The sequence below is a fragment of the Acipenser ruthenus genome, unplaced genomic scaffold (genome assembly GCF_902713425.1).
Source record: "Acipenser ruthenus unplaced genomic scaffold, fAciRut3.2 maternal haplotype, whole genome shotgun sequence".
Taxonomy (NCBI): Eukaryota; Metazoa; Chordata; class Actinopteri; order Acipenseriformes; family Acipenseridae; genus Acipenser; species Acipenser ruthenus.
The window spans coordinates 1-72,089 of record NW_026708929.1 but is presented as its reverse complement, the minus strand read 5'-3'; the positions used below and the strand labels follow the sequence as shown (position 1 = coordinate 72,089).

Sequence of the window (72,089 nt, the reverse complement as noted above, 5' to 3'; positions counted from 1 at the left end):
TCAGAGAAGCAGGGGCGACGGGACAGGGCATCTGCATTATTGTGTAGGCGGCCAGCCCGGTGCTGGACGGAGTAGTCATACCCTTGCAGTGTCTCTATCCAGCGAGCCACCTGTCCTTCGGGCTCGCGGAAGTTGAGCAGCCACCGCAGGGAGGCATGATCCGTGCGCAGCTTGAATCTTCGCCCGTAGAGATAGGGACGAAAGTGGTGCACGGCCCGTACTACAGCCAACAGTTCCCGGCGAGTCACACAATAGTTCCGCTCTGTTTTACTAAGAGCCTGGCTGTAGTACGCGACCACTTGTTCCCCGTCCGGGCCTTCCTGGGCTAGCACTGCTCCGATCCCCACATCGCTCGCGTCCGTGTCCAGGATGAACGGTTTTTGGGGGTCAGGGAACGCCAAGACTGGGGCCTTCACAAGGGCCTCTCGCAATTCCCCAAAGGCAGCTGCGCAGTCGGTGTCCCAGCTGAACCGGCCCCCTTTCTCGGTCAGGCGGTGCAGGGGCCTGGCGATCTGAGCAAAGTCCTTCACAAAGCGGCGGTAATAAGACGCCAGGCCCAGAAAGCTACGCACCTCTGTCACAGTCCTGGGGACCGGCCAGTCCTTTACAGCAGTCACTTTAGCAGGGTCTGTGGCAATGCCGTCTGCCCCGACAACATGTCCGAGGAAGTGTGTTTCTCTTCTCAGCAGGTTGCACTTCCCAGGGTGAAGTTTCAAGCCAGCTCCACGGATGCGCTCGAACACAGTCTGCAAGTTCTGCAGTGCCGCCGAAAAGGTGGCGGCGTGCACCAGTAAGTCATCCAGGTATACAACACAATGGGTCCGTGGAACTCCGGTGAGCACCCGCTCCATCAGGCGCTCGAACGTTGCTGGGGCATTGCACAGTCCAAAGGGCATCACTGAAAACTGCCACAGACCCTGGCCAATGGAGAATGCAGTTTTCTGTCGTGCCTCAGGGGCCAGCTCAACCTGCCAGTATCCGCTGCGCAGGTCGAGGGAGCTGAACCAGCGGGAGCCTGCGATGTAGTCCAGAGCTTCATCGATTCTGGGAAGGGGGTACGAGTCCTTGTGGGTCACTGCATTCAGTTTGCGATAATCCACACAGAACCGCAGTGACCCGTCTTTTTTTTTTACTAGCAGGGCTGGCGCGGCCCAGGGGCTAGCCGATGGTTCAATTACCCCGGCAGCGGCCATTTCCAGAATCATGCCCTCGGCCGCTTCCCGCTTTGCCAAGGGTAGCCGCCGTGGCCGCTCCCGGATCGGAGCCGCGTCTCCCGTGTTAATGCTGTGCTGAACTAATCCAGTCCGCCCACAGTCCTCTATGTTTGCAGCAAAAATGTCCAAGTACCCCCTTAATAGTTCCCATAACTGGTCCTGCTGGCCCTGAGATAGACCCTCCTTACTCCTCTGCCACAGCGCTTTCACCGCATCAGTTATCCTGCAGTCCTGTGTTCCACCAGTTGTGGTTGCGGGGGGCGGTGAACGTTCTGCAGGGGAGGGGGCGGAGACAGTTGAAGCCCTTGCAAACTCTGCTTCTGGGAGAGGCCGGGTCCTGCCCCTCCGCGTCCAACGAACCTCCTTGGTCTGACTATGCCGCACGGTGGGTCTGGTGCGGCGTTGCTCCCCTTCCTTCTCCCGACCCGGAATCAGGCGCAGTTGGCTCTGGCCAAGGCACAGGGTTCCCTCAGCCAAGTCGATGGTGGCGCCTACTTTGTTCAGGAGGTCCAAACCCAGAATGCAGCGATCCTGTATCTCCGCCAGCCAGAATTCGTGTTGGATCGTGCAGTCTCCGAGCTGGATCTCCAGACGCCGTCGTCCCAGCATGGACGCGACCTGGCCGGTGACAGTGCGGAGGCAAATCTCGGTGGGCGTCCAGCCTCCCAGCCATCCGTCACCTTCTCTGGGGAGGACCCCGGGCCGCAGGATGGAGATGGTGGAGCCCGTGTCGACCAAGGCCTTGCACTGCACCCCATTTAAGAGGCAGGGTGCATGCAGACTGTTGCCCTGGCCAACACGGCCCACCATTGCCACAGCGTCGTTCTCATTGTCTCGATGGGTGGGGGAAGGAAGGTGAAGGAGCGGCGGGCCCCCGTTTACGCCGCTCCTTTTTCGTTTCCCGCCGACGACGTCTCTTGTTCAGACGGTAATGGGTGACGGCGGCTGCGGCATTGTGCATGCAGGTGACCCGGGCTTCCGCAGTTCCAGCAGCGCCTTACAGACGTGGCCTGCCTGACAGTGGCGGTATCCTCGTCTCCATCGCTATCTTCCTTTCCTCTGACCGCGCGGACTTTGGGGATCCGGACTCGCTCACCCTCCTCGAGCACGGCCTCAATCCTTAGGGCATGGGTTAAAGCCTGCTCTAGGGAGGTTGGGGCAACGAGCCGAACCTGTTGTCTGAGCGCGGTGGGGTTCAGGCCACGGATGAACGCCTCCATCGCCAGGTCTTCTTGTACAGCCGGAGGTAAACCAGGATACCCCCTCCGTGCCAAGTATTTAGTGTCCGCGGCCAGGATCCCGAGTTTCTCGCCACTGGCTCTCTTGCGCGTGGCGAGGCGATCGCGCAGGCTGACGGCTGACTCCACTTGTCCAAAGCGGCGCTGGAGAGCCGTGGATAGGGTATGGAAGTCACACGGCTCCTCTGGGTCTAAATCGAGCAATGCTTGCATCGCCTTCCCTTCCAGTGCTGCCGCCAGCTGCCCCGCCTGTTCTTCTATTCTCCAGTTGTTTGCCAAGGCTGCAAGGCGGAACTTTGCTTGGTAGGCTTCCCAGGGCGCAGTCCCGTCATAGCGGCCTGCCTTGACAGTACTCTTGTTGGCAGGTTGCGCTGTTTCCACCGAGGCAGGGGGCTGGGGCCGCCCAGGCTGATAAGGGTTCACGCCACTTTGGTTCCGTTCTCGGCCGTCCTCTTCCCCGCCACCGGCGTGCTCGTAGCCTCTCCTGGAGTAGCCCGCTCGGCTAGCCCCGTCTAGGCTGCTGCTCCCGAGGCATCCCGCCTGGTTGCCGTCTTCGGCGTCTCTCCGGAGGTGGCGCGCTTGGCTGCCAGCTTCTTTTTGCTGCAGCAAGAGTTCGCCGCCGTGGGTCTTCTGAAACGCGAGTCTTGCTTCTCCGCTTCGCTGCTGGGTGTTCTGCATCCGTCCCGTCAGCTGGGCGATCTGCTGCTCCATCCTCTGGATCATTTCGTCCATCTTCCAGCTGCAGATCAAGTGCGTGTCATCCATCCCGCTTCTGACACCAATGTAGCGAGCACAGGGATTAACGGAGACACGCACACAATAGCTCTTTTAGGTAATGCAGTTTAATAAGCAGCTAACAGCACGTCAGCGCCCTCGTTGAACACACACACACAGCCCTTCCCCACCCCAGAGCACTACTCTGCCTCTCAGGGTGACATTCACATATTTAACAAATAACACAGGAAGGGTAATAACAATTACAGGGAAATGCATGAAACAATACTGGAACTTTTACAGGGACAACAAATAAACACAACAACAATAATTCAGTTTCTCCCCTACCATAGTTCGTACTCCCAGCATCCTCTGCTGCACATTAACCAAATGTAGGGGACTGGCTCCGGGCACAGCGCCTTATTCGCCGACAGGTGGCAACGGCGAGTCAGTCCAGCCGTGCCCGTTACAATATATATATATATATATATATATATATATATATATATATATATATATATATATATAGTGCCTATAGAAAGTCTACATCCTCATGCATTTAAATTAGGATTTTTTTCCACTTATCTACACACCATACTCCACACTGTTAAGGAGAAAAAAGTTTTTATTGAGAAAAAAATGATATATTAAAAATACAAAACTGAAAGATCATAATTGGATAAGTCTTCACCCCCCTGAGTTAATACTTGGTGGAAGCACCTTTGACAGCAATTACAGCTGTGCGTCTGTTGGGATAGGTCTCTACCAACTTTGCACACCTAGATTTGGCAATATTTGACCATTCTTCTTTACAAAACTGTTCAAGCTCTGTCAAGTTCCTTGGGGAGCGTTGATGGACAGGAATCTTCAAGTCATGCCACAAATTTTCGATTGGATTTAGGTCAGGGCTCTGACTGGGCCACTCAAGGACATTTACCTTTTTGTTCCTTAGCCACTCCAGTGTAGCTTTTGCTGTGTGCTTTGGGTCATTGTCCTGATGAAAGTTGAACGTCCGTCCCAGTTTCAACTTTCTTGCAGAGAGCAGCAGGTTTTCCTCAAGGACTTCCCTATACTTTGCTCCATTCATTTTCCCTTCTATCCTGACAAGTGCCCCAGTCCCTGCCGATGAGAAACATCCCCATAACATGATGCTGCCGCCACCATGCTTCACAGTAGAGATGGTATTCTTTGGGTGATGTGCTGTGTTGGGTTTGGGCCAAACATAATGCTTTGCATTTAGGCCAAAAAGTTCAATTTTAGTTTCGTCAGACCACAAAACTTTTTGCCACATGGCTTCAGAATCTCCTGAGTGTTTTTTTTGCATACTTATTATTATTATTATTTATTTCTTAGCAGACGCCCTTATCCAGGGCAACTTACAATTGTTACAAGATATCACATTATTTTTACATACAATTACCCATTTATACAGTTGGGTTTTTACTGGAGCAATTTAGGTAAAGTACCTTGCTCAAGTGTACAGCAGCAGTGTCCCCTACCAGGGATTGAACCCACAACCCTCCGGTCAAGAGTCCAGAGCCCTAACTACTACTCCACACTGCTGCCCCACTGCTGTTTGTATACTTTGTATACTTGAGTAATGGCTTCCTTCTTGCCACCCTACCATACAGGCCAGATTTATGGAGTGCTTGGGATATTGTTGTCAAATTCACACTTTGACCAGTCTTGGCCATAAAAGCCTGTAGCTCTTGCAAAGTTGCCATTGGCCTCTTGATAGCCTCTCTGATCAGTCTCCTTCTTGCTCGGTCATCCAGTTTGGAGGGATGGCCTGATCTAGGCAGGATCTTGGTGGTGCCATAAACCTTCCACTTAATAATCGTCTTGACCGTGCTCCAGGGGATATTCAAGGCCTTTGATATTTTTTATACCCAACCCCTGATCTGTGCCTTTCAACAACTTTGTCCCGGAGTTCTTTTGAAAGCGCCTTGGTGCTCATGGTTGAGTCTTTGCTTTGAAATGCACTACCCAGCAGAGGGAATCTACAGGAACTACTGAATTTATCATGAAATCATGTGAATCACTACAATTTAACACAGGTGGAGGCCACTTAACTTGGTGTGTGATTTTGAAGGCAACTGGTTACACCTGAACTAATTTAGGATTGCTGTTACAAGGGGTTGGACACTTATCCAGCCAAGCTATTTCAGTTTTTATTTTTAATTAATTTTCTACAAATTTCTAGAATATTTTTTTCACTTGGAAATTGTAGGGTAGGATGTGTAGATAAATGAAAAAAAAATATTTTAATGCATTTTATTTCCAGGCTATAAGGCAACAAAAGGTGAACATTTTGAAAGGGGGTATAGACTTTCTATAGGCACTGTATATATATATATATATATATATATATATATATATATATATATGGCCAAAACTTTGTTAAAGTAATGTTAAGGTTTATTTGCAAAACTCCAAAAGGTTAGGAAATTGCCACACAACCTTAACTCTGCACCCTTATGTGTATGTTTCCCATCACACTTGACATCACTAAGCATATGACAAATTCTCCCCAAAGACTGGCCATACAGACATAACACTGGGAAGTCATAGTCCTTCTGATTGGTAACATGTTCAGTAACTGCATTAGCATTCCCACAATGTTTGCTGTCTGTGTGCGTGTGTGCTTTAAGAAACACCAGAATTCCTTGTACTCAGAAATGTGTAAATGATGTTCACGTGTGTAGTGATGAGTATTAGATCTTTGGAAATGAGTACCTGAAAACAAATGGGACATGCAATATGTCAAACCTTACATGTATGTTAACACTTTCCATTACATTTCACTGAAAAGGTGCCAGTGAAAGGGTGATAAAGGTGTCTACTATATTACTGTCTGGTATACTGTTGTTACATGTATGCTGTGGTACACAAAGCAGTGTTTTATGTCTCTTGTAAGCATAACATCCACGCATTACAATCCACCTCTAGTTTATGTACTTCATTGAGTACTGTTCAATTTTCACAATGGTGAACTGCAGAGATCTGCAATTGTACCTAAACATTTTTATGTTATAAATGGCTTCCACCATAACAGTATGTTAGCAAGAATTCATAGTCAACTGTAAAGTTTGAAAGAATAATGGTTAATCACATTGCAAACATACACATACTGCATAAAATGCAGTGACTCCTTTTGCCACATGAAACAGTGCAGTTAATACAAGAAAGCCAATGTTGCAGATTCCACTTACAGAACATATTGTTTGTATGAATACTGCTGATAGCATTTGGTGAAATATGACTTGTTTAACATTGGTTCCAGTAATACATGGAAGGTCCCTAATTAATTCTATAGCACTACTGTATTCTGAGTATATTGGTTTTACTTAGAACACTGGTGAAATAATTACCTTGACAGCAAACATTGTGGGAATGCTAATGTTTACTGAACATGTTACCAATCAGAAGGACTGATTTCCCAGTGTTATGTCTGTATGGCCAGTCTTCAGGGAGAATTTGTCATGTGCTTAGTGATGTCATTGCCAATGTCATTGATGATGTCATATGTGATGTCAAGTGTGACAGGAAACATATACATAAGGGTGCAGAGTTAAGGTTGCGTGGCTACCTTAACTTGCAACTTACTAACCTTTTGGACTTTTGAAACGAAACTTTAATGTTACTTTAATGAAGTTTTTGCCATTGAATTTCCATTGTTTTGCAGAAGGCATCCTGGAAAATCAAACAACCACATCTGCCACATAATGTAGTGGTGAAAACACAACTTGAGACACTAAATAGCACAGAAGAAAGAAACACACACCAAGTGTGTAAAGTTTTGTTTTTTTTAAAGCCAGACTTATTGATGCCAAATCAAATGTGAAAAATGTTACTCCCTGCCCCTGAGGCTGAAGAGGTAGGGACAGCAACGACTGTACCTGAGGCTGGGGACAACTTTGAACAGTAGTGCTGAGGGCAGTTATTCTTCATGATGTATAGCTCTGTCCACTCTAGAAAGATCATGTAAGAATCCTGCAGGTTTTTAAGCAGTCTGATGCGTTGTGTGCATTGCGTAACATTACACTGAAACATTGCTCATCTTTTCGCACCCAGGCAACATAATGGAACACAACTGCCATTGTTTAAAATGTTTTCCTATTAATTACAACTCTGTCATGCTTGAAATTGGCAAGTGCTGTAATAATTGCAATATCATACCATTTTAATAAACAAAAACAATATGGGGGATAATTAATTATGTGTTTGAATTTTAAAATGACGCTATATAAATCTGGTGATACGTAGAATATGCTATAACACAACAAATATAATACAGATATTAATATACAAATAATATATACATATCATAAATAATATACACAAATAAAACATGCACACAATGTCTAGAAGTGCAATATCATATCAATTTAATGAACAATATGGGGCATAACTAATTCCATGTTTGAATTTTAAAATGACGCTATATAAATCTTGTTATACGGAGCAGTATGTTTATTTTCTAACTCAGCACAAATAACATATCAATCAAGTCATTTTCGGTAGGAATAAACATAAAATGCATTCATGTCTTTATAAAATCATTTTCATTTCGGAATATTATTTTAAAAACTGTAAACAGGAGCACGTTATCAGATATGTCTTGTTGTCAACCAACATTTTGTTATTGTTAAACTACACTAAGTGTGGACATCAGTACGTACCTCTGAAACTTCAAGAAATCTGTACTATACCGTGTCATTGCTTGCAACTGCTGTACTAGCTACATGCTAGGTTGTGTCCCCACCATCTTTGTATAATCACGGACATTCTCGGTCTAGTTTGTTGAGCTGATCCGCTCTTGTTTCAACTGCCGATAAATCCAGCTTCAGTACACACTGGAGCCAGTGTGAAGTACTAGACTTAAGAGGATATTATTTAGATTACTTTGTTTTTAATAAATGCATTACCGTAGTTATGTATTTTTGTTTGAAAAAAAAAACACGTTTAAAAACAAACGTGCTCGGTTTAGATAAGCTAACTGCATCGCACGAAAAGAAAAAAAAACACAGCTGCACGAGGATTATACAAGAAAGGCAAGGAAGTACAAACCTTTATTATAATATATAGTACAATGTTTAAGTGTAAAACATTGTGTATCCAGTTTTTGGCTCGTTGTCCTATTTTTCATAAACGCCAGTGTTATGGGCATTAATAAGTGTTCTTGCTTGGTGCGTAAATATGTTAAACAGTGTTGAAGAAAAAATGAATTGTAATGAATACCCAGCTTAACACACAACGTTCTGGCGACATTGTGTTTAGGTCATATTTTGGTTGTGCCATAAGTGAAGTGCTACAGACGTGCACAGGCGTAGCATAAAAGTTGTGTGTTGGTCGTATTATATACACTGTTATGTTTAAGTTACCTAAAGGTCTCGTTCCGTGAATGTTGCACAATAACGTTGTGTGCATGTTTAATTAGTCAATTTCTGAAACTTTAATTTCAAAATGAGAAATCCATTGATTTATTGAGGATGATCCTCTCCCCTCCCTTTTTTTATATTTCGCTAATTTTGAAATAAAGATTAATAATATATTGTATCATGTTAAACAGTTTTTACCAATCACCGCGTTTTTTTAATTGCAACAGCCGGCGATTGTATAGCCCGGATTCGAACAGTGATCTCCGGGCTAGGGCGCGTACTGCACTCGGGTGAGCGGCTAGCCCAATTGATTTACGGTGCAAAATACACATTTTAAATGATGTTTGTACATCTAATAATATGTGATGTTATATTATTATCATAATTATTAATAATAATAGTTTATAATAAAATATATAGGCTATCACAGCTGTATGAAATCTAATTGTAGCGAGTCCGGGATGACACAGGCCCGGTTTTTGGGATGGAAACGCATAACAGTCTCGCGTTTTGATTGGTTCATGTCTGTCACATGACTATGTCGTCACACGAGTGGGAAAGCTTGCAGGCATTTTTAACATTGTGATCAGAGAGAGAGAGAGCGAGAGATCTGCTTTTCACAACCTTTCAATTAAAATATAATGTGGTATTTTGCTGTACTAATATAATAAACTGGGTTATTACTTTATATGAATTATCATGTTATGCACGAATGTACAAATTGGCTTTCTGTGGTGGTGTACTTTTTTCGTTCAAGTAGCATATATCTATAATCATTTTTGCGATATATTTTAATATAAAATGTATACACTATTGCAGTTTTGTTATAGGATACATTAGTTTATCTCTAATGTGGTCACAGTTTTAGGCTGCATATAGCCCCTGTATTCATTTACGTCCCAAATTCTGGGGGCACTTTGCTTTTCAGATCATGTCCCAAATTCTGGCACGCTTTGGTTTTTTAGATCATTCCAAATTCCCGGCACCTCTGGTTTTCAGATAACGTCCCAAATTCCAGCACTTCTGGTTTTTAGATAAAGTCCCAAATTCTGGGTCGCTTTGCATTTTCGAATTCAGCCCAGTTTTTGGGACTCAGCTGACAGATGGGTTTCTAAGTCATCAATGCACAGTTTACCATAAACTGGATTGTGAATTCATTTAAGAGTAACTGTCACACGGCTGGCTGAGTGGTGCAGTCAGATCCAGGAAATGAATAACACAGGACAGATGAAATTAAATGATGAAGATGCTTGCTTGCGCCGGTTTATTATAAATAAAAAGGGTTTAACAAAACACAGGACACGGCACTTTACACCAAAATAAATAGACAAACAAAACTGACTAACATTAACAAACGGTGGACGGACAGACACACAAACACGGTGAGTAAAAATAAACAAACAAATATCGTCCTGGTCCTACCAGCACGCGATAGCAATTGTTAAAAACTTTTTAGTTTCTCTAGTTCTCCTGCTCTCTCTCCCGTTCTCCACTCACCGAACACACAACCCCGAGTGAGTAAAACGTGCATCTATATATACTGTTGTGCTGGGATTCAATTACTAATTAATTATTCACTTGAATCCCAGCACGTGAATTAATTATGTGCAACCTCGTGCTCACATATTATATACTTTATATGCAGGTGAAGTGATGTGCAATCCCGTGCTTAAATACAATTATACATTTTAATTCACACGTGAAACACAGACCCGTTTATATCCCGTGTACCAATGCCTATACACCAACATTAACACAGCACACGTAACATACAACATAAAACACAAGAATACACACAGAGGCGGGGCACATTGCCACAGTAACCCTTAGTATATTAATCAAAGTTAATGTCTTTTTTACTCTCCCCAGAAAACATTTTTTTAATGAAAAAACAGAACTAAAATGTAAATGTTAAAAAAACGTATTTCTTATTACAATAAAGAAACTACATTGCACTGAAATAGATACACGAAAATGAATTAAAGCAATTGTTTTCCTTTATTAAAGGCTAATATTAAAACACATTTTTGGGAAGGAACATGGTATTCCAAAAAAAGGACATCTCATTTGCTTTACAGATGAAGGCCGTTTTATTTGGCAATAATTAAATAATTACAAAATAAAATCAAAAAGTGAGGGAAAGGGGACTGGGAGTCAAAAGTGAAAATAAATGATTGTAGTAATTTTTCTTTTACCCTACCCTTCCCAGTCTTTTCCCTGCACCCCCTTATATGCCCTCGCCTCCCACTCCCTCTTTTGCGCAAAACCTGCACTCCAATTCCCCTCCAAACACATCCACACACAACCCCGGAACACCCACACCACCATGCAACCCCTATATGTATACACCCACCATGTGACCCCTGCACGTATACATCCACCATGCGACACCTACACGCACACGCCACCATGCAACCCCTACATGCTCACACCATAATGCAACCCCTACATGCTCACACCACCATGCAACCCCTACATGCACACACCAATATGCAACCCCTGCACGCACACCACCATGTAACCCCTGCACACACACCACCAACATGTAGCCCTTGCACGCACACACCACCATGCAACCCCTGCACGCTACACACCACCATGCAACCCCTGCACGCACACACCACCATGCAACCCCTGCACGCACACACCACCATGCAACCCCTGCACGCATGCAGACGTGCTCAAATTTGTTGGTACCCTTACAGCTCATTGAAATAATGCTTCATTCCTCCTGAAAAGTGATGAAATTAAAAGCTATTTTATCATGTATACTTGCATGCCTTTGGTATGTCATAGAATAAAGCAAAGAAGCTGTGAAAAGAGATGAATTATTGCTTATTCTACAAAGATATTCTAAAATGGCCTGGACACATTTGTTGGTACCCCTTAGAAAAGATAATAAATAATTGGATTATAGTGATATTTCAAACTAATTAGTTTCTTTAATTAGTATCACACATGTCTCCAATCTTGTAATCAGTCATTCAGCCTATTTAAATGGAGAAAAGTAGTTACTGTGCTGTTTGGTATCATTGTGTGCATGTGACAGAAATACAATGAGTTCTGGTGATAAATCTTCCTCCCGACCTGTGAGGGCGCTAAAGAACGGGAGGAGAAGTATCTGGAAGGGCTGGTTCGTTTCCGGGACCAGGAAGTGGGTCAGCCTGGAAAGAAGCGAGACTCTGTTGTAAGACCGTATTGACTTGAAAGATAAACGAGGGGCAGCTGCAAGTAATAAAGCAGCTGCAACCGTTTACCTAGATATCATACGGGATTACATATAGGGGCCAGGGTAACGCTGATCTTTTCCTTTGTTTGGGTAAACGCTGGAGAGAGAAGAAGCGAGAGAGGAACTCTCGTATTGAAAAAGAGATTATGTGTTGTGTTTGTGTGTTAACGTTCTGTGTTTTTCACTTAGACAGTTAAAGCACCTCTGGAGCTGTCGAAATCGGGTCAGCACTATCCGGAGCACCACTACACACCACCCCACTGTGTCTGCACCAAGCACCTGCACGTCTGCACCCACCCCGGACTGGTGACCGTGTTTTGCATTTGGTTCAGGACTGTGCCCTGTTTTGTTATCCCCGCACTTTACACATTGTTGTGTATAGCCAGGGATTTATTATTTTACGGTCACCAGACCCGGATTATAAATAAAGCAGTTCATTTCACTGGAATACCGTTGTCTGCCTGTCACTCCTGCATCGCCTCACCGCTACACCTGTTCCCCTTACTAGCCACTTTGCCACAGTGCACCACACTGAACATGGACCAGAGAAAGCAAAGGAGAGAGTTGTCTGAGGAGATCAGAAAGAAAATAATAGACAAGCATGGTAAAGGTAACGGCTACAAGACCATCTCCAAGCAACTTGATGTTCCTGTGACAACAGTTGCAAACATTATTAAGAAGTTTAAGATCCATGGAACTGTAGCCAACCTCCCTGGGCGCGGCTGCAAGAGGAAAATCGACCCCAGATTGAACAGAAGGATAGTGCAAATGGTAGAAAAAGAACCAAGGATAACTGCCAAAGAGATACAAGCTGAACTCCAAGGTGAAGGTACGTCAGTTTCTGATCACACCATCCGTCGCTTTTTGAGCGAAAGTGGCCTCCATGGAAGAAGACCCAGGAGGACTCCACTTTTGAAATAAAAACATAAAAAAGCCAGACTGGAATTTGCTAAAATGCATATTGACAAGTCACAATCCTTCTGGGAGAATGTCCTTTGGACAGATGAGTCAAAACTGGAGCTTTTTGGCAAGTCACATCAGCTCTATGTTCACAGACGAAAAAATGAAGCTTTCAAAGAAAAGAACACCATACCTACAGTGAAACATGGAAGAGGCTCGGTTATGTTTTGGGGCTGCTTTGCTGCGCCTGGCACAGGGTGCCTTGAATCTGTGCAGGGCACAATGAAATCTCAAGACTATCAAGGCATTCTGGAGCGAAACATACTGCCCAGTGTCAGAAAGCTCTGTCTCAGTCGCGGGTCATGGGTCCTCCAACAGGATAATGACCCAAAACACACAGCTAAAAGCACCCAAGAATGGATAAGAACAAAACATTGGACTATTCTGAAGTGGCCTTCTATGAGTCCTGATCTGAGTCCTATCGAACATCTATGGAAAGAGCTGAAACTTGCAGTCTGGAGAAGGCACCTATCAAACCTGAGACAGCCGGAGCAGTTTGCTCAGGAAGAGTGGGCCAAACTACCTGTTAACAGGTGCAGAAGACTCATTGAGAGCTACAGAAAACGTTTGATTGCAGTGATTGCCTCTAAAGGTTGTGCAACAAAATATTAGGTTAGCGGTCCCATCATTTTTGTCCATGCCATTTTCATTTGTTTTATTATTTACAATATTATGTTGAATAAAAAATCAAAAGCAAAGTCTGATTTCTATTAAATATGGAATAAACAATGGTGGATGCCAATTACTTTTGTCAGTTTCAAGTTATTTCAGAGAAAATTGTGCATTCTTCATTTTTTGTGGAGGGGTACCAACAAATTTGAGTACGTCTGTACACCCACCATAGCAATTCTTTGCAAAATACATATTCGGGTGTTCAGCCCCATTCATATCTATGGCAGTGTTAAACACATTTTCTCTCGAACCAGAGCACCTACAACCACAGTTCAAAGGGTTCTAGACCAGCCTGAATGTAATATGCCCAGTTTCGTAGCAAGTCTTTGCCAAAAATATTTTCAGGGCGTTTAGGGTGTTCAGCCCCATTCATGTCTATGGTAGGGTTGAAAAACACATTTTTAGGCATATCTCTCGAACCCGAGCACGTAGAACCACCATTCAAAGTGATATACTCAGGGGAGCGCCCCAAACCACCCCCTAAAGCGGCGCGGTGGTTCACCCAAAAACTCGAGTCATGACGAAAAAATTCACTTTGAAAGCCGTCCTGGCATCTGAAAAAAAATCAAGTTCCTAACCCCCACAGAACCCGAGATACATCCAGTCAAAAATGTCCAAAAACTACCCTTTTCGGGATCATATCTCCATGACCCCAGGGCCTAGAAACCGGGTTGAACTTCCTAGGGTCATGTCTGAGGGCCCTCTTTCACAGGGAACCATCCGTTTTCAAATGTTACATTTTCAACAAATTTTCCACATTTTCAGCATGATGGTGTGTCAAGGTTGCATTTCTAATAGCTTTTGAGCTCCAGGTTGGCAAAAAAAGTCTAAACTGGGGTCCTTTCCAGCTGGGGACACGTCGCTTGGAGGGATTGACAGGGGCCCCGAGGTGGACCCCCGTACCAATTTTCAAGTCTCGGGGACCCCCGGAACCCGAGATATAGCACCCTGAAAAATGTCTATGGGAAATTATAAAACCCCTTTGGGGCAATGCCCGCCATCTGGTGGTGGGGTGTCATACGAACACATGGCCGATGTCTTTCTTTAGCTAAGACTCTTGTGCATGCAAAGAGCACCCCTTTGAGTTTGTTGGCCCAGGGGTCGTGGAGTTATGGGTACGATAAGAGACCACTCCCCTCCCTATGGCAAATCCTATTATAAAAACACCATCGGGGTAAGGCTCGGCAAATGGCGGTCGTGGGCTGTACAAACTCGAAGGAACCCATTTTCTATAGCTAAGACTGTTGTGCATCTAAAGAGAGTACTAACAAGTTTGTTGGCCCAGGATTTGTAGACTCATGGGGTACGATTATTGTGTATTTGAGGAACACAACTACTTACAAACTTCATTTAAATTGCTGTGCTACAGAATATCAGTGTATAACTTTGTTGGGTATTGCAGTGTATGCTGGGTATCAAAAGGCCGTCACTTTTACAAAAAGGCCGTCAAAAGCCTGTCACTTTTACAAAAGGCTGTCAAAATTAAAAAAGGCCGTCAAAGTTACAAAAAAAATAGGTGTGCTCCTAACCCAATAATTGTCTTTTTAATTCTGTGCATCCAAATATTTATAGTTAAATGTTTTAATAACTAAGCCTACTGTTTGTTAGTCTGTCCTGTTCATCAGATTATTCTCCATTTTATTGTAACTGCGGTACCGTTCAGTTGAGCGAAAATTGTAAAGGAGTACTCGAGCTGAAACCTCCAGATAGAAGGGGTACAGTTTTAAAAAAAGGTTGAAAACCCCTGACCTACAGTATAAACTATTAGTTATAGATAAGGAAAATGTTGACTAATACAATACAATAGGATTTATTTGAAGTTGTTGAAGGGCATTGGTCTCTTAAACCCAGAAGGTCTGATAAGCCCCTACGCCTCACTATATATTGATGGACATTAAATAAGCAAATGAATGTCCTTTTTTTTTGGAATACCATATTCCTAAATGTTTTCTGGGGAGAGTAAAAAATACATTAACTTTGATTCATGTACTAAGGGTTACTCTTAAATTAATTCACGATCCAGTTTATGGTAAACTGTGCATGCATGACTTAGAAACTCGGCTGTCAGCTAAGCAGAATATCCCAAAAACTGGGCTGAATTCCAAAATGCAGAATTTGGGACGTTATCTAAAAACCAAAGCGGCCCAGAATTTGGTGCGTAAATGAAAACATAGGTAGACTATATGTATAACTGTGATTACATTATCGATAAACTAATGTATCCTGCAACAAAACTGTAATAGTGTGGAAGACATATTCATGTGACAGACATAGACCAATCAAAAAGCGAGACTGTTATGCCGTTCCATCCCAAAAACCAGGCCTGTGTCATACCTCACATTTTTTAACATTGCGATCCGAGAGCGAGAGATCTGCTTTCCACAGCCTTTCAATTAATATATAATTAGGTATTTTACTGTCGCCTCCATCCAGAAACATTTTCAAAACAGGACACAAAAGAAAATAAAAACATATATAATTAAAAATAATAGTAAAATATTTATAAGAGCATTATCATTCATGGGGTTTCCATGCAAGTTTTTTTTTACATTTACATTTACACGAGAAGAATATCTCATGTTAAATGCTTTTCTGGGTTTCTACCCAGCAAACATGTAAGTATTGGGCCCATGAGGGCAAAACGGATACAGCAGAATACAGCAGAATACAGCCACCATAGCTGAGCCAATGCTGGACCAGTACACACTAAAACCGAAGCTATAATAGAAAAAACGTGTGTTCATTTACATATTTGTATGATTTTTTCTGATGCCAAAAGCACTATAACACTATAAAATAACGCCAAAATGAAAGTACAAATGTACTTCAAATAGGACTAAATTAGAATGATACATACATTATAGTTGTTTTATAGTTTCTATTTTAAAGGCTTTTTCTTAGCCGTTCGCTGATTTGTTTCAGAGTTCCGCTTTTCCCATTTAAAAAAAAAAAAGCTTGATAAATAAGTGTCAGGTTAATTTGATTAATTAAATTTAAGTATTAATGTATTTTGGTGTATTCTTTAAGCTTTAAATTAATATATTGAATATATAATACACTCCATTTGCTTAAATCAAGTTGATGCTCGAGCGAATTCGCAGACGTTGACGACAGTTGGAGAGAGGAGGACAGTGAGTTTTAATAGCTTAACAGAATAGACTATAGCCAAGATATAGGTAGATTAGATAGATAGTTAGATGTAGATAGGTAGTTAGATTTAGATAGTTAGATTGTTTTTATTATTATTAAGAAAACGCCAGAAAGAGACAACGTTTTTCAAGGTAAGGATACTGTATAATTTAAATCTTAGCCTGCGTGATTCAGGGGGCGTGGAGCTGGGGGGCTTCTAATCTTCTAATTTTCTAATTTCCTGTTAATTAGTATCTATTTTCTATTTAAGCCCTGATCACCTGCACCTTTTCTGTCTAGTGTTTCGTTTTAGTAGCAAACGCTCAGACGCCATTGTTTCGTGCTCCACCGCTAATATCTAAACTTCGTTGTCTCGCTCACTGCAGGTCATTTCTCTGCACATCGCTGCCAAGATATTATCAATAATTTTCCTACCTGCTCAGGTGATCTTTCTTTTCATTCAGCTTCTCTTTTCGGCTTCAAGAGCTTCAACGTTAGTCTTTCCTGTTGCATCCAGTCTCCACCTCAGCATCAGATCTGTCCAAAGCGCAGGTTCATTACTCAACTTGTCTGCAACTTTATCAGAATGTCTGGTCCTCCACTAAACTTTCAAGCTCCTTTGACAAGACATCGATATTCCCGTTGTCTGCGATTGCCTTACTTTAGCTCTATTTAAATCTACCACAAAGCTTTGTCTGCGGAATATTTCTTTACTCCTCACCTGCAATCAGACACCCCTCCCCCGCTCCCACAGAACCAGCACAATTACCATTCCATCAGAAGATCCTGCCCTGGACCTCCATCAGCTACGTTCAACCTTTTTAAAGACGTATCCAGCCCATTACAAACTCCATTTCAACCAGTGGCGGCTCGTGACTTGACTGGTCACAACATGCTCCAACGACACTATTGTACTGTAACTTTTCCACCGGCGCCTCACAGACCATGGTTACCATGGCAACGTCCTCATTGACTGGAAATCTGTCTTGATTATGAGTTAAGGAGTTCCACTACCAGGAGAATGACTGGAGTTGTGAAACCCAATCCTGATTGTGAGTTCACCTTTTCCATTTCAAGCAGACAGGATAGTAGCAGACCGCTGATCGATTCTGTATTAACTAACACATAGGATGGTCAACATCTCATCTCTTCTCTCGTTTCCAGAAAATGGAGCACAAAGGGTGCTGAGCTTCCCCAGCAGTCGATTTACACATGTTCGTTCAGTTCCAGCTGCTACCTCAACCCTCAGTTCCAGCCCCCCTTCTGCCTCTACTTTGGGTATCCAAGTTCCGTCAGCCGGTCCCGTCTGCTGCCCCCACCCCCCACCCCTCCAGACTCCCCAGCTTCACCAGTTGCTATTTGACTGAATCCTACTCTCAGTAACCTCCTTCAATCTGCTCAGCATTTCATGTCTGCAGCCCTCGCCCTTCTTTAAGAGCTTCCTATTCTACAGCTTGGTCAGTGTTTTCAACCTTCTGTGCCCAGAATCAGATTCATCCTATTCCTTCAATCAAACCAGATCCTGACTTTCATCTTCCACGGTAGGGATTCTCTTTCTCTCCCCCATTCTTTCCATACCAGCAGTTCGCCTGACCCTCCGTGGGATTCTTAAGAGCTTTCCCTTCTGCCTCACGTTCCCGCCTGTCTACATCAATGAACATTCTCTGTTTGCTCATTCTACTCTTCGGAAACGCCACTTCTTCCCATACAAGGATCTGCCTATGGAGATCATCTGCATCTGAGCCGCCTTCGGTCTCCCCAGGAGCTCAGAATCCACAGTTTCTTCTACTTCTAATTTACTTCATCATTCAGTTGTGTACTTCCAAGATGGATCCATTTCAGCGCGGTCAGTTCATTCAGCTGTCAAGCAGAGTCCCCTATCTGCCCCTTCTTTTCAACGTCAAGGTATCTCATCTGCATCTTGACCTTCTTTGGTCTCCTCAGAACTCGCAGTTTCTTCTGCTTCTAATTTACTTCATCATTCGGTTGTACCTCCAAGATGGATCAATTTCAGCGTGGTTAGTTCATTCAGCTGTCAGGTAGAGTCCCCTATCTGCCCCTGTTCAACATCAAGGTATCTCCCCAGCAAGAAACCTTGCCTCCCCCTCAAGGACCCTCAGTTCATTGATTCCTCTCGCCTCCTATCATCACTCATCACTGGTTCTCAACCCACCTCTCCACACTCCAGAGCAGGCCTCCCTCCTCTACTCTACCCCCCCTCCTGCTTATTGATTTCTCTCGCTCCTAGGATCACTCATCACTGGTTCTCAACCTACCTCGCCTCCAGAGCGGGCCTTCCCCCCCCCCCCCCCCATCATTCTGTAGGCACAGCCCGCTCTGCTGCGAGGGCCAACATCAATCACAGCCAGATCATGAATGTAGGGAGCTGGCCTTCTGCAGTGGATGCTTTCATTCATTCATCCTCCTCTCATATAGTTGCGGTCCATTTTTAAAAATTGCTAGTATGCCTGGAGTGGGGGCTTCCTGTCTGCCGGGGCCACAAGAGGTTTTCCCCTAATCGGCTTCAAGGGGTTTTTTCCTCTCCACTGAGCGGCAGGTATACACATAGTCACATCCTACTAACAAATTACTAATCTCCCTCTGTTTGTCCCATTTGTCCTTCTGGTCTTTTGTTTATGTTATGCATTGGCATGTGCTGTCTTTTGTTTGTCTCACAGTGTGGGAGATTTCGTGAGGTGCCGGGGGTCCATCCTTTGGGGGGCAAGTGAGTCTTACTTCCCCAACCTCAGGGCTAGGCATCCGCCTCCCTTACCTTCAGGGGGGTTCTCACCATGTGAGTCAGAGCAGACCCCCGGCCATACTCTGTCCTGTCGCAGCTCCTGAGCTTATCTTACCTCACTCGAGGCTCTGTTCTATTCTGCCTCTCTTTTGGGACATGGCCACTCTTGCTGAGTCCTATACTAACCTCTATGCTTTGTCCTTATTTTCAGGTCCCAGGCAGCGTGACGTCTCGGCCAATCGGGTTTAACGAGCAACCCTTACAGAAGTCTCAGATGCTGGATACCTCTCTCTCTCATCTCCTCTCGAGGGGCGGCTCCCCGAGTCATAACCCTCATGTGTTTTCGGTTGCTGGGTCCTCTGCCCCTGGGATGTGTCGGCATGTGTCGGCAACTGCTTCTTTCTGCCTCTTCTGCCTTATCCTTCACCCCAGCTCACGCCCCCGTGAATTGGTAAATGTATAGCTAGATAACTTGAAAACTGTAAATTATGATAGTGTAATTTATGTGTGCCGTGTTAAATAACGACAACTGTTCAAGTGCCTTTTTGTCAAATGTGTCAGTGTAGCGTATTTAGCAGTCTTTTTTTCAGTACAGGAGGGGAGGACCGAGGTAAAGTTAGCTTGATGTACTATATTCATTTGATATTCGCTACTGTGGACGTAAACGCATACCCGGCATGAATTAAAATTGCTTGAAAAGCACTGCATTCTCCATCATCCCTACCATAGACACTTGAGCAGGAGGATGATGGGGGGGAAATGTTCTGAAGTTTGCTAGTCTGATTTAAACGATGAGCGCCAGTTTTGTGATAGAATATTCAGTCTCTGAGGTGAACTGAAAAGGCTAGCTGGGGTGACTGAAAGGGCTTGAAATGCTTCAATACGGCAGCTAAAGTTTTCAAATCAGCTTTAAATGAAAGAAGACACTTTGTAAATTGTTTCATCACAGTATCTGTTTTATCCGTGAATACTTTTGAATAATCTGTGAAAATAAAAAACATATCACGCTTACCCGGCGTGAATAAAAAGGCCTTTACATTTTTTTTTCTTTTAATTTTTTTAATTAAGGACAGTTTGTTTAAACAGATGGAAATGTACAAAAATAGCAGAATTCATTGGAAGAAATGAGGTGGCAGTCATAAGCAACAAATGGATGAGAGGGGCAAGAAAATGCTTCTGGCCTCCATACATGTCCACAAATCGCCTGCGGAAGGCCCTCCTTACACATGAATGCTGTGTTCCATTTCAGAACCTCGCCCCTACACCCTACTTCCCTTCAAAGTAATCACTTCCAGGGGGAATAGGGCGCAGTGGTCGCAAAAGTGTTTCAATTGAAACACACTTCAGCGTCAACATTCACAGCCAGGAAAAGGCGTCATCATTAATCAGCACTGGAAATGTGTACAGACAAAAAGAAGATGTGAACTCGGGAGGTCATTGTCATTTTTGTTTGTTTATATATGTGTAAGAGAGTAGCTGTTAAATACTGCTATGCTTAAAGTAGATATCCATTTTAAAGCACATGCTAATAAAACATTGACTTTTCGTGTTGTCTATAATATGCGTGCATGTGTCTTTTTCTGGGGATGGCAAAGTGTGTGTGTGTGTGTGTTTTTGGGTGGGGGGGTACTACAATAAAAAAAAAAAAAACGTTAGCTAGTTATTTTTCAATTAAGTTATTTTTATTTTAATGTCCTCTGCTCTCCAGAGTCTTGGCGCTCAAAATGAAATGTGAGCGCCGAGACTGGAGAGCAGAGAAAAAAGATAATTGCTGTAGCCGCAATAGCCATCGCTATATTTTTAATAATAAATGAAAATCGGAAGACGGGATCTGCAATCAGAAGGAGAGCCCACCATCGTCGTCGTGCAGTGGCATTTATGAGGTTGGCCAGAGAAGTTGTAAAGTAATTAAGTGTGATTTTATGAAGTGTTTATTATTATTATTATTATTATTATTATTATTATTATTATTATTATTATTATTATTATTATTTATGAACCTGAGGCAGCCCTATGTACCATGGCTTGGTACTTGTGTACCACTGGATTTTGAAAACAAGCTAATACGATATAATGTTATCCGTGTGAAAGTACAATGGCACTGTATAATATATGTATATATCCTATACCATCAACGCTGTATTGGTACTATCCTGCAGCAGTTACCTTCTGCATTCAATAACAGCAAAGTATGCATAAATACTAACCAACACAACTGAGATATGTAAATATACAAATCAAATAGGACTGCCCAGTCCCTGACCACATTCCGGCGCCTCCTTAAGACTCACCTCTTCAAAGAGCACCTGTAGAACTCCTCTGTTTGTATCCTGGGACACTATCACCCTTCATGTAAATGTGCTTTATTTTGCTCTTATCTGCCCCTATTTTACTGCATTTAATCCTGTACTTCAGAATACAGTAATCTGCCAAGTGTTTAACCTGTAATACTTTGTATTTAATCTTATCCTGATGTAACTCACTATTTAATCATACCCTGATGTAACTATCACTATTATCTGCTGTATTATTGAATTGTGGTTTGTCACACTTCTACTTTGCTTGAACAAAAGTTATTGTATTTCTTGCTCTTATTGTATTACTTGTATTGTAACACTTGAAATGTATTTGCTTACGATTGTAAGTCTCCCTGGATAAGGGTGTCTGCTAAGAAATAAATAATAATAATAAAAAAAAAAAATTATAATTAAAAGTGAATATAAATATTAAAAAATGTATTTAAAATTAAAACCAGAAGACAATTTAACCTAGAACATTAATTTATTTATCAAATAAGAGTTATTTATATGACACAATAAACATTATAATATTGTTATATATTATATGATTGATAATTACATTTGTAAATATATTCGTTGACCAGCTCCATCTTCCCGCTCTGTCTTTAAGCATGCAATGCTTGGTGGGTACTTTCTAAAAATAGAAAATCTCTTCCGCAGAAGTGTACAGTGCTTGTACACTTCGGGAACGCCCACTTGAAGGCCCCTTCAAAGGGAACATTTTATGTTCACTGCGGATTGGAACACCCCTTAACATGGCCGCTGCCCACTTCCGCCCTTCGATCTTCACTTCGTAGGGGGCATTTTCATGAATTGGAACACAGCCGAAGAGTCTGATGACCACATGGATCATGTACGCTGTGCATTGAATGGCTGAAACAGGTAAACTTAATTTTTAAACTAAGAACAAAAAATTACAAACCTACATTTATAAATTATATCTGTAGCTGGCAAATGTGTTAAACTATTGAACATTCTGAAAGTTGTTTTTTTTTTTTTTGGTTAATTTGTTAATATTTATAAGGAGTTGCAAAATATCTTGCTTGACTAGCAGTTTGTCAAGGTGCTGCCCTCCCCAAGTGGATAGAAGGGTTCTTTCCTTATTTAGTTTTTATCCCCAGCCGACACAAATGATCTGTTTTAGTTTCTTTTATTTGTATACCAGCAACTGTATTTCTTTGTACATGACAAAATCAGGTAACAAAGTAACATCTATACTATGTTACTAAGCAACTATATATTTGCAGCTTTTAGTTTGGGTTAATTCGTTCTGTAATAAATGACTTCAAGAATCTCATCTGAATGAGAGTGTTAGCTTCCTGTCTGTGAAGCAAAAAATTTAAACTATCAGTTCCCCCACACCAAAACAGATAACCGATTATTATACTTAATATACATTTTTAATGCTCAGTTACAATCCCCTTAAACTATTAGAAAATAATTTACATATTATATCAAAATTAATTATACCAAAATGAAGTATCCTAAGTAATATATCAATTGTTTAGTACCGTACTAGTACAAATAAAATAAAGTATTGGAAACACCTACTTGATGGCGCTGTTAAGCCCCTTCGTTCTACCTACGATACTGACAGAATCTGTGGCCATCAGACACTGCCATAGGTGATTGTCATGCATGACTTATATACTTGTACTAAAACACCACCTGTGCCACCACTTCCATTACCAGATAGGTTTTTTATTTTTATTATCTTATTTTAAAACCCCTAATCCTTCCATTGATATATACGACTGCTAGTTTAAAAATCACAGCCTTCACACAGTTCCATAGTAAAACACACTTAGACGCCTACATCCAATAATGCCTTATTATTTGTCTTGCAGCAGACTACGAGAAGGCCAGAAGAAAAGCAGCCAAAGCAGAGGTGGAATCCAATCTGCAGAGTGATGTTGACGATCTGCAGCGGAATTGACAATCTAGAAAGTAATGCATATAGTTGTGCAATTTATTTAATTTATTTTTGTTTTGCATTAAGCAAAATGTACAATTAACAGTTGCTACAGAGAATTGTGTATTTGTTTTTCATCAATGCTAAACTGAGATAAACCATTAATAACTATTGTCATAGTGTTTTAGAAATTACCCATTTCCAAGTTTGACAACTTTTGTCAAATAAATGTGTTTTTCAGATAATAGGAACTTGTAATACAATGCAAGTAACAGTTGTGTAATGAATTTTTTTTTTTTTTTTTGACTTAATAGAAGACAGTGAGGAAGGAGCACCGGTAGGAAGGAAAAATCACTACCACCATCACCACCATTTGCAGTTGTGTGTTTTTGAATTTGCACTTGTGTTTTGCACTTCAGGGTCACTGTACAAAACCATTTTTAGATTAAAAAAAAAAAATCTTAAATAACCTGTCACTGCTTTTTTTAAAAATTGAAGTTGATTTTGATGACACCAAAAAGCCTGCTATCTCAAATGCTGTTGCTGTGGGATTGGTAGCTTCCACACTATACACAGTTTCACGTACCAGGTGGCTCATATTAATAAATATAAGCTAATAAAAGTTTTGCATTCTGCAGCAAGGAACCGTCACTCTATGACCTCCTTAGAGGAGATCAACAGTGAGCTGACTATTGTGAAGAGGATGGTGGCAAATATAGCAAAGCAGTTCAACAGCGGTTATGAGGTGGCATTGCCAGATGATGTCTCCCTGCCACTGAATACATTTGAACATGTGGACAGCCTTGAACAACTTCTAGAAGAAAAGAGCTGCAAGGATCAAATGGTAATATTCATTATAAAAATTGTGATACCACATAAAAGTTATGTGATATATCAGTAGAAAATCCTACAAATTAAAAAAAAATCCCATCTGAACCAAGCTTCACCTGATAGATAGAGCAACTTTAAAAATAAAATGATGTACTCTTAACAACCTTCTTGTTTAGCGGTTAAATTTAAATCCATTCACACTTGGCTTTGAAAAGTGTTAAATATACTATACCAACCACTGTTAGGGACACATTTAGAAAAATATGTAGCCCGAGAATACCAAAAATATGTTCTTTATGGGAGAACATCTCAGAAACATTGCTGTCTTAAGTTTAAAACCATATTTAATTTCTGCTTTAGTGTATAAGGTGGATATTTTATTTTTTTTAGCTATATAAGGACTAACACATCACAACACTTGCAGTCTTGCAAGCATGCTCATAACTTAACCCAAGCAAGTTCATAACTTAACCCAAAGCCAACTACTCTCCTTTTTGATTCTGTCAGACTGCCTCCTTGGAACCATTGGTGAGGTGGATATTCCTACCGCTGTCCGCAGAATTATGGCTGCCTTACTTGGTAATGAATTAGCAACCAAATTCAATTGGAAGGGACTTGGAAACAAAAGATCATTTTATGACCTCAGACTTCAAAAAGTGATGGCTGGTGAGTTACTCATATATGTTACACTTTGCCTGTGTAGAACCTTAACATTAGTAAAAAAAAAAAGTGATCTTTTTTCATTGCATTTCAAATGAGCAGTAAATCTGCATGATATGTTAAATAAATGTTATGTTAAGAATATTATGAAGTAAACAGAGAAGTACTGAAGTACTTGATAACAGAAAAAAACAATACTAGTACTACTGTAATTTATTTTCCTGGTGGTTGGGATGGTGGTGAGGTAGGAGTGGGGGGGTGGGGGGGTCGGGAGGTGTGTGAGGGTGGTGGGGATGAGAGTGAGAGGGGATGATGTGGGGGATGGTGTTTGGTTGGCGGAATTACACTATATTTTTGGGTCAGAATGGTAACTTTAGATATGTTGTTGAAGTTGAGTCAAAGTTGTTACAGAGTCCATTGATATTCAAGTTATCTGGAGTCTACTGTATTTTACATCTTTACATATTTATTAAAAATGCGTGAGTTAAGCTTATGGATGTGTGGGAGTGTGAGATAGCATGCTATCCCAATTCGGTAGACTTGTCAAGTCTGATTTTTTTAATTTAATAATTATTTATTATTTATTCATTCTAAAAAAACTCTAATAACTTTGTGTCCACAATGTTCTGTTAGAGTGTTACATTGTGGCAGGTGACTGGATTTAAAAATTGTGTTAAATTGATATTTTAGATGCTGTACACCGGAATCCCCTGACAAAAACAGCACAGGACTTGCTGTGGCTAAGAAATGCACAAGATCTGGCAGGCAGAAGGAAGCAGCGCCTCTTGCAAGCAATGAGGAAACATCAGGAGAAGGAGCAGTAGCAATAACAAAACCATATCAAAACTTTGACCCACATGTAACTTACAAGCCTGGTACTGATGGCGACTTTTTTTGCTTGTCAGAGGGATATTCTTTCTACCCCAGAGGGAACCCGTCATTTGTAGGGGCTTGTAATTTGTGATTAGCGGGTGGGTCAAAGTTTTGATTTGGTCCAGGCCTATGTTAAGTTTATTATTTATTACTAATTGTTTAAATTGTTAAAGCTTTGGGGTAAAATTATATTTTAAATTTCATTGATGTTGTTAAATGTTCACCATATGGCAAAAAATCTATATATTTTTAAATATGGTAAAAAAAAAAATTATGTTCCTAAAAATTGGCCCCTTTTTATACCTATATGAAAATATGAGATATATGATAAATATAAAGGGCCAATTTTTAGATATTAAAAATATAAGGATAAAAATATGTTTTTCCCGTAGAAATATAAAAGGCATATAATAAAAGTGTTCAAAAGACTTCAAAACTTGAACAAGTTTGTTTTTTATTAATTGAAAACTATTGCTACACTCAATTTTAGAAATCTTGACATTGTGCAAAGTACAATTACCATTTTGCAATTTGTTTTCAAATATGGTCATGGTCAAATTGCTAAATGGTTATTGTATTTTGCTCAATGTCAGAATTATAAGATTGAGTGTAACACTGTTAGTATTATTTTATTGTAAATTAATTACATTTCTAGAGAACTTAAAATACACCATATACTACTAGATATGCAAAAGAATACTTATGCTCTTAGATTGCTAGTAGTGATGTATTTGAAATTATTATTACAGTAGTAAACTGTTACTATTAATATCATATAATTTAAGTACACTATAAATGGTGATGACTGATAAAGCAGAAGTCCATTTTTACTGCCTAGAGTGTTTAGGATATCTTACTAGAGATCACTGTCAAGCCTGTAATTGCACTGTGAATAAACAGGAACTAGTCAAATCAGCAAACTATTTTTTGGTTATGCCACTAGCTCCACAGCTTAAAAATATCTTGCGCCAAACATCGCTAAGGTCTCATTTTTGACCTGATGCTGACACATGTGACATAAATACCGGAAATCTGTACAAAGAGCAGGGAGAGTTTGTTGAAAATCAAGACAACATCACTGTTTCATTTAACTGTGATGGTAGCCCTGTGTTCAAGTCTTCACAGTACTCAATATGGCCTATTTTGTGCACAATGAATGAGTTGACATTGAAAGACAGACGTAGTAATGTTGTGTTGCATACATTGTGGTTTGGAAGACAAAAGCCACGCACTGACATATCTTACTCTATTTGTTTCAGAACTACAGAGTTTGCATACTGATGGCTTTGTTTGGTTAGGTAAAAATGGACATCAGCATACTAGCAGAGTGCATGCACTAATTTGTGTCTGTGATGCGGTTGCACGTGCCATGGTTCAAAATTTTAAACAGTTTAATGAAACATATGGCTGTGGTTTTTGTTGTCATGAAGGAAAAGTTGTTGCAAAAGGGAAGGGTCACACAAGAGTGTACCCACTGAGTGCTGAAGAGCCACCATTAAGAACAATGGCTGGCACAATTGAGATGGCTGAAACAGCAGTAGAAAGGAACAATGGTCAAGCTGAGATGGGTGTCAAAGGCGCAAGCACCCTACTTTTGTTAACTTCTTTTGAGATAATCAGGGGATTTGTACCAGACTATATGCATTCAGTGTGTCTTGGTGTTGTTAGGCAGTTCACAAATCTATGGTTTGATCCTAAATATGTTGAAGAAGAGTTCCATTTGCAGCCTTTGGATTTAAGGGTTATTGATGATGAAATGCGCAACATTAAACCATCTAATGAAGTGAGACGTAATCCGAGGCCACTTTCAGAGAGAAATTTTTGGAAAGCCACCGAATGGAGAGCATTTCTTCTCATGTATTCCCCAGTGATTTTGAAAAATATTTTACAGAGAAAGTTTTATAACCATTGGATGCTTCTTGCATGTGCTCTTCATATTCTCCTCTCTTGTGTGACCACTGAAGATCAGCTAAACTGTGCAGAATTGTGTCCCATTCAATTTGTGTCACAAATTCCAGAGCTCTATGACAGTAAGCACTGTTCTTATAACTCTCACTTGCTTGTGCATCTCACAAAGAGTGTTATGGATTGGGGTCTATTATGAGCCAACTCAGCATTTGTGTATGAAAGTACCAATGGAAAATTGCTTGATCTGTTCTATGGAACACAAGCAGTGCCTTGTCAAATCTTTAGGAATTTATTTGCATACCAAAGAGTTATTCGAACTGGTGACTGTATTTCACAATGCTTCCAGAGAAGCAAGCCTGCTTTTCTATAGACTGACTGGTTGTACTCCTGTGACAAAAATGGGAAACTACATTAATGGTGATATAGTTACCCTGGGAAAAGGTGTACAAAGACAACTGACTGCCAGTGAAAGAGTGGCATTAGAAAAAAATAATGTACGTAATTGTTACCTGCAGAATAATCTTGCTTGCGTTTACAAGCGTTGTGTTGTTTTCAAGAAGTTACTAGCAACCCAAGAATATGGAGTAAGTTACAACAGGAATAATTCTGTCATAGCTACACAACACTCCTATGGGTTAATTTCTTCTTTTGTGGTGGTCCCAATAGCATATCAATGTTTAGAAGAATGCTCTTGTTCAGAGCTGCTAATATTTTACCAGAAGTTAGCCAAGGTGCAGAATCAGTTCACTATTTATGATTCTGATATAAATGTCAATATATCAAAGTTCTTGGTTCAGGTTCAGAACCCTCATGAGTTGATGGTGTGTACATCAAAAGAAATGGAGGCAAAATGCATCCTTTTGCAACATGACAGACTTCTCCACATTGTTAAGATGATATTGTTTGAAATGGACTAGAGATAGGTGACCTCTGAATAAGGATTTAGCTTTTTACCAGTGACGTGCGGTGAACATTAACAAGGTACATGTCAACCCTCATCTTTTTAATTCACGTGTTGAAACTTAAAATAATGTCCGAAATTGAAATTATTTGCTTTTGCTTTATTTCAGATTTTTTGTGTCTTCTGTGCCTGGTGAATTGAAACAGGTGACTGCGTTTCTTGCGGATAAAAAAATACAGTTAATTTAAGTCCCCTTTATTATAAGAAAGTTCACATATAGGGCAAATAAACTGTAGTCTTTATCCTATAATTCACAGAGAAGATATATATTTCAGATTTAAAGAAAATGGGTTTCACAATATCAATGATTAGCCTGAAATCAATTAACATAATTAACATCTTGTTTGTTTGGCAATTAACGGATTATTGACAAGTATTAACTGCTTTTAAGCGATATCTGTTGGTCTGTAAAAGTTTAAAGGGTTGACATTTGACGATCCCCTGAATGCCTACCTTGCTAATATTCACGGCATGTTGCTGCTGCTTACAGTAGATAATGTACCAAGGTTAATACTGTGTGCCATTGGAACTGTTTTTACATAGGGTATAAACAACACACAAGAGTACTAATGGACACATTAGTTATGTATGTTGGAGTTCATGCACCAAGATCTCTTGTTGAAGAATATTCTCCCTTCAGCTGTGACTGCCTATTACACTTCCCTTTCTATGATGTGTAATGTAATATACATGTTTTTCCATATCTAAATTATTACCTTTGTGTCTTCTGTACTATTATATTTTTATGTTTCTTTTTTGTTCTGGACATTTTTTTCATTAAAAAAAACAAAAAACTGTGGGCAATGAGTGAGTTGTGTCAGTTGTTTAGGTCTAACATAAATATTGAACTGATGCTTATACCGTACAACTTGAGTCTTAATAATTCACAAAGGTTCTAGATATTCTTTGTACAACCTGTGTTTACGAAGATATATCAAGTCTAAACATGTTTTGTATTATACTGGATAGTATCTTCTTTATATAGCCTCTGAATTGAAGCTGTATGGGGTTGTAATGTTGTAATGTATCCATATTTGTATCCATATTACCTTGGCAAGCAATTCATCAAATTAAAGATACTCTACAAAGAGCCCAGAAATGACTTGCTTGATTTGTCTTAATCTGGTTTATTAATGGAATTACCACCCTCCTTTTGAGTGAGTGCATAACGTTAAAAAAAGAAAAACTTAAATGAACATAAATAAATGCACAGGTTGTCAGACGTTTCTCTGTCCCTTGATCCGCCTTTCTTTGGCAAATAATTAAATATAGAATGCATGGCTTGACTGCAAGTACATGCTATATAAAACATTATTCTGTTGAGTGTTATTTTATTTTTTAGACATTTAAGCAGCAAGGGTATTCTCAAACAGCTACTGTAACACGGGTATAACGCAGTTCATGGTAAGTGGTTTTATACAAAACTGTAAACCCACAAGAGATATACAACATGACAGACCAGACACAGCAAAACACAATAATAATAATAAAAGAAAACGCCCTCATTACCATTAAGGTGAACTACACCACTGCTAACCATAAAATTGCCCTTCAGCCACTACTTTCTGCCGTCTTGGAATCCACAGTAACAACTGACTTGCTCCCTTGCAATATTTATAGTTAAGAATAAAATGCTCATTAACATTTACACGTGAAATGTGGGTTTCCATGCAAAACTGGGGATGGATTTCCCGTGTGTTTTGTCATTTACACGAGTAAATGAGATTTACCCTATCCCTCTCTTTGGCCGTTTTTTTCAGCCACAAACTTGATTTACACGAGTAATTCTCCCAAACGTGCATGCGCATCGCGTTTCACGTGTAAATTGACCCGCATGGAAACCCCATGTTAGATGTCTTTAAAGTAATTTTGTTTTTTGTCTCTCAGTCTTAGTCATTCGGCATCTTCTCATGCCCTGCTGCAGCCGCAGCACACACACAGGCACACAGTGGGACGAAAAACATTCCGGAAGTCATTTTTTAAAAAGCGTACAAAAGTTATTTTTTAATAAAAACACTGAAAAATAAGAAAGCGACTAGTTAGTCCCAGTTCTTAGCTTTCGGATGAGTTGTAGATCAGCACTTTTGGGCTTGTAAAATGGGAGATATGGATGCTTCAAACGGGTGAGTGTCAATACAGTTTTCCTTTTGAAGTTAGGCAAAAGTTAAACTCATCATCAAACTCAAATAAAAAAGCCACACCCACCGCATTGCTAAACCAATTACATGGGGATATTCACCGTAGCCATGGCTATGTCCCAATAAAAACAAGATAGTTGATTGGACGGCTGAGATATGTCATGTTAGGTCACCGTAACAAAAGTTACGAAATTAGAGCGCGTCGGCAGTGTGGGGCTAATTACGTTAGTTTGTTTAATAATTAATTTAAACACTTAATTAACTTGTAGAATTAATACAGTTCAAATGAACATGCGTTAATCAACTTGAATGAATACTATATGACCATTACCATATTAGATCACCGACTAAACACAGACAATCTATTAGTTAACTGTTAAATAATCGGAATATTCATTCACGTTAATTAAGACCTCATCAATATTTTTTTTTTTTAATGATGTGTATAAGATCGAGGAATTACAATGAACACACCAAACATCCTCAACCACAACAAGGTAGGTTAAATTATTGTAGCGGATTATTAGATAATAATAATAAGGGTACAGATAGGAAAAAGAAAATCATCATGAGGTAACAGTTCACATACATATCAATGCAGCATAAGTCAACACCTATTCTTTGAATGTATATGCTTCTATAGATGCCGTTTTCTAATAATGCAATTAAACTACAGTACAACTTTTGCTCTCCTAACATTCAGTATAGGTTCAACATCTCATTCTCCATCATCCCAGAACGGAGACAGTGTGAAAAACTGCGCAGGTTTGAATATTTATTTTCAAAAATCGTTTTTCAGCTATATTATTAGCGACTGGTCACGTTAGCCAGAGTTACTTGTACTAGTACACATGTCTCGAATATCAAATAAAAATATTTTCACGCTCAACAATCTAGCTAAAATAGCTATATTTACTAGTCTCCTATGGAGCTGCAATCACTTTACCAGGGTATTGTGATGCTAACCAGATGCTAATTTAGAGGGGTAAGTAACACAGCTAAATACAAATTGCGTTTCCACATTGACAATTTGAGGTAAAGTTTTGCTTTCTGCCCCTGGTTTGCATTGCAGCTATCCCCAACTGTGACTAGGATACAGTCTTGGATTCAAGGCCGGGACTCACAAGGCCAAGACCAAGGTCGAGGCCGGGAGCCACAAGGCCAAGCTGAGGCCAAGGCCGGGAGCCTTTTAGGGCAAGGCCAGTCGAGGCCGGGAGCCTTTAAGGTCAGGCCCAGTCAAGGTCAATGACAAGCATTTTAAAAGACAAGGCCACAGTCAAACATGCAGTTTTATTAATGGGATGAATTGGGTTAGATGTAGACAGTTTTCATCAAATTTGTACAATTGTAAACTGTAAAACAGCTCTTTTCCAAAACGTACAGTGTAGTAAATGTAAACACTTTACTCCATCAGAGTAGAAAACACAGCAAATTAAATGGGAACTTTTTTAGAAATAACTAACTCAGTTACAACTTTTCACTTTTTTATGCTGTACAGGTAATTTTGTAAAGCATTTTTTCATTGAAGACAAAGACATTGACAAAAACAAAAAGAAGCAATTTCAGTATGATTTTCAAAAGGGGCAAAATAAGAATGAGGTTGCAGAGTGATTTCTCAAACCTTATTTGGGTTACTGAATACATGGCTTTCAAGTGGTTTATATAAAATGTGTTGTATACCCACTCCTCGAACTTTTGAAAACCATCAATAATGTAATTTAGTTGCATAAATCAGACTTTAAAAAATGAATTTTGCGACCTAGTTCTTATTTTGCCCCTTTTGAAAATCATGTTGTTTGTGTCAAATCATGATAGCATTTTTTCACAAATACCCTGTGCTCATATTTCACTATTATATGTCTGTTGACCAGATAGACATTCATTCAGAACCACACTGCTCACAAGAAAAACTTGCATTTTACTTATTTGACGAGTTGCACTTTAAAAACACCAACTGTGAGAGAAGCTTGTCTCCCATTCTTGCTCTGTGTGGTCGCATTACCAGTCCACTCTGACTAAATACCCTCTCAACAGGTGCTGATGTGGCTGGAATGCAGAATATCTTTTCCAATAAAGGCAACATCCTTTTGTAAACATTTGTTTCCTGTACTGAACCCCAGCGGTCAGTCCCTGAAGATGTGCCTTGAGTTTGGGAACTGATGTCATCCAAGTAACGTTGCACAATGTTTCTTGTTAATAAAGGTGAAGCAGTCGTCACGGTCTGGCGTCTTTGCTCGTACGTGGAAAACAGTGTTCCCTTAGGTACTTTACTTGCTGGCGCCTGTTGTTCTTATGGGCCTGCAATTTCTCTGGGGCACATCAGGTCTACTTGGTTCACAATTTCATCTGAAATTAAAAAATATATAGCACTAAATTCCAGTACATGTACACAATCACACTTCATGAATATGTTTTTTATATATATTTAGAGGTGTTGTAAAAATTTCATAATACATTTAATAAACTTATCAATACTGAAACACTTACCAATGATTTCTTCTCGTATCTTGCTTTTCATTTGGTCATTGCCGGGATGGTCTGCTTCCAACCACAGAAACCCAAATGTGGGATCAAGAACACTGGCCATTGGTTAGAGCATCTCACTAAAAGGCTTTGGATCCTGTCTGTCACTGTGGTCTTGGGTAATTTGTAGCAAATGAAAAAGTCCACTGAACCTTATGTGAAGGGATTGTAGAAGTGCATCTACAAGAGATCTCTGATAGCGAATTAGACCATGCAAGTCCTTTAAGTGCCTATGTAGTGCTATGACAGAAGGCACCACAGATCCAGTTGTGGTGTACTGGTCACCCTGTACCAGGTCTGTTGCTTCAGCAAAAGCCTGCAGAACATTAACAAATTCTGTCAAGGCTGCATGATCTCTGGGTGTCGGTAGAAGATGCTCCAGCTGCTGTTCTCTCAGTAACTGACCTAATTTGTACTGATCCAAGGACACAATGATTTTGATTTGTCTATGCAAACTATTCCAGCGGGTTGAATTTGTACTTGGAATTGATCTTCCTGCTCCAAATGTATTTTCAAATGCTTCACGGAATAAGATGCTTTCATGAGAAAGATTTGCTAATTTGCAGCATTTTCCCATTGCTGCTCTGGTGTACACTGAAGGCTTCTTTATTCCATCTCTTACAACAAGTTGCAGCGTGTGTGCAAAGCATGACAAGCGAGTGCATGGTGTCCTATCTAACATACACTGAACATGCTCTGCATCTGCTGTATCCAGGTCTTGCCATATTGTGTCATCGTCAAAACTTAACAGTTCAAGGGACTCTGTATTTTCAGTGGAAGACAATTCATTAATGACTTGGAATGCCTTCTTCATGTTACTGGCATTGTCAGTAACAATGTGAGCCACTTTTTCTTTTATGTTAAATTCCTCCAAAATGTGCTCAATTTCTTCTGCAATTCTTACACCTGTATGACTTCCCTTAAATGCTGCAAATGTAAGGAGGTGTGTTTGAAGTGTATTTTTGACAAATGTATGTCCGGTGACTGCGATAAATGAATGGCAACGTCTGTCTGACCACAGGTCCAGAGTCAGTGCAACAAAATTTGCTACACTTAGTTCTGTTTTAATTTCTTCTTTCTTAGCTTCACACATTTTTGGGATCATGGATTGGGAAATGTGGTGCCTGGAAGGCATCATAAACCGTGGGTCCATAGTTGTCATGAACTTTCTAAAATTAGGATTCTCCACAATTGATACTGGTAGCCCACAGGAAACAATAAGACCCTCTACCAAAGCAGCAACCTTTTTTTGTTGCTGAGGATGATTGCTTCCATATTGTGAGTCTGAAGACCAGAAGAAATCTGTCACAGAGGGCTGCAAGGGTCCGTTTGATTTTCCCTCTTTGTAGGAATCAAGAATATCTGGGTGCTTTCTCTTTAGATGTCTGAAACAAATAGTAATAAAAAAATCAACATTTAAGCAATAGTTAGAATGTTTGCATATGTTGTGGCAAAATAAAAAAATGAAAATAGCTAATCATTGCAAAATATTGCCTAATTTCCTAACAATACTTTAGATTACTGTACAACATAATTCCAGTTATAATAATCAATAAGAGTAATATTTGACATTTCATTCACATTTCTCTCCTTATAAAAATAAATCATTGAATTTAATAATTATTTACATAATACATGACTATATCCAAATTCAACAATACTGAATGTGATCAATTTAATATTTGTCCAATATGCTAATATTTATAACACACCTATTTAGAAAAATAATATTACATTGGTTTATTATTATTATTATTATTATTATTATTATTATTATTATTATTAGATTAACGATATTTTTAATAAAGGAAACATAAACAGCTCTATTGCAGCTATCTGATTAGAAATCTAAATTATAATCAGGAAGACAAAATAATCAAGACTTAAATAATTCTGAACAGAAGACTTCAAATACACTATAGACTGCTCATTTTTTGTTTGTTTCAATTTGCTTCAACTATATGTATCTAAACATTTTAGTATATATTATATTTACTAAAACAAGAACAAATTAAAAATAGCTAGAAATTCAAAACGACTTTTCCAAAGCATTTACTTTCATAAACATCTGATATTTAAATTATATGCTCGGGTTTTAATGGACATACAAATCTTTAAATAGGCTGTAAAACATCAAGTTATATTAGGATTACCACACATCGGAATCGTTTTACAAAATGCACTTTTCCATTCAAATGTTAATGTAAGGAACACCTGGATTTTTTTTTTCACGTTTAGCTGTTGTTTATTTATTGAAGCCATGAATATACACTTCATTAACAGGGATACAATAAAATACTTACTTATTAAATCCAGATGTTGTCCCTTTGGTCTCCACAATCTTCTCGTTGCATTAAGACAGTTGGCACTCATTTGTTTGCTTCGATGGAGAAATGTGAAAACGCATATTTAACAATTTTTGGTTCAGTGGCCATTATCAAAAAATAAGAAATTACAAATAACTTAGATAATTTATAGGTGTACGCGAGTCCAGTGTGGTATTTCCAGAGCGGGAAAATAGTTAACTGACTGGAGCACAAATAAAAGTTCATTGGTTATGCTCAGTCAGTGTCAATCGCCGTTTTTTTTTTTTTCTAAATACCGTGCGCTGATTAGCTACAGTGAATAAAGTTTGTGCGTGTTGCAACAAAACTAATAAATAAAATCCAATTTAACTCCTCACAATAACATTTTTGGAAAACAGATTTCATTTTTAAAAAGTAGAATTAGCAATCAGTTATCAGTAAAAAAAAAAAAATTACACGTGACCAGTTTTAAACACCCGAGGCCACACCCCCGAGGCCAAGGCCAAGGACGAGACCTGAAAAAATGTCCTCGAGCCGGCCTCGAGGCCGAGGACTGGTCTCGAGGTCGAGGACCCAAGACTGCTAGGATCATATTATTTTTAACATTTGGATGTTGTATATATGTGTATAATCCTTTGAAGCTAAATCGTCTCATCTGTCCATATTAGACACACAACTCTACCGTGCCTTTTGTCTAGCAGGGCTTTTCAGCAAGTAGGTTGCTTCTCTCCCCTGAATATGGTCAAGTATCTATCGAAAACTCCCCTCCACTTTGCAAGTAGGCTAACAGTAAAAGTAACAAGCCAGCCAGCTGTATGACAGAGGACAAACAGGCAGGGGAATGAAGTTGCCGTGTTTCAGTAGGCCTATCCATCTCCTTAAATCTTTTCTATTAATTGTGATACATTATGGGAAATCACATTTTGTAACACACTGAATTCTGATAAGCAAATACCTACATATCTAGGATAATAATACATGAATAACCGTTAATCTGGAAGCCACAATTTTGTTTTGCTGTGCCCAAGTTGAAACAGGTGCTACAGGCTGACATATTGGTTTAATGCTTCATGTAAGAGCTTGATTTCAAGCTAATACCCAGGCCAATGTTGCGAGTACAATGCCACATAGGTAGGAATCACACAGTTGACCCTATTCAAGCTGTAATGCTGCATTTGTTTTGTTGCAGATTGATGAATCTGTCATCCCTCTCATGGCTGATGGCGATCTTGCAAAATACATCCCCTTGTACAGAGACAGGATTTCGGTTGTGGCATTCAGCAGAAGACCTAAGGCATCGACTGCATCCGAGTCAAGGAAGAATGCAATCCTGGAAAGGTTGAGAGGCAGGTTATTACCTGGAGAGGACAAGCCATCTACTCCGAGAAAGTCGACAAGGCTAGGGAATACTAGTGCCCAAAAGAAACAACGCAGGGTTGAAGTAGGCTGGATGGACTTTCATGAGAAAGATCAGTGTTACGAACAAGTTAGAGCAATAAAAGGGGGAGGGACAAGACATCTCATTGTTGACAAAAAGATAACAGTTGAAATAAAAGTAATGGCAGAGGAACTATTTTTTCCAAACTGACTTTCTAAAAAGAAAAAGCTGGCATATTACACAGAAATCAGAGACTTCTCTCAGCTCAAATTGAACAGTTCAAGAACTGTAGATGAACTTTATGAGGAAAGTAAAGTGAGACTCAGACTCTATCTTTGTACAAAACTGAGCACACAAGAAGAGATGGGTGAGCCGACAGGAGCTGAACCTGTCTCCAGTCCGACTGCCATTATCAGCACCCCAAGCTCCTCCCCTGCACAATCACAGTTCAGTGAACTGGATATAAATGTTAACCATCACCTTGTGAGTTCAGATCTACTGACAGTTGACCTTACAGAGTTGTGATGTCTGACTTTTTGGGTGCTGCCAGCAATCAGATTCCACACAAAATCGTTGCCAGACGACATTGTAGATGATGATGAGGTTGTTATTGGGGCTGTTTCAAATGAGAACCTACAAATGGATGACACCGTGCCCTGGCAAGAGGAAGTAACACACCCTTCTGAATCAACTCCAGTAACAACAACTGTGATGGTGAGGAGAGGCCACTGCCTCATTGACTTGATCACTGCATTTAAAAACCCTGTCATTTTAGAAACTGATGTGCATATTAAAATGCGACTACCAAATGGAGACCTGGAAGAAGGAGAGGGAGTGGTTCGGGACTGCTTAACAGAGTTTTGGACAGACTTCTACAGCAGGTGCACTTTGGGGGCTGATGGGGCCAAAGTTCCATTCATCAGGCATGATTATCAAGCAGAGGAGTGGCAAGCCATTGCCCGAATCTTGGTAAAAGGGTGGAAGACAACAGGTTACTTCCCTGTCTAGCTCGCAGCCCCCTTTTTGGAGGAAGTTCTCTACGGTGCAAGCACAAGCAGCCTTACAGAGTCATTTCTACAATATGTTTCAGATCAAGAGAGAGGTCTTTCTGAAAGCTTTAAATGACTTTGATTCGGTTGATATTGATGCTGTCTTGGATGCCCTGGGTGCACATGACTGTCACAGCTCACCCACCAAAGACAACCTGCTCCCATTGTTGTCTCGGCTTGGACACAAGGCTCTCGTTCAGGCACCCATGTTTGTCATTGACTGTTGGAGGCCTATAATGTTGTCTTTGATAAGCACCCTTCCCCCAGATGCCCTGCACAGGATCATCCAGCAAAAGACGCCAAATGCAAAAGCAGTCAAAGAACTCTTGGTGTTCCCTCAAGCAATGACACCCATTGAGAATAGCATTGCTCGTTACCTAAAGAAGTATATTGGCGAAGTTGATGTCACCACACTTCAGCTGTTCCTTTGCTTCTGCACAGGGTCAAACCTACTGGGAAATTCCATCCATATTGACTTCATAGACACCACAGACTTTGAGAGAAGACCTCAAGCACACACCTGTAGCTGTTACTTAAAGTTACCACGCAGCTACAGCAACTACCCAGACCTACACAGTGATTTTAATGCAATCTTCAAGAGCTCTGTCTGGGTCATGGACATAATATAAGTTAATGAGTAGATCAACCAAGGTCAAGGCAGATACAGTAGCTGTACTAACGGGCAGCACAACATGGTTGTAGAACGATGACTAAAGAATAAACTATTGATGACCAGGCTGAATTGTTTCTTGAATTGTATTTGTCAATTGCAGATTTCTTTTTCAAATTGTAAAGTTTCATAGATAGTAGGCTACAACTATCATTCCCAATTCTGAAATTCATTTTAAAGGATTTTACCCTTTGTTTTAGCACTTAAAAAAATGGAGCTTCAATGACAATATGCATGCCTGGGTCAAAGATTTAAATGCAGTACTCTTGAGCTCTGTGTGGGCCATGGTCATGAATAAAGAGCTCAGGCAGATAGCTGTACTACAGGACAGCACAACATGTTTTTATAATGATATGCATTTTTGGACAAAGGTGAAAAGATAATGAATGAATGACAATGAACACGTTGTTTAATGTGAGAGCTTTAGAGCTAAAAATGTGTCTTCATACTACTGTCAGAAATGACCTCAAAAGTACAACAATGTTAGATTAAACTGCAGAATCCAATGTTGGATTAAACTGCAGAAGTGCACATTTGTCATTTTCATGTTAGCCTATACTGTTTGTGTTTGAAAACAAACAAAAAAGTTATCTTTTCCAATTCCCTACCCTTCACCTAGCGTGCACTCCTTCACTCCCCCTCATACATTTGATAGCATTGGATTGGTGCAAGCATGGCTGGAGGGAGGTTCCACCATATTCCTTACACCAGTCCATGGTTTGAAATCCATGGGGGGGAAATGTATGAGTGTACACTTTGGGGGAAGGGTAGGGAATAAGAATGCTTGGCAAGTAAAGAGTAAGTACTTACTCTGAGTTGTACAGTAGAACAACCCCTACACACCAGTCTGAAGGCTTGATTCTTTTCTTTTTCTTTTACTCTTTTTATGAGTTTTACTGCAAAGCCCAGACTGTTTTCACTGCAGTACAAACTGGCAATGACATGTAACACCCACCCACAATGCCTTATAAGAAATGTAGTGTTTACTGTTTATGAGCTTCCCACCTGTTGTCAGATTTGTAACCCTAAGCCCTTTTTTTCTTTGTAATGTATGCACAACGTCAGTATGTCTGTGGAAGTTTTGAAATAAGTTTAATGTTCAGATCATTACATTTTTATTCAATAACTTCATTTCCAGCTTGTTTTGATTAATTTTGTCAGATACTCCAGGGTTGATTTCAATTTGGTTACAATTTGTACTTTTAGTATTTCATAGTTTGTGAATTTACATTATTCATAACTTTAAGCACTTTAAAGCACTTGAATGTTCAGTTTAGGTGTTCCTTTATTCCTCAGTGTTATTATAGGTTCTTGTGTGGTACAGTTATACAACTCTACACACCATCAATGACCGGGTTACCAACAAATGACACAACCCATGTAATGAAGCTGGAAACTTAGTAAAAACAGAGGCAATAATGAAAAGAACACTGTGCTCCACAGAATCCACCATACTTTTTCTTTTGGATGTGATGATGAAATCATTCATGACAATCATCTTTGGAGTCTTATTCCTCCTGAATGTGTGGTGCAATGGAAGTAATGGTAACATTGTGCTGCAATCCACTAGCCTATACTTTTGTTTTGGTGATACAGTATCCATACAACAATGTTAAACAAAAAAAATGGACAGTGAATAAATCACATTTCCACTGATTAATCTCGGTACACCTCCATAGTAAAAGTGGCCCCAACACCTCTTTTCCAGGACAGTAGCATTGTCATGTTCATACAGTGGGCTTTAACCGTTTGAGGTGTAAAAGACCACAGAGAGTGACTTCAGACAGGTTTCAGCGCATGCCATTTATTTTGCTGTGACAGTAAATTAATCAACATCTTCACCCTCTTTGCATATTCGCTCAAATGCATGTAATGACTTGAAATTTATATTTTATCATCATCAATACAGTACTGTTAATGTACAACAGCAACGGCAGCAAAATGATGATGATTGAATACGTATGCTTCGCTGCTTTTGGAGTGAGGGGACTAGAGATGCAGACCTTTTTATAGAATTATATCTATAAAAGTCTTATATCTCGTGCGCAGCCCATGTCACCTCCTGGGCTCCGTACTCTAGAGCTTAAATCAAGAAACTTCTTGAGCAAAGTCGCAGAAGTAGGCGACAGTTTGAAAAGGATAAATCATCATCAGAGATAGACAGTAGATAGCTAGTAGTAGAGAGTTAGTTATAGTTAGATAGATAGTTATATAGATAGATATAAATAGACTATATATAATATTAGGTTATAGACATATAGATAGATTAAAGATTATATATCTTTTTTTACTTCATTTGACTTCGAGCCCATTCTCAAGGTAAGAATATTTCATTTAATCGATGAATAGAAAAGTTAGTTATTTAATTTGGAAACTGCAAACGACAAGTGTATAATACCGCGTTGACCACAAATACAAGCCTTTTCAATTTATTTTTGTCAAATGTGTCAATATAACGAATTTGTCACTTACTTACTTACTTACTTTATTTATTTACAGTACAGTCTTAGAAAAAAGGGTACAATATAGAACCCTAAAAGGTTCTATCTGCTGGTATAGATTTGGAACCATTTTAAAATGGTTCTTTGGAAAAACCCTGCATTAGAGGTTTAATAAAGAACCACCATGGTTCTTATATTAATGGTATAATACAGAACCATATTGGTTCCTCTGAAGAACCTTGCATTGAGCTTTAATATAGAACTATCTGAGTTACTCTAATTAACCTTACAATTAACATTCTATGGAGGGTTGTTTTAGTTAATATGGAAACACCAGTTTAGTGATATGTAGAAACTTGTGGTTCATCTGAGAAAAAACAAATGTATACCTTTAAGAGGTATTCACATCCTTTAGAATCCCCCAACCTCAGAAGTGTAAATGCTTTCATAAATCACTCAATTCAAGATGCCAACAATTTTTATTTATTAGACATTTATATAACAATTTAGTGTTTTTACAGGTTAAACCATTAGTGTAGTTTCAGTTTCAGGTTTAGTTATATATGAGTTTTACACAGTTTTACTCTACCTGTGTGTTTTTAATTATTAAACCATATTATTTACACAGTGAAAAAAAAAAAGTCTCAGAGCAAACTGGAAAATAAATCTATGCATCCCACAGATTTTCCTGAAACTTACACAAAATACATTTTCAAGAACATGTAATAGACTTTGAAAAACCTGAGATAAATGCATATTGAAACTGATGAAAGTTGGTTTCTTTTTTCTTATTCATTTTTTGGTGGCACAAATTAGAAAAGATAGAGTACAGTATTTAGATCAGAGCTTATTATGAGTTTATGATAACTATAAATTAAGACTGAAAGTTTATTAGTTTTTTTTAGATCAAAACTTCTATTAAAAACAATTTACATTTGTTATAAACAATTAATTTTCTAATCAGCCATTTACATTTAAAAGAAATAATTTTTTGATATGTACAATTACATTTTTATATCAAACATTCTGTTTTTGTAATCAAATTAAATTGTTGATACAATAAATTAATTTAATTTCAGATTAAATGTTAAAATGGCATTCCATCAGATCAATATCATTATTCCCCAAGTAAAAGTGCAGTTATTTGACTGTACATCTTTAACACTAGCAAAGGTACTTTGTCAGAGGTACTCAGCTTCATGAAGTACCTTTCCATGAAAGTCAGATAATTTTTTAGAGCTTTAGGATACTCAATGCCCAAGGAAAAATAAAGATAAAAAATACACTCAATAGCAAGGGTGATATCCATTCCTGGATAATCACTGAGTATCTCAATTCCATCAACACAAACAGAGATGTCATCTGCTGCCAATGGGCTTGTTGTTCCCTTGAAAACGATAGTTGGCATAGGTGATGGTGGTACATGTATAGATTTTAAAATAATAATAATTAATAACTTTATTCAACAATGAATATATTTGGCTAAACTAAATTATTTGTAAAATGTTTTAAATGATGTGTAATTGTACTTCAGCAGCATCTCACCAAACCTACAAGCAGTGGCAGCTCGTGTGGTGGGGCTGCGGCTACTTTAAAGGGATTTCCTAATATTCCTCCCTTTAAAAACATTTTAACTGTCGGATATCACTTAAAACAGCGAGGAACTTGTTAAACTCTTGTTAATTGCCTACAAGTCTCCCTCATAATTCATTAAGTACAAATTTATGGCAAGCCAAATTAAGAGATACCTTTAAATATTTAACAGATATCTTTAAATATTTAAAAATATCCTTAAATCAGTTGAAGACATCTGAAAATATTTTAAGATATTTTGAAATAATTAGAGATATCTTAACATATTTTAAGATATCTCAAAATGGTTTACAGATATCTGGAATTAATTTTGAGATATCTCAAACTCATTTTGAGATATCTCTAAATGATAATTTGGCTTTGTACTTAACATTAAAAACATCAATTCAGTTAAGCTACATTTAAAAAGTAGAGCTCAATTACTTGGTCAACAACAAACAATAGATTTTCCCTCTCTTGAAACAAAGCTGGCAACAGCAACAATGCAGCATTCATTCTCAGTCCTAAAAAAACAAATAGGGTATCAAATCATTTACAAAGTACAAACCACACGGAAGAGTGTTGAGCAACCCTGGTCTGAGAGGTACAGGATCTTTGGCTTTGCATTCCACCAGTGCTCTCAGTTACATTCATGAATTCATTATTTGCTAAACTGCACAGATAAAGAATAGTTTAAATGATTTAAAGGTACCTAAAAAAACACACAAGACTGTAGCTCTCCAGGACCAGGACTGACCACCACTGATACAAATGTTATTGTGGATTGGAGCAAAAAAATGTTAAGAACAGTATCAACAAAGTTTCTAAAAACCTGTTTATGCAGGTTTTTCGCATTGGTTTTTATGCCCCTGTGAGAGTTAAATACCAGCTATCTTCCCCATGAAATATTATGCTCTAAGTGTACGAAATGAAGTTGCATCATTTTCTGTTTAATAGTTATTTATAGATCCTATTCTGAAATAGGTCAAAACAATTTGATGTACAATAAATATTTATTATACATTACCATTTTCCTATGTCTTATCTGAAGCATCTTCAATGTAGGACATCACATTAGTTAGAAGAGGCGCACTAGAGAGTCTGAAAATAGGATCTACCATTCTGGATAGGCCACCCATTAGGTTCCGTTCCAAGTTCCAAGTTTACTTGTAGTTCTACTAAAATACAGATGGTAAAGTTTTATTTATTTATCAGATGCCTTTATCCAAGACGACATACAGAGCTGTAAAAAGAGTTTTATAATTACAAATAATGCAGTAGTTGAAAAAATCAATAAATAAAACAAAATCAAACTAAATTGAATGCGAGCAGAAAGAAGTTGCATGGGAAAAACCAGGAGCAGTGAAGTTTTGTAAAAGCTGGAGCAGGTGGATTGCTGATGCAGAAAGGTCACCTAGGAGGACTAATTAAAGTGATTATACACGCTTATAACTAAAAATATTAATTTCTGATCAATCACCATAGTAGAATAAAAACTAGTACCTACCAGTTTAGGATGCTTTAGGAATGGAAACAGACCAAGGACTTCTTCAGTTGACTTCTTCTCCATCATTCTTTCCCGAGTGTGTACAGTTCTATTCATGCTGTCACATATGGCTTCAATGTTCGGCCTCAATTTCGATATTTCTTTTCTTATGGAGTCCAAGTGTTTTGCAATACTATGCTCGTCTTCTCCAGGGAACTCCTCACTTTGCATCTGCAATATTTATCATAACGTTGAGTAATTCAATACTTATGATCAGACATTTACTGCATGTATTCTCTGTGCTTTTCTTTGGAAAAATGCTAAAGATCAAGTACTGTCCATGAAAGCCAATTAGCTAATAATCTAAAAAATCGCATGTATGTACATATATAAAGTATAATTGTATTTAAATTAAAAATAAATAATTTGAAATGTACTGTTTCAATCTATTTCTGTCAATGCAGATCCAAGAGTTAGGCTTACAGATTCTCTTCTCTTTTTCATGAGCAGTTGCTGTTGCTCTGGTGCAATTAAAGCATGCTTCCTTCCTCGACCCACAGCACCAAACTGTTTTTTCATGTCTTCTACAGTCTCCACTGAAATAAGTGGCTTTCTCTCTTTTTTGAATTTATTTCTCAGTATTTCAAGTAGAGTAGCCTGAAACAATGATAGAAAGTTAAACCTATGTCCATTATCTGGCTATAAAAAATACATATCAACTTGTAAAAATATATTTAACGCTGCATAATTTTGACAAATTAATGTTTATTTGACTATTTCTTATATGAATATAACTACCAAATTTATACTCACATATACAGTTTGGCTGTCATCCCTTAGAAATCTGTATTTACAGCACAAAGTACTTAGCACAGTACTGTACATTATGTGGTCTGGATACCTAAATATACAGATTAGAAAATAATATATATATATATGAATTGTAAGTGATAAAAGAAAAATATATATTTGAAAAATAATGTTATGAAATACAGTTGCATTTTACAATGGCTTTAATTTACAAAAAAGCATGCTCAAAAGCATTATCAAAATGAATTTAATAAAACTTTTTCTCTTGAATAAAATATTGCTGTTATGATAGATTTAAAAAATAGTAATCCTTTTAAAAAACGAATGTGCTATTTTACGTTATGTAATTATTCTAAAATTGGTTGCCTATGTATCTAAAACAAACACTGAAATCTCAGTTCTTACAGTGTATATTTGCTGAGGTCATCAAACAGAGTCTGTATTAGAGCTGCACGAAGGGCAGATTTGTCTTTTGATTTGAAACCAATGTCCTTTCTATCAAGGGCCATCTGTTCAACTGGAGGAAACATAGGCAATGTATAACATGTGGTCCAAATATGAACATTTGTTGAGGTTTGTGGCACTTCTCTGCATTCTACTGGTAGCACCTTCTCTGAAACAATATGCTCATTTGCTTTTGTTTTATGGAATACAAAAAAACACAAAATAAACAGTATTTCATAATTTTAATCACCTGAAAATATCTAAACACTTGATATTTAAACAGAGCCTTATAATATAACAGCCGTATTAATTTTCTACACAGAAGTTTAAAACCATACATCCCCAGTCCTCATTTTCAGATATTAAACTAGTGGAAATACTGCTTGCTCCTCTCTCTCTCTCTCTTTCTCTCGTGTTGCATGCTGGGAGTCTGTGGTGAGCGAGTGAGTGGTGGCGGGAGTGTTTGAGTTTGTGTACGGTTTTGCTGTGCATGAAATTTATATTTTTTCTTTTTTTCTTTGTTGTGTTTGTTTATTGTTAAAGTATTTGATTTGTATTTAGTTGTTTTGTTTTCGGGCCATTATGGCCTCGCTGGGAGATCACCTCCCAGCTTTTCATATGATTCTTTGACCAGGAGAAATGGGTTTAAGATTGTGTCGCAGGAGCAGGTGTCGGTAGAGGACTGTGCTTTGGCCGTAGGAAAGGAGGTAGGTTTCGAGAATATCATCTCTGCCTCAAGAATGAACAAGAGTATTGTGATATTTTTAAAGACTGAAGCTCTTGTTAATGATATTGTGGAGACAGGGGTTACTGTGAAAGGCAGTTTTCTGCCTGTGCTTCCCCTTGCCTCTCCGGTTGTTAAAGTAACCATTTCAAATGTGCCTCCTTTTTTAAAAAATGAACTACTGATTAATGAACTAAGCCGGCATGGTAAAATCATGTCGGCAGTACGTAGAGTCCCGCTCGGCTCCAGCGCTCCAGAGTTAAAGCGCGTCATGTCTTTCCGTAGACAGGTTTTTATGATTCTAAATGATTTAGAAAATGATTTAAACCTTGCAATGAAGTTTAAAATTGAAGGCATAGACTATATGGTTTTTGCTTCTTCGGATTATATGCACTGCTTTAACTGCGGAGCGCAGGGACATATAAGGAGGAACTGCAAGAAAGGGGAGGCTGGAGCCCGCAGCAGAGAGGAGGGTGGGGCGGACAGGCAGGAGACAGGGTCGGAGAACACAGAAGATGTTCACCGTGAGGGAGGTGAAGGAAAGGTGGTGTTTAATGTTGACCCGGGTGAGGGAACATCTGGGTTGCAAGGTGCTCCTACAGGTAAGAGCGGGGCGACCCTGGCAGAAAAGTTAGTTGTTAGTGAGACAGCGGGGGAAACTGCAGTGAATTCCCCAGCTGAAAGTGTTGATTTACAGCCCGTTCCTGTTGAGAGCGGCGGGGCGACCGTGGCGGAAAAGTTAGTTGTTAGTGAGACAGCGGGGGAGACTGCAGTGAAAACCCCCGCTGTAAATGTACCAGTCAGTAATATGATGAATATAGATGAAGATCAGGAGGGGTTTAAGATGCCAAAAACTAGGAAAAAGAAAAGAACGTTAAATTCATCTGAAAATTTGACAGTGCAAAAGAAAAAAGCGCTGGTCGGCATAGATAAGCAAAGAGCTGAGACGAATGGGGCCGCAGTGGATCTCGGCGCTCTGTTGTCGCAGGCTTCTGCCCAGGCGGAGGAGTCTGTCTGCACTGAAGCACAGTCTCCTCGGCCGGCGAGCATGCAAGTCTCTCGCAAGGACTCTCTGTTGAGTTCCGCAGCTGGTGAGACAGACTCTGACAGTGCAGGGGAAGGGGATTTTACTGATGATTCGCAAGTTGATGATAGCAGATTATATAGCGCTCAAAGCATAAAAGCTTTTCTAACTGAAACTAAAGGAAAAAGGAAAATTGTCATTGAGGCTTTTTTTCCTGATTTGAAGCAGTTTGAAACGATGGGCAGGCTGATATTACAGAATGCCGGGTTAGCTGAGTTTAGTGAAGCTGAATGTTACAGACTAAAGAAATGGTTAAGTGTTTTAAAATAAGTACCATGTTTAGTTTTTTGAAACTCCCCTTTTTCTCTGTTGTATTGTTGTTATCTACTGTATGTTTTGTTCTTGTTTCTCTCTCCCCTTTTGCTTTCATGAACTCAATGTAAATGGTGTTCGTGGTTTAAATAAAAGAGAGGCAGTCTTTAAGTTTATTGAACAGAAAAAACTAACTGTTAGTTTCTTATGAATGGAGGAAAGAATGGAAGGGAGAAATTTGTTTTAGCCATGGGTCTAATTTAAGTGCAGGGGTAGCGATTTTATTTTCGGAATTTTTTAAACCTGATTATTTTAAAGTAATTGATGTTTTTAGAGGCAGAATTTTAATGGTGGAGGCCAATTTTAAAAATAACTCTTATTTTTATTAATATATATGCTCCTAATAATGCTCAGGACAGGAGTGATATGTTTACTGTTCTTGATAAAATGCTGGCAGGCTGTGGGGCACAAGAGATTGTGATTATTGGGGGTGATTGGAATTGCACTGTGGATTATAAAGTAGATAGTAACAATTTGGAGCCCAGTCCACAATCAGCTAAACAGCTTCTGCACATCATTGAATCATACAATTTGGTAGATGTCTGGAGGAATGCAAATAGTACTGCTAGACAGTATACCTGGTTAAAATCTGGCCCTAATCTAATTTCAATGGCCAGGCTGGATAGATTTTATACTTCCAGACATCATTTAAATTTGATTAAAGGCTGTTTTATCTCCCCCAGTGGCCTGTCCGACCATTGCCTCATTACATTGTCCTTATTTCTTCCTTCTGTAAAAATGCATAGTGCCTATTGGCACTTTAATAATAGATTATTACAGGATGGGTATTTTAAAGATTGTTTTAAATATTTCTGGACTGAGTGGAAAAAAAGAAAATCTTGTTTTAAATCCCTGAGGCAGTGGTGGGACATAGGCAAGATCCAAATAAAGATCTTTTGTCAGCAGTACACTGAGAATGCTACAGGCAGCTTGAATGACTCTATGGAAAAGCTGGAGGTGGAGATTCTGGGGCTTTATAAAGATCTGGAATCTCAACCAAATAGCAGGCTGTTAGAAGACCTGAAATATAAAAAACAGTCATTGGTTGACCTACTGGACATGAAGGTACAAGGAGCACTGGTCCGCGCACGGTTCCAGGGTTTGACAGAGGTGGACAAGCCAACAAAGTTCTTCTTTGGTTTGGAGAAGAAAGCAGCAAAGAGCAGGGTGATTCACTGTTTGAAAACCCCTGCAGGTCAGGTGATGGAGGACCCAGTGGAGATCTGTAGGTTTGCTACAGTTTTTTATAAAAACTTATTCGCAGCAGAAGCTGAGAGAAACGCACAAGAGATCAAGCTGTTCCTGCATGATCTCCCACAGATTCCACAGGAGGAGGCAGCAGACCTGGAACCCCTGCTTACATTTAATGAGCTCACTGATGCAATGCAGCAAATAAAAAACGGTAGAGCGCCGGGATTAGATGGGATCACCGTGGAATTTTACAAAGAATTCTGGGCTTTGCTGGGGTGGGAGCTGTACATGGTGCTGCTGGAGAGCATCAAGGAGTGGTTGCTGCCTCTGAGCTGTCAGCGGGTGGTGATCACCCTGCTCCCCAAGAAAGGAGATCTGAGTTACTTGAAGAACTGGAGACCAGTGTCCATCCTCTGTCTCGATTATAAGATCCTATCGAAAGCCCTGGGGAACCATTTGAAGAAAATCATGGAGTCAGCAGTCCAGTCAGATCAAACTTATTGTGTTCCTGGCAGGTCAATTTTTGACAATATTTACTTAATTCGAGGCCTTTTTTGCAGCCTCCAAGCTTTTCGGCTTTAAATCCGGTCTGATTTCCTTGGACCAGGAGAAAGCTTTTGACCGGGTCGATCACCAGTATTTGTTTAAGGTGTTAGAGGCCTTAGGGGTCGGTCCGCGCTTCATAGAGTTTGTTCAGTTGTTGTACTGTCGTGTTTTCAGTGTACTGAAGATTAATGGTGGCCTGAGTGAACCCATTCCAGTACAGAGAGGTATCAGGCAGGGCTGCCCCCTGTCTGGTATGCTCTACTCCCTTTCAATTGAACCCCTCCTACATAGGATTAGGCAGTTGTTGTCTGGCATCCCGATCCCCGCCAACCCTTCCCAGGCTGTCAAGGTCTCTGCCTATGCAGATGAGCTGACAGTGTTTGTGTCCAGTAGGCAGGATGTGGAGATTCTGTGTGACTGTCAACGTCAGTTTGAGAAAGTCTCCTCTGCTAAGATTAACTGGAATAAAAGTAGCGCCCATTTGGTGGGGTCTTGGGGTGACGCTCGCCCCCCTGACCTCCCGGTAGGGCTACAGTGGAGCCACTCGGGCCCTAAGATCCTGGGGGTTTTCCTAGGCGAGGAGAGGGATCTCCAGAGAAATTGGGAGGGACTGTTAGAGAAGGTGAGGGGTCGGTTACAAGCCTGGCACTGGCTCCTGCCACAGCTGTCATTCAGAGGAAAGGTTCTAGTAATTAATAACCTGGTAGCCTCCATGCTGTGGCACAAATTAGCGTGTCTCGATCCCCCGCCCGTGCTTATTAAAGAAATACAGAAAATGCTGCTGCAGTTCTTCTGGCATGGGATGCACTGGGTAAGGAAGGGGATTCTGTACCTGCCCGTACAGGAAGGGGGGCAGGGTCTCATTGACATCAGCAGCAGGATCGCAACGTTTCGTCTGCAGGTCGCCCAGAGGTTCCTGTACCCCCCTGACCCCCCCCTGCCCTGGATGCTGTTTGCAGCAGCTATCCTGCAGTGCGTGGGGAGACTTGGGTATGAAAGACACTTGTTTGTTTTGCATACACCAAGTTTGGATCTGTCTCTGCTGCCTCGGTTTTATAGGAGTATTTTCAGTGCTTGGCAGTTTTTAAAGATTTCTAGGAATTTTAGTGATTTTTTTTAGAAGAGCCTTTAGTGTTTAATCCCAGTTTAAGAATAGAGCTTTTAAAGTCTAAAAGTTTTATTTCTTTACTAATTACAGCAGGCTTAAGAAAGGTGAGGGATTTTATTGATTTTAATAGTTTTAGCTGGATAAGTGCAGACACCCTATCTACTTGTCTAGGTTTCAGATCTGTAAGAGTCTTAACAAGTTTTCTTTCAGATTTGAGAGAGTCCCTCCCTCTTGCAGCAATAGAGAGAATAAATCAGTTTTTTCTTGAGCATTGTTGGCCAGACAGTGACACTAATTTCCCCTCTCTTTTAGTGTCCCCTTCTGTTACTCAGGATCCTGATAAACCAGGCCACCTACTGAACCTTAACAGCCTGTCTAGTCTCTCTCTCTCCACAGTGGATAAAAAGCAGCTGTACGAAGTCTGTGTAAAAGTACAACATTATCCACAGCTGCAGTCTCTCCCTGACACCCCGTGGAGAGAGCGTCTCACTGTGGAGGAGAGCGTGAGACCTGCCTGGCGATGCATAAGTACCGTTGCCAACTGGCAAATTTTCTGTTAGGGCAGGCCAAGCTGGCTATCCTGAAAAGAAGGAAGAGCCAGGTTGAGCATGGAAATGCACAGAGCGCTGTCTCAGTGTTCAAGACTGGACAGGATTAAACTTGATTTTTGTTTTTATAAAATGACTAAAGACTTGGACAAATTCATCTTGATTTGGGGTGTGGGTGGTGTGCTCTGTGATATTGAAAATGAGGAACTGTTTTTATATTTATAAAGGCTCTTTTAAATTTATGGTTTTATTATATTCCTGGGACACATTTTAGTGTTTGTGGAATGAGAGGAGCTTTCTTGTTTTGTTAGTTTTCTTTATCTGATTTGTTTATTGTCTTCAAAATTTGTTAATAAAGGCTTGTTAAAAATCAAAAAATCTCTCTCTCTCTCTCTCTCTCTCTCTCTCTCTCTCTCTCTATATATATATATATATATATATATATATATGTGTGTGTGTGTGTTTCCATAAAAAAATTTACTCCCATAATATACATCTTTCTTACAATACAACATTACAATACAAAAAGCGTACTGGTAGTATTAATTTATACTTTTCAAAGTGATTCCTGTATAGTATGTGGTATTTAAATGTAAATACTAAAACACGACAATAGACTAACATAATGTATAATATATTTGTCATTACATACCTTTTAAGGTTCTCAAGAGCCTTTAAAAATTTGACTTGGTCCTTCATAGTTTGGCAGATTTTTCCAATCATATGTTCTGTCAGACCTAAAAGAGTCTCACCATCTATTTCTTCACCTAATGAACAAAAGAACATAAAATTAATCAGAAAAATAAGCACCGATGTTAACCTGCCATTGTAATTAATATTACAGTTTTAAATGGAGGCAGTACATTATACACAGTATGATGAGGTGCAATATATAAACATCCATCACTGTCTTCATAAGCATCATGGTAGTCAACTTCATTGCCAGGTGTTAGTGTACACCACTCATGCAAAGCCTCTATTTTGAAGGTAAGAATTAAATTCCAGAGCAAAATACAGTTTCCCACACAAAATCCATGTACACCTAAACTGAATGATATGCAAGATTTTGAAAAAAATGGGTAAATCCTCATGGACTACATCGACAATGAAGTAATTCTTGACTTCATATTTCACGTGAGTTAGTTTCTTTACTTTCAGCATGGTTTCATCAGCTTCAAGTTCACTGGCTTGAATATTGCATTTTTCAAGAATAATGGCTTTCAAAGATGTAGATGATAGCTGAACAACACAAGACCCTTCTTGCTTATATGACTGATGCAAAGCATCTGCACAACAAAAATCCCAACACTGTCTTTGTTGATGTCTTTTTGCTAAAGTAAAGCAGATGTTCCAGAAGTTGCACACATTTCTTGCAAGCCGCTTAAAGTACTGGTGCTTTCCTTCAAAACGTAAGCACCAAAGTGATTGAAGTGGTCCAAATTCAGCTAGCAATCTGGGGTAGTGTAGCAAATAATGCAATTTTGGTATAAAATTACCAGGATACAGTCTATTAAATTTACTGAGAAATTCTCCAATTAAAAGCTGTAAATGTGAAAGTGATGACTTTTTCACAACAGGAGACACTACAAAGTCCACTATTTCACAAAACAGAAGGTATTGCTGCCAGTGTTCATCTTCTGTTGGGACAAAATGGCCAATTAGAAATGGAAGAAATTTAAACATGCACCATTTCTGAATGGCAGTGCCAGGAAAAGTGCCAGCATTTAAATGCTTTAATGACAATTTAACTGGCTTTCCTTTCTTGTCATTTTGTCCAAAGGAAAATAAATCAAGTTCAGTATTGATGTTTTGAACAGAAACAATTTGTCTTGAATGTAACGTGAACAAAAGTTGTCATAAAAGTAATGGAATAACTCCTTCAAGGATATCATGCATAATATCTGGAGGGAAAGAAGTTGTAGTGTCAAAATACGGTAGCTGTTCAAACCTGGATTCAGCAACAACTCCATACGCTGTACTGGCAACTTCTGCATTTACCTCCCGTGAATGCAAATGTGATCTGTTAGCATCAGATGCTCGAATTATCAAATCATCCTCAGAGTACTTGTCTGAAATCTCTTCATGCAATATCATGCAAAATCTGCATATACGCCCACAGTTAAATGAACGTTTAAATCCTGCCAAAGCATGAGATGAAAGGTTGTCCCCTGATATAGTTACTACAGCTCCACAAAAATGTCTAGTTTTACCATTTACTGTTACTTGAATACCATCTGTGAACAAAACTTTTAGGTCATTTATTAAAGGTTGTAGTATGTCACTATATTTTGTCTGCAAAAGTTTGTATTTTACTAGAACACACAAATAAATGTGACTTAGTTGTGATCTGTATTTCACAGATACATTTCCTAAAGTAAAATAGAAAGCACAAACTTTATGAATTGTTTTTTTGGAGCCCAAGGGGTTAACAATCACTGTCACAGAAATTACATAAGTAATCGCCAGGTTTTGATTCAGTTTCTCTGTTTACACATTCCCAGATGTCTTCCTGTTTAAGAAGGAACTTCAGAAGGTCCAAGATGGGTACATAATAAAAGGACTCTGCTTTTCCATTGTCAGAATGTCCCAGAAAATGTGATACAGGTTCAACAAGTCCCAGAGTTTCTTTGCAAAACTCAACCAATTTATAGTCTGTGGCAACAAAGTCTACTGCTTTTTTCAGGACATTTTCTTCAGCTAATAGTTTGCTAAGCTGTTCATTCCTTTCAACATTGAAGCCTGCTTCATTTAAACACTGTCTAATTAGTTGTGAATAATTTTCATGAAAATAATCTAGAATGAATTGTAAATTCTGAACCAAGCTGTCCTGGACTACTTTAGGTAGTAAATGCTTTTCTTGGATCTTTCAAATAAATGTGGCAATATTTTTTGTTAGCTCAAACTGGAAGTCATGCACAGACACGTGACTGAAATTTTCACTGCAGACAGAAAGCAAAGCAGTGTCAGAGTCTCTATTACTTTCTGGATCTGCATAATCATTATTACAATCCAGGGATGTTGACTGCTGTCCTCTGATGTAATTTGTGTGATGTTTATAATAATGCTTTCTCAAAGAATTGACGGTTCCAAACTGTTTTCTGCAGTTTTCCACACTACATCTGATAGTGAAATGAGGAATATGTTGGTAAGCAATCTCTAAATGAGACAAATATTTTTTAACTGTATACTTTATGACACTACAATAAGTACATTTGTAGACTGGCATATCAATTTTGCACCTGTAAATGTTTTATTGTAAGCTTACATTCTGTGCTGTTATTAACTATGAGCATTATGCAGTCGTGCCATTTAATGGCTTTTTTTTAGACCGATATAACCGATTTTTTATGAGTTTTCATTCAACGCTTAAGTCTAATAATAATACTGTAATTATTACTGCTGCTCTTCAGTTTGATATATATATATATATATATATATATATATATATATATATATATATATATATATATATATATATACTGTATATATTGTGCTTAGGTACTGTTTTAAAAAAAAAAAAAAACTGCTCATTGCTAATTGGTGTTGAACAAGGCTAGCGTACAGACGACTCCTCCCCTTCAGTCGCTTCAAAATGTAAAACCCGGACTTAAAATATGTGTTTTTTTTTTTTTTCCTCAAAAAACATTAAAATGACAAATATGAAATAAATAATAAAAATAGGTTTAGAATATACCCGCATCCACCACAGCGAGCCGCTAGCCTTTTTAAGAGTGAATGCTCTGAGAATCCAGCTCTGAAACTGGAGGGCCAGAGTGTGCTCAAGCGCGCCGAAATTCATCGCCTGAGTTTTCGAACGATACCACAGAGTATGGGGCGCCGTTTGTGTCATGCACAATTTTGTCCACGAAAGGGCTTTTGTGCACAAAATACATTACAACATGTATTTCGTCCCACAAAACGAAAAACAAATGCATATAATATTGTCCACAAAAGGCAAAAGACAGTTTTCATTTTGTGGACAAAAAGGTAAAAGAGAGTTTTCATTTTGTCGACAAAATGAAATTGAATGTTTTCATTTTGTGCACAAAATACACTTTTTCTTAGATCATTTTGTGGACATAATGAACAGTCAAGTATACATTCTGTCCACGAAAAGCAAAGTAAGTTTTCAGTTCCGTCCATAAAATCATTTAACATACAATTATCATTTTGTGGGACAAAATGCATATTTTGTGGGGCTAAAACTAATTTTGTGGGACAAAAATACACATGTGCACAAAATACACATTCTGTCGAACGAAATACACATTTTGTAGCACACAGTGCTAATTCTGTCCACAAAATACAATTTTGTGGGATGAAATACACATTTTGTGAGACGAAATGATATTTATGTGCACAAAATACTCATTATGTCGGACAAAATGCGAATTCTGTGCACAAAATACAATTTTGTGGCACAGAATACTCATTCTGTGGGACAAAATTCCACTTTGTGGGACAAAATGCTCATTCTGTGCCACAAAATAAAATTTTGTCGGACGAAATGATAATTATGTCCACAAAATACTCATTATGTCGGACAAAATGCTAATTATGTGCACAGAATACAATTTTGTGGCACAGAATACTCATTCTGTGGGACAAAATGGTCTTTTGTGGGTCACATGACTTTCTATTTGTGACGTCACCATGGCGCACTGTCACTTGATAAGTGTTGCCCAATGTGCACACTGCTTTGTGGCGCGCATGCTTTTCTATGGAAATATACGTAATTTTATTCCAGACAAGACAGTAACTATGGCTGACGCTGCTGGTCGTGTGTTCATCGCCGGGTCTTCAATACAGAGTATTTTTGATGGGGTCAGCAGCCTAACAAGACTCGTTCAATCGTTAGCTGAGCCTCGAACTAGCGGTGTACAACAACCTGCTGTTCAGCATGCCATTGCGAGTCCACTGGTACAAGTTCAACTGTCTGATGATAGGCAGCGGCCCAGCAGTGAATCACCTCTGCCACGGGTAAGTCTGATGAACGTTAGTTTATTTTATTTTTTTTAAGTCTCTTCCCCCCCCCGTTTCGTCCGACTTTTCTCCTCCTCTTAGAAATCCAATTGATGATTATTGGGTCATTAGTGTCTCAACGACAATGCAGAAATGTATCATTTCTGTGCTGTTGTGTTTTTTTTTTCAAAATGTAACCTTGCTGTATCTTGCATGACACAATTTTGTTGTTTATATCCCATTTAAAAAAATCTTCTTCTGAATAGTTGAGTTATATAGTTTACATTAAATAAATACATATAAACACGACAAACTTTGATTAGCGTTCCCACAGTTCATACATCAGTCGAGATACACGCATTTGAATCACGTTTAAAATGGAAATATATAATAAGATTCCACCTAATTTAACTCTTGCCACAGTTCACACATTTCTCAATTTTAATCATGAAACAAAAACACATTTTTGGTGCTGTCAGGTCATTTTAAAAGACGACTAGGTAACTACGGGGAAATCATAAACTCTGGAACTTAGGGCTGCTAGTAAAACTTTGCTGTAAAGCGCGTTTGTTTCAGCATATGTGCAGATGTTGACAAATGCTGCTATCACGTTGTTTCAAGTGGGAATTTTAAATGGCAATTTTACAAAAAAACAAAGGTCTTGTGCATAAACATGTCTTGTGCATATATATATATATATATCCTTTTTTTAACCACTTAAATGATACATTTGTTGTGTTTTATTTGATTTAGATGCAGATTGGAGAACGACCTGAGCCCAATTTCTCACCTGAACCTGATGTAAGTCATTTATAAGTGTTACTTTATGTCTAAACTGATTTCCATTGATAAGCCACTGTCAGCTTCTCTGTTGTGCAGCCCTGGGTAGCCCTGGTTTAACCATTTCATTCCCTGCAGAGAATTCTATCCCTACCCTCAGTGTTTCGTGGCAAAACAAGGCCTCAAAATACTTCCACCAAGCGAAGAAGAACTGTAGCTGGAAGGGCCAGGGTGGTGATTAGAGACATCCTATGTATGCCATTTAGTACACCTCAGCAAGAGGATAATTCTTGGAAAGCACCAAGAGGTCAGGACAAGGAGAAATTGGCTTCTGTCGGGCTGACAGGCAAACTTAATCTGGACTCTACATGGAATTCTCAGGAGGTGCAACATGAAATTCGATCACTCTTCCAAACAACGTTCTGCGCAGATGGAGAAGAGTTTGTTTTTTCATTTTTACAGGTAAGTGTTTATCTACACATCTTTCTCTATTTTAAGTAGTTTCCTGACATAAGCCTACTCTTATTTTCTTCAGAACAATTTAATTTCAACTCAACGCATTTATAAGTTTCTGAACTGTTTTTAGTGTTTGCCAGGTGGAAGGAAACTGATCAAACCCAACACCTCTGTCAGTTTTTCTTGGAATGGTGCCGAAGTCATTAATCTTGCAGGACAAGGAGCTCTGTACATTCTTAGTCATCACAACCTGCCAGAAAGTGAGGTAAATTTGACTTGTTTTGGGAACAATAACTGTACCTACAAATATGTACACTGAAGTACTCATCAAGTGCAACACCTACGTGAATAAAGGGCAACGTCATATTGAGGCTTGCTGTCTACGCCTTTTCAGTAATCCCTTCATTTGAAAGAAATGTTGCTTAATACAAATACCTGACATCTTGCTTAAAATGTTTGTTTCTGGAACAGGAACATGAATCACCAAGTAAGGAGACTCTGTCTTTCCTCAGTTCTACCAATTCATTGACCCATCAAATAAATCTTGAAAATGATGTTCAGCAGCTAGAACAGGTAAGGGACAGGAGATGTTACACATATATATTAGTACCCCTCTATTTATTTATTTATTTATTTATTTATTTATTTATTTATTTTTCTTGCTCTCTCCAGTCTTGTTTCATCATATTGGGTTAAGTAACCTGGTCTTAAATGTTAAAATATTCGCTTATGGAAAACTAAAAATATAATATGTACAGGATCACTAATTCCAGGCAATTAAGTTCCTGTAAAAGGGGAATAGTGGTTTAATAAACTGATCAGGTGAGGTCCTTTGTAGGACTGAACAGGCACAATACGTGCAAAATAACCGCACTACACACTTTAAACACTACAAGTGTTACCTTTCTTTTGGTGCTGTTCTCAGTTTGACTTAACAGTTACAGTAGGTTATACAAACAATGTTGTATGTATTAATGTGTGTACATTTTTGGTCTTATAGAATGTACTACATCATAGAACTCCAGTAGTCAGTGCTGAAAGGTAATGTGAAAAATGTTTGTGTACATTATTTCTAATGGAGAAGTTAGTTGGTATAGCTCATATGATATGGCAATGTCTAGTGTTACTACAAGCATACATTTTAGCTGCAATTGAGCAATGAAGAATGTAGGGGAAAGGCAGTAAGTGGGGTGGGCTACCAGGAATCCCACATTTAATTAGCACCGAATGGTTGGGTAAAGAATGTGTAAGTAATGTGTTGTGGAGTGCAATGCAAACTTTGAAATATTATATATATATATATATATATATATATATATATATATATTATATTTTTTTTTATATGATATGTATATATACACCCCACCCCCCCACCCCTTTTTTTAAATTGCAAGAACACTTATTTCTGTGTGTAATATTTGCTATTGAAAAAAGTTAAACTTGTTATCTCAGTTTATTTAATAGCATAGTCACGGAGCATGATGATGTAAACATTTTTGAAGATGTTCCCCCACTGTCAACTGGCTCAGAGGTGACTACTAGAACATTAGCTCACAGTGTAGACAGGCAAGTATGCATTTTTGTAAATAAATAAATAAATAAAAAATATTGCCATGTGAGTTTAAAATGTGGTAAATTGTTCAGTGGTCCTTAGCTTGACCCTTAGGCTCCAATGACTTAATATACTAGTCTGCATTTTGTAACTCATGGTCAGATTTCTTTAGTTGTCTACAGGAAAAGCAAGTCCCAGCACTCTTTAGTTTGTACTTTTGACCTCATACTGTATATCAGATTAGTTTTTGAGGTAAATTCACTTGTTGAAAATGAAGCCATTAACCTTGCATTATGTTCTTTAGATTTTAGCCAGTTAATCTAGCTTACAAAATATTATATACTTGTAACATATGATCAAACATTAAAATATTAACCCTCAGTAGCACCGCTAGTATTTGTATTTTGAGAAATGGCGATACTAAATAAACATGTAATACAAATATAGGGTTGGACTGCAAATTGAAACGCTTATTAATATAACCATTACTGATTAAGTTGCTATGTGCCTGACAGATTGACCATGGTGGATCCCATGATTTGACAATTGTTATTTTCTTCTATTTTATGACTAATCTATATAGCTTTTCTAGACTTAGGTTAGTGTTAAGATCTGTAGAATATTAAGTAACTTCCCTCAAGGTATGTTCTGGCATACAGTGAGGCAGTGTTTTTCCGTATGATCAGTTTGATCAATCGTTTCCCAAATCAGGGCTATTAAAGTAATCAGCTGAATAACATTCCACAGTACAGTATATAAAGTTTTAGACTTTTTTTTTCTCCCAAATACATGTATTATGGTTAATCTTCCTCTTGTCAACAGGAGCCCAGAAAGTGTAATAGCAGAACTTTGCTCCTCAGTTCTTGCTGATGGAGTTCAGAATGTCAAGGTCAGACGGAACCATGCTTTCCAAGATTTGCTACGTTGGATGAACCGAGCTGATTATGGTTGGGACAAACATCTTAATGTTTCTTTTGTTGGAGAACAAGGGCTTGATTCTGGAGGACCTAGGCGCAATCTAATGGAACTGACTGTTCGTGGACTGATCAACTGGGGAGGACTTTGGTGTGGGAAAGAAGGACACCTCATTCCAGCTCCTGACTTTTTAACATTGCAGAACAGATCCCATTGTATGGCAGGGAGGATTGTTGGCACTGTTCTCGTTCAGAGTTCTCTACAGCTCAATATTTTTGCAGAATCTCTGATCAACACCATTGCAGGAATCAACCAGTGGTTTGTAGAGGATGTTGCTGATGAAACTGTCCAAAGTAAGCTGAAAGAGGTATTAGCAGAAGACATGCATAAAACAATTGTCAATTACATATTTTTGCATGTTGGACAATATAATACATATATACCGTGCTATGCAAAATAAAGGTCTACTAAAACAAATTTACAAATACACAAGTGGTGGAGTTTTGCTAAATCTATCTCCCCCTTAACAAGGGTGTCTGGTATAATAATAATAATGTGACTTTTACATTTTGATATCAAGCGCTGATCTGTTTAGTGTAGTAAACTGATGTTTGTCTTTCTTTACATATTAGACTATCGGGGAAGGAGGCACTGGACTGGCGATCCAGTTGTGGAGAAAATAGCAGAAAACATCAGCTTTCTAGGGGTGGTCAATGATGCCCAAAAAAAAGACTTTACCCAAGCGGCTGTAAGATATTACACTTCCGTAGTGAATCGTGCTCAAATTGAAGAATTCAAAGAAGGGCTCGAAACATTTGGAATTGCAACATTGATAAGAAAACATCCAGGTCAGTCTATCTACAATGTGTAGATATGATGTATATGTTAAGGGCAAGTCCCAGTGGTATAGTGAGTCTAGTTTTGCCTCGTCCAATTGGGCAATTCAGACTAAGCCTCACCCTAACTAACCCTCGTCCAATTGGGCAATTCAGACTAAGCCTCACCCTAACTAACCCTAACCTTAGAAAAATAGTGCTAACTTGAGGATTCTCCATAAGCCTTGGTGAAACAAGGTTGCCCCTGTCAAACTAGATTTGCTAGACCACAGGGTTTCTCCCTTGACATATTTAGTTGTTGTAATATTTGCTGTAAAATTTGATACATAATCACATCTTTGGGATTTTGGAAATATGCACAGTATTTAAGTTGTGAAGTATCATCCTTAAAAGCCTGTTGTGGTGTGCAATAAAATAGTGGGTATTTCTAGGTATAGTCAAAATTATAACCTTAAACTTTCTCATTTTAAAGTGTGACCAAATACACTTGTTTTCTCCCCTCCAACTTGAATGGGTCCAAACATAGTAGTTACTGCAAAGATTTGCCTCTATTGGACAAGGTGCTCTAGTTTCAACAGTTTTGAGTAATATGTAGAGTATAAATTATTAGAACTTGAATGTTACATTAAATCTCCACCATAAATGTGTTAACTATTACAGATGTGATGAAGTTGCTTTTGTGTGGCCAGAAAAGAGCAACAATACAGCATGATGAAGTATATGACATGTTTGAGGCAGAGCTGTCAGAAGTGGGGTCAAATCAAAGGGATTTGGAGGAAGAGGCAATGATGCATTTCAGGCTGTTTTTAAGCAGCTTGACAAACCTAAGTAAGCGCAATTTTTATTATAGTGCATTTCCATTTTTCATATTTACTTGTTTTAATTTGTATTGATCTCTCCTTAAGCTAAATAGGACTTGGTTTTTACTGGGAAGCAACAATAATGTCCATATAGTGAATGTTACATTACTGAAAGTGATAATAGAAACCAGTATGAATAACACTGTCTTCAATGAAGTATCAGTGCTATTTGTATTTACTATGTTTGGTTAATCTAAAGTATTGCCATTACAATAGTAACTACTTTTGCTTTTCTTGAGTATTAAAGTAAAAAAAAAAAAAAAACATAATCTTTGACTTTTACCCATTTAAAAATACACAATTGGTCCTTTTTTAGGTATTGTGAAAAATTGGATATTGCATAGTGCAGTACGTGTTATCTAAATTAATACAGATGTATATTCTTTTTTATAGCCTTTTTTATATATGTATATATTGTAGATGCAGCATGTTCCTTGGAGGATCTACTGAGGTTCCTAACTGGAGCAAAACAGTTTCCCATTGGTGAATATGAGATTCAGCCAACTATAGAATTCATTAGAGGTTCACAATTCCCAACTGTAAGCACCTGTGGTCTTGTTTTGAGGCTGCCAATCGGCTTGACAGAAGAACAATTCAAAACTAATTTTGAATTTGCTGTCCGAAGCTGCCATGACTTTTCCTTTGTTTAGTGTTACCAGTGTGACTGTTGACATTGATGTCCAGGACAGAGAGGGCCATATCCACAATCTGTTTTAAAAAGACTACACTTAAATGTTTAAGTATAGAACCATGTACATTGTCATTCCCCATGACTTTTAGGCCACTCATTGAAGCAATGTATTTGATAAAGAAACAATGTGCATACTTTAGATCCAGGATAAATCCACTTCAATTCTGAATGTTGTGAAAACCAGGCAGCTCATAAATGGCACTTTGATAATTAGCAGGATAAATATAACAATTAAAGTACTGTTTGTTTCAAATGAGTGGATTGGAAAGGTATGTTTAGTAGCCTGACATCAGATCATTAATCCAATCTGGTTGTTTTTTTCTTTTGTCAAAATAGTTTATAATAAATTCATCCAGAAAGGCGCATCTGAAGAAGTTTAAAACAATCAGAATTGGCCAGTGCTGTTTCAGCGATAATAAAATTGAGGTCTCTAATCAAAAGATGTGTAAAGTGTGGCTGCATGTGTTTTCAGGGCGGGTATGGGTACAAGGTTTTTTTCTTTAACCTTGTTCACAATTGTTATGTCATTTGTTCAACTGTAGTGTTGTGGATGTTAACCTTACCAATGTAAAAAGTTGTCAGTGTTAATGGGGGTGGGGCAATTGTACCTTTGCTCTAAAATGATGCTGTTGGGTAAGAACTTAAGATTTGACCTGTGCTGATTACTGTTACTACTTGGTTTTGTAATATTACTGTAGGTAGGGTAGACCAACAATGGCAATCTGTCTCCTGTATCAACAGGATATAATATATATTATTATTTTATTATTATTATTTATTTCTTAACAGACGCCCTTATCCAGGGCGACTTACAATTGTTACAAGATATCACATTATTTTCTACATTCAATTACATTATTTTTTACATACAATTACCCATTTATACAGCTGGGTTTTTACTGGAGCAATCTGGGTAAAGTACCTTGCTCAAGGGTACAGCAGCAGTGTCCTCCACCGGGGATTGAACCCACAACCCTCCGGTCAAGAGTCCAGAGCCCTAACCACTACTCCACACTGCTGTGTTAGTAGATTCTGACATTTGCTGTAAATGTTCATCTTAACAAATGACTGCTTAAGGTCATTTAATTGAAATAAACACTTTCAAACATGTTTTCTGTACTGAAATTTATTATAAAAAATAAACCTAATTTCAAAACACATGCAATTCATCTAATGAACATGGCACATTTCTTACAATTATCAATGTTTGGCAGTCATAAATTCTATAATATTTTACCGGATAAAAATTACATGTGCATAGTTAAAAACAAAGATTCATATCCTAGTTTAATTTAGTATTATTCTGTAACTGAGTGTTTAAAGTATATACTCTACTGCATTAGCTATTTCTGCTGTACACAAAAAAAACCTTTTTTTTTTTTTTTTGCAATAGGCTAACAAACTATTTTCAATTAACTTTAATATTTACCCTTTCTCTGTAACACCCAAGAAACATTTTTAATGTTGGGTTAGACTAGGAAAGGTCAACTTCAACTGGGAGCAAGTAAGTGGCTAAATTGAATCTTAATTGTAGTGTTGGCCTGCTGTTTAAATAAGCCAGTTTAAAAGCTAATTTGTGTTGTAACTGACTAGGATTGTCTGTAGATTGCGCTGTTAATTTACTGCTGTCTCGCAGGTGACTTTTACAGGATTGAGTTGAAAAGTAGGACCAAGTCCATCCTCCTGTATCTCCTCCTGGATGCACTTGCATAATCTCCAAACAACCTGTCAAAATCTGACCTTTCCCCTCCTTCTCTGATATCTCCCTCTCCATTCCTCTGGAATCTACCACACTCTCTCTATCTCTCACCATATCTTCCCTTCTGGACAATACCCAACCTTACTGCTCTCTACTATTGTTTCTTATCATATCTGTATTTAAATCCTGCATTTTAATTGTTCATATTGTTAACTGGGAGACCTCACTTGGTAAATGTACAGCTCCACATTAGGGTGCAGTGTAGTTGCCCATACCATCACAGATTTAAACCCACACAACAGAAATGTTTTTATAATAAAACCTCAAACTGTAGATCACTGCCAGACAGTACTCTTATATCCACAACATTAGCCAGAACACCCCATCAAACCTGCACAAGTTGTAGCCCAACTACAAATGGACTAAAAACATAGCAATATGAAAAAACTTGATAGTCATAAAAAAATGTATTAATCAATAAATTATAGCCATAATGTAAATGGTGTTAACCTGGCCCTGGAAGTTTTAATCACTTTTTTTTTCTCAACACTTGCTGAAAAATCTAATCTAAAACTAAATCTGTAACACCCAAATACACAACAGGACAACCTGGCAAAAATTACCCCCCCCCCCCCCCCCCCCAACAAATGGACACGAAATTAGGAATCCATAATGGTGTAAGAAAAACTACACTACCTGTGGTAGAGTGAAGAACAAATAAGTTTGCACTTTCTCAGTGTCTCAATGGTGACTCAAATGGTACACTGGAATACAGGAATCATTTTACTTGTATATCTCCTTTTTATTTTACTATAAATGGTCAATTATCAGCCTACACCTTTTGGCAAGTTGTCTATTGGTGTGTGACATTAATATTATTGGAACATTTTCTTATGTATACAACCCTTTCTTTAGCCAATGGCTATCTGCTGTAGCACCCTGCGTTCCATACTCATGTTGGCATTTCACCAACTTTATGTTGATGCTTAACAACATTGACAGTCAGATAACATGTCCGTAATGCAGCTTTTAACACACCCATACGTATCCAGTTTAATCCACATCACCCTCATGTATTGCCCAGTAATCCTACAATGGAAAAACAAACTAAAAACACTAGAAAAAGTCATTAAAAGACAACCAGCCTTCTCTAGACCCGCAATCACACTGCGAGAGGTCAAAGAGAAAATTAAAACCCTAGAATCTAAAAAAGCTGTGGCCAAGACAGCATCGAAATGCTAAAACACAGTAACCCAGCAATAGAGCGCCCTGTAAAACTCTTCAACTTGGTATTAAATACTGAATATCTTTCAGAAACATGGACTAGAGGACTATAACCTCAGTATATAAAAAGGTGATACATTTGACCACAATAATTACAGAGGAATCTGTGTAAGCAGTAACACAACTGTAAGTCGCCCTGGATAAGGGTGTCTGCTAAGAAATAAATAATAATAATAATAATAATAATAACCTGGGGAAGCTGTTCTGTAGCATCATGAATAGCCAAATACTGCCCTTCCTGAGCCTAGAGGAGCACAGTGTCCTGTGTAAAAGCCACCCTAAACACTGCACTGCAGATCACAGCCACACCCTGATTAATCAACACATCTCTCAAAAAGAAAGGAAAAATCTCTGCCTGCTTTGTTGACTTCAAAAAGACTTCAATCTGGCACCCAGTGCTCTATCTTAAAATCCTCCAGACTGGTATAGGAGGCAAGGTGTATGATGTTATCAAATCAATGTACACAGGAATGACAATTCCAGTTAATTAAGTTTATTGGAGTAAATAATATAGTTCACAGCTTACCAGTACAGATCCAAGTAGCCGCGTACAGCCAGGCAAGCAAATAGAAATAACTTCTCTTCTCCAGTCCCTAATAGCCGTTCTTCAGCTTGTGACTCCCACAGTAACCCATACATCTTGAAACAGGTTTTGCGTGTGGGCAATTAACATATAGATGCTTACACCTCAGGAAGACACCTATAACCGCTTGTCTCGAGACGCTTAATAGTTAACCCTTAACAGGCTTGTAGTCTCCACAGCCATGAATAAGCAGTTAATCACACATTTATATCAACCAGCTGGCTACAGAACTAGAACAGTCCTCCACTCCTGGATTTGCTCTAGATGACATCTAAAGTGCCTGCTCTATGCTGAGGACCTGCTCTTACTGGCTCCCACAGGGCAGGGCTTGCAACAGAAACTGGCCATACTCGAACAATATTGTAAAACCTGGGCTATGGAGGTAAACTTTGAAAAAAACAAAAGGTTTTATTTTCCCAAAAAAAAACTTAGTTTTGCAAAAACTTCCTGAACCTCCACAGAAATGCCCACAAACAATGGCTGTCGAGCAGAGCTTGGACAATGACCACTTTCTCAAAATCAAAAAAAAGAAGAAGAAAAAAAAGTACTCTGCTACTGGGTACTTTTAAAACAGAGTGACCCTGATTCCTACCACCACAAAACAAACAAACAAAAAATTATATTAACTATTAGACTGACCAAATAAATACAAAAAAAACTAGAATGCTACAAAATGTTAAACACAAATTATTCCCTTGCTGAATATCTAACTGAAATAAAAGACCCTAAAATGAAACCGACCCTGACAAAATACAGGATGAGTGCCTACAATCTTGAAGAGGAAACTGGTTGACAGGCAGATCTGGAGATCAAGAGATAGGCACCTATGTGGCCAATGCAATAGTGGGGAGGTAGAAACAGAGAAACACTTTGCTCTAGACTGCAGCAAATACAACAGTCAGAAACATTTCCTACTCTAGATTCACCAGCAAGATTCCTGGCTTCCACCACTTAGACCAGAAATTGCAATAAAATAATCCTGGAAGAGAGCAAAGAATTGCTGCAGAAACCCTCCACTGCACTTCACACTCATACCTAACCCTGATTTTCCAAGAGGTATGTACCTACAAAATGAACTGCTTTCCTGTACATTTCAACAGCATTTGCCATTGTGACTTCATCACATGGCACCTCTTGTCTAAGCTGCTGCAGAAGTGAGCTTGGTGGCTGAAATCTAACATGTTCAATATCTGTAGTGCCACGGCTTAAATGGTCTTGGATGTCAGATATATGACTTCCATTCTGATGTCTGTGAAGTTCCATCAAGTGTATGTTAGCGTGATGGAGCTGCAAAGGTCTGAAGTTTCCCTCAGTTGATACCCCGTGGTGATTGTGTGCTCTTGTATGTTCTGAGAGTATTTTGTTAATGAGGTCAGAGTACACCCAATGTAAACAAAACAGGTCTGCTTCATTTATTGGATCTAGGATACCCTCTGATTCAAGGTGGTAAAACATTTCACGAAACTGTGATGAGACTATTCTATTTATGTCACGCCACATTCTTTCAATGCGTTCATTGTGGACAGAACTACCTGCAATTACAGACCTCTCTGTATTGTGATGTTGTGTCATGGCATGCCAAACTTGTGAATTTTCACCACCATGATCTGTGCGGACATGCAACGGCCATCCATAATGCTCAACGGCTGTGTTAAACTGCTCAAGAACCGTGAGTGCCCTGTTATTAGTTGCACACGAGAGAAAGACAATAAGCCTACTGTAACCATCTATCCCACCATGCACCACAAACTTCCAACGCACCATTTTGTGTAGTCCATCTAAGTGCCAAACAAAATTTGGGCATGGGGACCAATATACTCATCTGTTGATAACAGAACTCTGTCTCATGGAAATGCCAGCTTGATTAACTGCATGAATAATATCTCTGAGTCTGCTCCGAGGTACATATATGTCACGTGACCTAAGATGCCCCAGAAGATATACCTCTCCTGCATGTGGATGGTTTTCTTTGATGTCCTGAATTGCTTTCTTTAAATCATTATCAGAGATATCTGTAAAACGTTTATATGGGATATTATGATAATGAATTATTCGATACACTGTGCTACGGCTTATGTTTAGGTAGTCTACTTACAGTGAAGCCATTCGTAGTCTACTTACAGTGAAGCCACTAAAGTTACTAAATGTATCTCCGATGTAATAGTTACATAATCTAGAAATCGGCATTAATCAATAAAACATATTACATACGAACAATAGTAATAATAACAATTATGACACAACTATATTTTATCGGCTTTCGGAGCTGCGTCTTGGAAAAAAAAAGAAACTTCCAGAAGTATCTCTTTTTTTTGTTCAATTTTGACTATTTGATTATCGTTTTCAGTCATTGGTAAAATTACCTCAAAAATATAAAATTGGCCCTCATAATTAACAAAAGCAAAACCTTTTTTGTTTACTCATGAATGTTCTACAGTTATCTTTTTTAAAAGTTTTCATTGATTAACCATTTTAAAAATCATAATACAAATTAACATCATTAGGATTATTAACAGATCTTACCCACCTCAACACTTGTCGCTGTGAAGAAAGGCATTCTGTGCTGTGAAGAAAACACCCGCCTCGAGCGGTGTGGGTTCCTTGGCAGCGATTGGTTGAGAAGGCACTCCAAGGGGAAAGCTCACTGTTCGTGGACCTCTGTGGACTTTTTCTGCTTTAGTAACGTATCTATAGCTTGAAAGTCTCAAACAGAGTCTCCTCAGCGATGTATGACAAATGTTATGTAGTGTGTTATATGTAAATGTTACATATTCATTTGTTATATATATATTTTTTTTAATTAGCTAAAGATAATGTCGTTATCCAAGCCGTTACACGACTGCAATCAATAAAATGCATGTTATATTATTCAATATGTTTAAAGGGGCTTAAGAACCGTTAAACCTTAAAGCAAAACACAGGTTTTTTTTTCATATAGTGTGAATGAGTACAATGACACACTAACATAATGTTTTAAAACAAAGTGTTAGTAACTCAGGTTCCGAGTCCTCACTGGTGTACTGGTCTTTTTGAATGCATAAGTGGTGTATTGAAACACTTTTGTGTAGATATCATTGGTTAAAATGGGACATTAGAGTCAAAACATTCTGGAAGTATTTCGTTTATTTACATTATCAATTTAAATTCTCTCTCTCGGTATGTTATGAAATTGGAGATGGTGGCCTCTATACTCAAAGCGTTTTCCACAAATTCGGTATGATCAAGACTTTTTCTAAAAGGAATACAATTGAAACTTAAAATGTAATAAGTCACAGTGCGCAGTGTTTATTTTATTGATGCTCTGTATGTCAGTCATTTTCCATTACTATACGGCTTATGTGGACGTTTACCTTCACAAAAAATCATGCTAACAGCGAAACTGTGGAAAACGCTTTGAATATAGAGGCCGGTGTAGCAAATCCCCAACTCGGTGACTTGATAAGAACCATTGAAGAACCATATTCTAATCAGAAGAACCTCTGAAGAACACATTTATAGTCAAATGATTCAGAAAGAACACAGAACCCCAGCACAGCATATGGTTTAATACAGAACCCAGAAGAACCCCATAGAACCCTGGGGGTACACTTAGAACCCTCAAGAACCATTCTTTCTAAGAGTGTAGGCCTATAGTGCGTATTTGACTCATTCTCAAGGTAAGGATATTTAATTTAATCGATGAATATATAGAAATTACAAGCCTTTTTCAATTTATTTTTGTCAAATGTGTCAGTATAACGGATTTGTCACTGGTATCTTGTTTTGTTTTTTTAAATGTACTTACAGTAGGCTACAGTGTGATTTTATCACATTTATCATTTTACCTTTATTATGTTGATTAGAAAAAAATAAAAATGACTATTACGAAATTCAATTCCCATCTGGGACGAGGCAGAATATTAAGCCCCACAAAAACATTTTACGGGAATAGAGTTTCCTAATAATCTATATAGATTTTGACATAACGGAGTGATCTATAGCTAGGCTACTACTATGTGCAGGTAAAGCGGTAGCTATTATAATGCTCACATTGTAAAATCACCTCAGACTAAACATTCTAGCCACGAAAACTGGACTGCAGTCAAGCTATCAGCCAGTTTCGAAATGCTGGTCAAGTTATCAGACACATCTCCCAATCAGGCACTTAACTTGTACAACTAAAGTCTGATTACTGTGCATTACTTTTCCATGTCCAGTCTTTTGTATTTCTAAAAGAGAATCAAATACCTTAGTTAATCTACTCAAATTAAGGCCATCCCAAATAAGTAAACTCACAAATAAGGAAATCCTGCTGTCCTAAAAAAAATGTTGTCTTGCAAAGGCTGACTTAAAGGACAGCTTAAAGGCCATTGCACACCGAATCCGTTCCGTCATTTAGCATCCGTCATCCGAAAAAGTCGTCCGTCAATCCATTGCACACTAGATACGTTAATATCGTACTTCAGAGCGCTGGTGTGCAGTGGAGGCTTTCTAGTAAATATACCTAATTTCAGTATTTTAATAAAAAATAAATACAATTCTGTTAATTGTACATAACAAAAAATAGTATAAGCTTAATGATCAGCAAAAGCTGATGGAAAACGTTTGCTAATTATTATGTTTCTACTAGATCTATAATAATGTTATGCAAAACATAAAAAAAGTAAAACATATGATATTACACAACACGGTTGTCATAGCATCAGGAACCATATGACCAATATTTAATTTTTCAAACACTCGCTCCTGTAATAAATATATATATAAAAGTTTGGATGCTAGCAATGAGCTACTGAAAATAGTTTCCATCACTTTCATGTACTGCCCCTCTTATCTGACTGTTAAGCCCTGACCGCTCTTGCCCTATCATTACTCTGATATGTCTCCAGGTTAGGCCATTGTTTCTTTACTTCCTCGACTACAATTGAAATAAAAAGTATATGCTTATAATAACCTATACTGCACAAAATCCACATGTTTATGTATGCTACCAGTTCATAATTTCATGTTTTATAATACATGTCATTCATGCCCAAGTCTGCGGCAGTGTCATTCCATATGTTTTCTTTTTTTTCCCCCCAAAGTCTTTGTAATCTTTGTTGGATTTATCATAAAGTAATTTTTGTTTGGCGACACATACAATTAGATTTTGCATTTTGTTCAGGGAACTGCAAGAATCCATGTGTCTTCCCAGTCGTTTTTCATTGAGCAATGTATTTAACACACGTCAAATTGAACTTGTTTCGATTCCAAAATCACCGTCGTATGACAATTACAGACTCGGTGTGCAAGGTGCAATAGGGAATGCACATGATTGGTTTTTTTTCTGTTTAGACGCTGGTTAAATTCGGATGCGCTATCGGAGCCAGTCTGCAAAGGCCTTAATCCTGTTAGGTCTAGGTCCCTGAAAAGAAACTATTAGGAACCAATTGTTTAGCTTCATCTATGTTTACATGCAGTTTATATATGCACTTCAAACTCTTTTCTCAGATGAGGATTGTCCAAACAAAGGAATCTCAAAGAGAGGATGTTACATAAATATCCCCCTCTACCAACCCCACCTGTGGCTTCATCACAAAAACGCATTTCTACCACAGAAAGTACTGCATCCTCAACGGGTATATTGGATACTTACAAAACCCAATTTGTGTCTTATATGTTACTGGTGGTTTGTGTAGATTTAATCCAACATTTATTTCTAAATTATAAATGGTTTTCTAGAAAAATACTCTTAAGTTCATGTCAACTGTTTATACATAATTTTTTCAAGCATCTCGATATCAATCTCCACAAATGTTGAGGACACCATCTCCACTACAACATACAAGCTATCGCACATATAAAAGTATGTGTTTAACTCTTTGTATTAGAAAAGGCCAATTTGTGTTACAGTGTTATATTTTTGTAAATATGTCACTTGTCACAATGTTTGCTTTAGCACCAATGAAAACCATGCCTAGTGCCAGAGAGCAAGGAAGGGATATAAATGAATGTAAGTTATTTTCTACCTTTTGTCAACTGTATTTGTATTAATGCAAATCCTATTAAAAAAATGATCGATAACAAACCTCACAAAACTGTACGAACAGCTGCATGTAAGTATAACATTTAAATTAAATATGCTGCTGTTATTTACGCCGCAACTGGAAGAAGCCTACATGGTCCAGTGCTTGGATTACAGTAAACCAAAGAGCCTAAACAGAGACCACGGATGTTTTCTGAGAAAACCGCACTGGAATACCGAGGTAAAAGCTTAGCAACCAAAACGAATTCTTCATAAAATCAGGATAAAAACTATTAGAATTTAACAGATCCATATTCTAATAGCATTTGAGCCCTCAGGAGCGGGCTTTACTTGTGTGGTAACGCCCTTTTTGTTATGTTAACTGTACGAGGCAAGCATTACCACACAGTAAAGCCCGCTTCTTCGGGCTCAAATG

The 72,089-nt window shown here is 38.7% G+C and overlaps 1 protein-coding gene and 1 long non-coding RNA gene across 2 annotated transcripts; both read left to right on the top strand.

Moving 5' to 3' along the window:
• Positions 1–56,964: 56,964 nt before the first annotated feature.
• On the top strand, positions 56,965–60,317 carry LOC131736813 (uncharacterized). The gene is made up of 7 exons (XM_059021975.1): positions 56,965–57,256; positions 57,381–57,515; positions 57,722–57,823; positions 58,251–58,291; positions 58,703–58,816; positions 59,625–60,070; positions 60,313–60,317. Exons 1-7 carry the CDS (start codon positions 57,050–57,052, stop codon positions 60,315–60,317), a joined length of 1,050 nt encoding a protein of 349 aa, XP_058877958.1. The 5' UTR covers positions 56,965–57,049.
• Positions 60,318–60,355: 38 nt separating this feature from the next.
• On the top strand, positions 60,356–63,191 carry LOC131736812 (uncharacterized). Its single transcript, XR_009328389.1, has 3 exons — positions 60,356–60,565; positions 61,214–61,381; positions 61,834–63,191. It is a non-coding gene; the product is annotated as an uncharacterized LOC131736812 (long non-coding RNA).
• Positions 63,192–72,089: the final 8,898 nt, after the last annotated feature.

Bases quoted from the DNA above. Each gene is read 5' to 3' on its own strand.
- LOC131736813 (XM_059021975.1), top strand. From the start codon at position 57,050: ATGCCATTTAGTACACCTCAGCAAGAGGATAATTCTTGGAAAGCACCA. The intron at 57,257-57,380 runs GTAAGTGTTTAT...AACTGTTTTTAG, and splicing joins TTGTTTTTTCATTTTTACAG to TGTTTGCCAGGTGGAAGGAA. The intron at 57,516-57,721 runs GTAAATTTGACT...TTTCTGGAACAG, and splicing joins ACAACCTGCCAGAAAGTGAG to GAACATGAATCACCAAGTAA.